The sequence below is a fragment of the Chelonoidis abingdonii genome, chromosome 4, assembly GCF_003597395.2.
Source record: "Chelonoidis abingdonii isolate Lonesome George chromosome 4, CheloAbing_2.0, whole genome shotgun sequence".
Taxonomy (NCBI): domain Eukaryota; kingdom Metazoa; phylum Chordata; order Testudines; family Testudinidae; genus Chelonoidis; species Chelonoidis abingdonii.
The window spans coordinates 148,673,419-148,745,507 of record NC_133772.1 but is presented as its reverse complement, the minus strand read 5'-3'; the positions used below and the strand labels follow the sequence as shown (position 1 = coordinate 148,745,507).

Below are 72,089 nucleotides of genomic sequence, written 5' to 3'. Positions count from 1 at the left end.
GTCTCTGTTTACCAAACCCAGAACCTTGTTTAAAACGGACAGTTTCAGGGTCATGTTCACACCTTCAACTCCTTGGGTCCCTTTTATTCCACCTAAATTAATACAATGGCACATTAATCAAATTGTATATACAGTGTAACTTTCAATCATGTAAGAACATCCAGTTATAAGGATTAGTGGTAATTACTGCTATAGTGTAATTAGAGTGTAATTACCAGGGAACTACTATATAATTAGTCACATTATAATAAAGTGGAACAAATAAATGAAATAAAAGATCAGATATTTGTTCCATATTTAGTAGCTAAACATCTTAGCAGACCAGTCCCTATGCCATGCCCAAGGTCAAAACCCTGATATAAATAGATCCAAATGGTAATTACTCAAATAGTAATTTGGTTGGGATACTGGGTAAACATCATTGCTCTTGGGGAAAATGCCACCAGACCTTTAACAATCAGAAGTGATCAACCCGGACCTCAGTTTTTCACTTCATCTGAAAGACCGCATCTATAGCAACACAGTACTCATACTGTACCATTTTGCCTTTAGTGTAGTGCTAACTCTGAAGGGGAAAGTGCCATCTACTGAATCACTGAAACAAGCCCTCAAAGCTACCTGAGCTTCTTTTCATGGAAGTTTGTTTAGCTTGTGAGAGTTGGTAGGTCTGGAAACAAATGATACGACACCATCTACCACCTGTCAGGTGGAATAAGATTACCATAGTTAAATACAGCACTGATGATCTGTTTGTAAACGTGGGTAAGTCATTGAAGCTACCACTTTCAAACTTGGGTGTCTAAAATTAGTCCCGTATCCAATCTAAATAAATTACCTTGTTTTTCAAAAATCACTGGGAGTCGTGGATACTGCACACCAGTGAAAATCAGGTTTCTTCGTTAGGCACCTAAATATGGATTTAAATGCCTAACTTTAGGCACCCATTTTAAAAGTTTGGTCCTCATCTTTCTGCCTCAGTTTCCTCTTCTGTGAAAGGGAAATAATTCCCTACCTCACAAAGGTTTGAGGATTAATAGTTATTTGTAAAACACTTAGAGGATGAAGAGTATGTGCTAAGTACTATCATCTTTCCTACTCCACTAATGCAATAAAAATCTTGCTTTACGATTGCTTTGCATGCACATGAGATACCAAGATAATTAGCAATACTGCATTATAAACAGATGACAATTGAGTCAATTAAATTAACCTTATAAGTAAGGAGAAATTTATACACTGATCTTAACTTCACTTTATAATTTACAAAGACAATGTAAAAGCACTGCCCATCAACTGTCACTCCTGATATGATAATAACAAGAGATAACGTAACTATTTTTGAAGCCTTGGAAGAAATCACAAAGCCCGCAGCACTTCCTTGTCAAAACCATCCCTGTACCTGACAATGTAAGCAACAAAAGACAGAAAACAGAAATCCAAATCATTATTTTACTTTATGCCAATACTTGCAAATGATCCAAGCACTCTGCCCAGCCTTTGACAATCTACTTCATTCCAATAGTGTCATCTTAAGTAAGGCTCAACAAAAGGAATGGAAATACAATACCCTTTAGAATTTCTCTCTGTCTTTTTGTAAGATGTGAAGTATTCTATGCTGACATTATGATATGTGAGCTAGTTGTCATAGAGCTTCCAGGCTTATGTTTTTTGGAAACTGTGAATTACACACTGAAAAAGACTTGGTCCTTGGTCCCTCATTTGCATCATGCAGCAACATAAGGCTGTCCTAAATCCAATTTGACCATAGAAGGATGTCCCTGGTATAGACCCTCTATGCCATCCTCTTTCTGCAACCAGCATCAGGGTGTGGCCAAGAGAAAGGGGGCATGGCCACGGCTTCCCTCCACCCCAGCAATCTTTGGCTGGGGCCATGGGCATTCAGCATAATTTAGAGCAGCCCTTAGGCTGTTCTACATGGGGAACTGGTCTAGCACCCAGTCACCCTACCTACTGCTCATAGTGCTATGTTTTCACTACTGGCCAGATCGTCAGGCAGCGATCGATCCAGCGGGGATTGATTTTATCACGTCTAGTCTAGATGCAATAAATCGATCCCTGAGCACCCTCCCGTCAACTCCTGTACTCCAACTCAGCGAGAGGCGCAGGCAGAATCGACAGGGAAGCGGCAGCAGTCGACTCATCACAGTGAAGACACCACGGTAAGTAGATCTAACTACGTTGACTTCAGTTTCATTAGTCACGTAGCTGAAGTTGCATAACTTAGATCGATTCATCCCCAGTGTAGACCAGGCCCTAGCTGCAGGTAGGAGTTGCAGCTAACCTTTTAGTTTGACCTGCTGACAACCCCCCACTGTATTATGATGGTGTATGGTGAGAGTTCACAGCCCCACTTGTTCAACACCTGGAATAAAACATAAACCATTTTATTGAAAAACAGCATGTACACATTTATATCTATTCTCACAACTTTGGAGAAATCCTATAGAATTTAGTAGGAATGGAGCCAAGAGCAATTCTGTGGAATTTGAGAGGGAATGAGATCTATTGTACAGTATTAGTAAACAAGCCATTATAATTTAACTGAGAATTGTATGAATTCTACAGCCTAGTTTAACCATTCTACAGAGAGGCTCTTAGTCTACAGTACTGTTCCATAAGGAAAAACACAATTAACATTCAGCAAAAAGGCATGAAGATCAACAAAGCTCACTCAGGCCTTCTGCCAATTCACAACGTGTCACTCCTGAGCCACAAGTCCCAGCTTTAAGGTATTTTTGAATGACTATAATGCAAATAAATGGCTATGAAAGAGATTAAGTAAAGTATGTTAAGATCGTGGGACCAATCTTGGATTCCAGGTGAGTGTGTGTGACACAGCACCCGATGTGGGAGTAGAGACACAGAATGCTGAATGTTTACCTTTGTGCTCCCCCAATCCCTGGGATTGTTAAGGGACAGTTCAGCTCCCCAGCACAAGCTAGAGCTGCTTCAGGGACCATTACACAAGCCGGAGATTGCCAGAATGCAGCAGTGCTGCACCCTGGAACAGCCCTAACCTGTCCCTTAAACCAGGGGGCTGAGAGAAGTGGTGCTCTACTCCAGTTGAGGACTCCCCCATGCTACCGTATTCATGGCTGCACAGTTAAGAGCGCTTCAATGGCCCCCTTTTGCCAGGCCAATGGTTAATTTTTAAAGATTTTTTATCTGTATTTAGTGCTTGTGAAATTTACCAAATTAAAAGTCAGGAAGAGTGATGTTCTCCACCTGTCCATGGAGCAGAAGGAGTGTCAAGTGGTTCAAGTCCCTGCACTGCTGCAGACTTCCTGGGGCAAGTCACTCAGGGTGGGATTTGCAAAAGTATGTAGGTGCCTAACTCCCACTGACATCAATGGGAGTTAGGCGCCTAGATATCTTTGTGAATTCTGCCCTTAGGCTATCTGTGCCTTAGTTCTAGGATACATTTATGATATAAGATGCATAGATACTATGGTAACAGGGCAATAAAAGTACCTTAGATAGATCCACAGATCAGATACAGGAGAGGAAGCAGTACCACACGTGCCCCATTGATGTCCCTGAACCTTGTCCCAGGAGGACCATTTCTATGGAAACTGAGCAAGTAAGTCCATCATGGTCGTTAAATTGTTGGCCTTTATTCTCTAACTACCAATTTCAGTGGTAGCTTTTGGGATATGGACGCCCACTGGAAGTAAATGACCACTAAGCTCGTATCATATCAGTGACCCAACAACCATGTTTCAGACACTACCGCCCAGTACTAAATTTGAACTCGCAACCTAGAAGTCAAAGAGTTTGTAGCAAAAATACCAATTGCTGGAGCCAAATTAACATTACCTGTTTAAATCATATAGAGTTGGCTAAAAATTCAATGTGTATCCAATATATCTTTAGGCATCAGACTGCATCGCCTGTGCTAATACCAAGCCTGCTTATCTTGTGAGACCTCTTAAGGGCACAGTCCAAGGTGAAGTGGAGACTTACAGGAAACAACTACCCACTCCTCAGAATTAACTCCTCTTGAGCACTCTGAAACTGATGACAAGTTGAGTTTAAAGGACCCTTGCATTGAAGTTCAGTGATAAAGTTCTCCACGTGATCTGTGATTTAAAATCTAGTTTATTGGCTAAACTAGTGCTGCTTGGCCTCTCCTTATGTTTCATGAACATTAGTTCATGTCTTGAGGAGATTTGAGCTTAGACAATGCACACAGAATAAAGACTATATTTAATTGAAAATAGAGGGAGAATGTAGATAGATGGAGTGTAATTACTAGGGTTCAAAACTGGCTAGGAAGCCAGGGTTATCGTCTCTATTCTTAACAGAAATAAAATAAAAATTGCCAGGGGATCTTTAATTACCATAGCTGATCAGGGCCTCAGGTTTACATCTCATCTGTAAAATGTCATCTCTGGGGCATAACTTCAGTGGAGACAGCTGAGATCCTCTTTCTACCATGTGTGGGGAGGGATAGCTCAGTGGTTTGAGTATTAGCTTGCTAAACCGAGGGTTGGGAGCGCAAACCTGGAGGGGGCCACTTAGAGATCTGGGGCAAAAATCAGTACCTGGTCTTGCTAGTGAAGGCAGGGGGCTGGACTCAATGACCTTTGGTCCCTTCCAGTTCTATGAGATGGGTATAGCTCCCATATATTATTATTAAAACTGCATGTGGCAAGCCCCTTCTGGAAGAGGCACGAGTGGGCCAAATGTCTGGGGCAAGATTATCACATTTCAAGGCAAAAATGCCCTAAAATAGGTATCAGAGTGGTATCTCTGAACCATGAGGCACAATTTGGAAGCAGGTCATATACCTGTCCTGATTGGGTCACGTCTAGAAAAGTGTTTGAAACGTCCGTGAAAACATTTTCATGGAAAATTTCACTTAAAAGTTTGTCAGAGAAAATTTTGAAGGAAAACATATTTTGACCAGCTTGAGTTGAGTCCATAACGTCTGGGGGAGCAGAGCTCTGTGGCAACGATAGTAAGGCAGCAGCATTAATTGCAGCATGCTGCATTTTGTGGGGAGAGCAAAATTTGCCATTCCCATGTCTCAAGAGGGAAAGAAAAGGAAGCAGAGACAGTGCTTAGCTCCAGGCTGTTCTCCTATAGCACTAAGCAGACATGGGAGAAACGAGAAGCCTTCCAAGCCCCAAACTCAACCTGGACTGGCAATCTCCCAACCCTCTCCAGCCGGCACCCTCAGCAATCTCAAACCCAGGCCTCTTGCCCCTGATTATCCCTAGCCCCCAGCATACAAAGACCGCCTGTTATTTCTTCCCATGACCCAAATCTAAAAGGATTGTGGGATATAGTGTGTCACATAATAGGTTGGGGGGGTTGGACCATTTTGTGGGTTGCGGACATTCCTTTGGGGAAATGATTATGGTTACCAAATTTATGCTACTAAAATATTGTATGTTGCTCTACTTCTGTGAGACTTGTAGCTTAAATTAGTTGTATACTGTGTATTTTTAAACATCTTTTACTGAAAAGTATCCATCTTTTCATTTGATTGAACAATCCTTTAGGAGCATCTGTGGATTTGAAAAGAACACAAGTACAGGGCAAAAATGTTTTTCTAAGGAATAATAACAGACTATTGAAAAGAAGGTAATGCTGACAAATAAGAAGTTACCTTTTCAAAGGTAAAGTGTTAGTCTGACGAAGTGGGTATTCACCCACGAAAGCTCACGCTCCAAAACGTCTGTTAGTCTATAAGGTGCCACAGGATTCTCTGCTGCAAGTGCTAAAAAGAGCATCATCTTCACATCAAATCAAGCAAGGTACAGGATTCAAGAAGCACTGTGCCAAGAGGCAATTTCTCAGCAAGATGTTAACATCAGAACAGAAAGTGATGTGTCTGGGAGCAGAACTGCTGAGCTGCAAACAACCTGGGTGTGAGTCAGAGAATATTAGGACAGACCCTGTCCACCAGGAATATAGACTTGATTGCATGTGACTTGTGTCAACTCTAGAGACATCAAGAGAAAAACAGAAAACCAAGGCAACAGCGATATTTCTAAATGAGCCATTCAGACTCTAAGACAAGTAATCTGGCAACAACTCCAATTCCAAGGGGAGAAGTCAACGTGCCAAGTTTGTGTTCTGCGGTTAAAGCCTTCATTCATTTTTTTTCCCCCAGGGGAAAAAAAAATGACTAACACATCATGTTTTAAATTATGATTATGTCTTAGACTAGCCCATACTTTTGAAAGCAGAATCCAATCACCTGCTCAGGCTCATTAGTGTCTTTGGGATCCTAATGACCCACTCAGTTGCAATAAATGAAAAACTAATCCTCATTTTATGCCATTGACCGAAAAGGATTAACCAACTCTTGCTACCCATGCAATCAGCCTTGTAGTAGGGAGATTACTGCCTTCTAATTCAGTAAATCTACACATTCCAAGCTGTTACAGTAAGTAGCATTTAAAGCTTAGTTCCTTGAAATGCTTAAGCGTATTAATGCTGTAGTATGTAAGACTGTTTTCTTACGATGCAATGATTCTTTTGTCACTGTGACTAAACTTTGTATTTACACTATTTCCCAGAAGATGTTTTTTAACGATGCCAAATTAGCAAGGGGTCGGCTAAATGTCATTTTCATCTTGACAAAGGGATGCGAAAGTTGGGAAATCCAACAGAGTTAAGCCAAACATCTAAGGGCTAGATTCACAAAGCGAACAGACATTGCAACACTGAGCAGCACGACGTCTGACTCCTAGGCACCCTGCCACCTCGTGGAACGCCCAGTGCTGCATGCCCAGCTTCCCTCTGCCATGTATGAGGAGAGCTAAGCACCTACAATGAGATTCACAAAAGCTAGCACACTGCATGGAAAGCAGCCTACACTGGCCAATGCTGAGGGGAGGGCTGGGGCCTTAAAGGGAGTTAGGCACCCATGTCCAGGCTGGAGGGAGGTACCTATCACCACTTGGGTTCACAGCTGTGCGCCCTCTCCTGAAGTTAGGCACCTATAGCAGGTCAGCCCTTTAAGAGGGTGGTGATGGTGCCCCCTTTAGCCTACTGATTAACACTAGCCCAGGAACAGGGAGACCTGGGTTGAGGTCTCCGCTACCTGATGTAGGACAGGGATTTTAACTTGAGTGTTCAACCTCCCAAGTGAGTACTGTTCCCTAGGCATTCATACAGGTGGGGCCCAATGAATATTTCATTATTTATACACAGGGGAATCACTTCCACAGGAAAGATTGAGAGGCTTGTGCCAGAATGCCCCATAGCCCAAGGGATAGGACACCCACTGAAGACGTGGGAGACCCACATTCAAATTGGTGCTCTACATCGGCATCAAAAGGTATTGAAGCTAGACATGTGCTCTAAAGCCAGAAGGGGGCACTGCATCCTCCTCTGGTGTACTTGGAATGGCTGTAAGTGTGCCCACAGCCCCAGATGGGGCCCCAAAAGCAGGATAGGTGGGACAATGCTTAGTTTGAGAATTGGGGAAGTGGTGGATTAGCCCCTGGGTGGATGCGGCCCATGCCCGGGGCACCGGTCAACTGGTGGGGGGGTTCTGAAAAAATCCACCACCACCAGCGGAAGCCTGAAGTCTTGGCTACCAGGTGGGTGGGGCAGGGGAAGCCCCTGCACTCCAATCCCATATAGCAGCACTGAGTGGAAAAAGCTCCCCTCCCCCATCCGTGGCCCCAGACTCCATCCCCAGCAGAAGCCACGGGACAGCAGGACAAGCTGCCGGACCTGCTCTCTGGCAGAAGCACCCAGTGGGTGAGGCAGGAAAAAATATATGGAGATATACCTATCTCATAGAACTGGAAGGGACCCTGAAAGGTCATTGAGTCCAGCCCGCTGCCTTCACTAGGCAGGACCAAGTACTGATTTTGCCCCAGACCCCTAAGTGGCCCCCTCAAGGACTGAACTCACAACCCTGGGTTTAGCAGGCCAATGCTCAAACCACTGCCAGCACCCCAACCCTGGTTCCCTGGGAGGGTGGCAGGGGAGCCCCAAACCCCTGGGACTGGAGGAACTCTCCCTCCCCACTGAGACCCCGGGTGGTGGCCTTGGGACAGAGCTTCTCCAGTCTTGGGGCTGCAGGGTGGGGGTGGCAGAATGGGGGGATGCTGGATGGAGTGGGGGTGGCCTCAGGGAAGGGGTAGAAAGAGGTGGGGAGGGGCTCCCCATTTGCTCTGTCCCAGGGCCCCAGGAAACCTTAATCAATCTCTGCCATGGGGGGGTTATTCACTGGATGGTGGCAGAACTGAGGCAACTGTCCACAAACCTAGCTGCCAAAATGTAGGGACTTCAGGCTGCAGCTTAGCGAGGTTTTGTGAATGCCAGTGCCACCTAAATGTTGGACTTAGGTGCCTAAGGTTGCAGTTATTCACAAGGGGGCTTAGGTGCCTTTAGCCTGAAATGCCCTTGAAAGTAAATTTCAGTGCTGATGTAGCTGAGTTGGTCCCAAGATACTAGCGACAAGGCAGTGAAGCAATATCTTTTATTGGACCAACATATGTGGGGGAAAGTTCAAAAGCTTGTCTCTTCCACGCACAGAAGTTGGTCTAATAAAAGATAGTACCTCACCTGCCTTGTCTCTTTGAAAGTAAATGTCTCAGGAAAAGTACCAGGTATTTGTGATGCTCCCTGAAGCTACCCACAGTTGTAGGGTACCTCACCACTACCTGCCCTTAGTGTTAGGTAATATTGTCTGTGCCTGAATTATCAGGCCCACTGTCCCCAAAGGAACAACACAAAGCAGCTTGTAAGATTCAGTGCAAAACCACCATTTTGCTTAACACGACAGCACTTAGCTAGATTCATAATGAAAACAAGAATAAACTGATCACCAAAGAGCAGAGATTCCAATAAGAGTGGGTCAGAATATTGGAAACAAATGGTTACATGTAAAACAAAAGCATAAAACTTTCTAGAGACCAAACAACTAACAGCTAAACCTTCTGTCTACAGAAGCTTTATCTTTGCCAAAGTTCTTTTCAGCATTTTCAATCAAGCGTGGTTGACCTCTTTCTCATAAGCAAAACTCTATCCTTTTTACTTCCTCATTGAAAGGTGCCTGGGAGTCTTCCATGTCTTCTAAGCAAACCTCTGACCTGCACCTCCAGGTAAGGATCTTGCACCTGCTGTTTTGCTCTTCCTGTTAGATTCTTTCTTAACTTCTGACAAGCCTTTAATTGCCTTCAGGGCAGAATGGTAATAGGAAGTGCACTGTGAATGAGCCAATGTACATGTAAACAGATAGATGCACAAAATGCCTCATCTGATAGAAAACCTGTTCTTCACCTTTGCATTTCACCAGTTCCTACAGACTTTAGGACCATATTTTCAGTATATATTCATAACTCCTTATATAATATTTGTACACATTGCACAAGAATATTGATTCCCATAAGAGACAGGCTTGTATTCAAGACCTCAAAAGACACAATTTGGTGAACTAGAACGTACACACCAGACCCATGAGATTCCTGTACTCACTCAGCGCCTCCTCTTGCCAGCTGGAATTGAAACGTTCTTGGGTCACAGTGTTAAATGGAATGAATTTATAGCAAATGCCAAGATTTGTCAGAGGGTCAATAGTCCGTTATCTCTAAAGTTATCCAGAAAAGACAATGGAAAAATTTGGGATGTGTTAAGAATGAAGTCAGAGAATCTGCCATGGCAGGCATGCCATTCTGCTGCTGGAGGGACATGCAAAAGGTGCCAACCAAAAGAATTCCTCCACTGAACACTACTCAGCAAAAGAAAATGTATGGGCCTTAACAACTGTAGGACATGCAAACAACAGCCCAAGGTAGACAGGGATAGTGGAACCTGGGTCATGCCTGGGAAGGATTCCGAATCAGATGCTACTTTACTTCTCACATGTAGCTAAGTCTTACTTGTGTTCAGACTCTTGAGAGAAGTTCCGGAACAAAAGCTCTCCTTACTAGGGGACTGATTTTGCCAGCAATGCACATGCAGAATTTCCATTGATTGTAATGGATCAGGACTTAAACAGCTAAACCTGAAAGCAGCCTTTTAATTAGCTGATTAATATGGTAAAGTATCAGGTCGTATCTTTGCATTTTAAAATATTCTCAACAGATAATGGCAATGAAAACCACTACTAACAATTAACATTCTCTCCAATCACCATTTTGGATTAAAGCTCAGTGCTGTATCCCTTGTTCCAAACGGAGCTCTCCTGTTAATGGGCATTTCACACATGAAATGAGTGAATAATTATGTGACAGAGAACCACAGCATGAATCCAGGGGGGATAATTTTTCTCAAAATATTGACTGGTCATTGTCATTAAAAAATAAATGTGGCAATGAACCAGTTGTGAATTCTAACACTATTATTGGAGAGTAAGCAAACTATGTTCTCATGTGTCAGTGCTAAAGTTTTCTCTGACGTAAAATCCAGGTGCTCCTGTATTTATTTTTAAGCAGTTTTTTAATTATCACAAAAGCTTTGTAGTGAAGAATATTAATGTAACGCATTTTGTATTGTTTGAATGTCAATCATGAAATGACTTTAGGCGAACTGCGGCTGCTATCTGGGAAACCTACATTTTGAGCGAAAACAATTTTGTGAGCATCCAATTTTGTATCCACTGTGCAGTGCACCATAATATAACAGCATTACAGCAAAGTAAATCCATTATACAAGGAGAAGACTGCTTGACTGCAGCACAAAGACTTCCCAGTTCTCTTCACTTGACTTTGAAATTCATCCTTTATGATCCAACTTGTCCTCCTGGCATTTATTTGCTTTATGCACATGTTGTGCCTTGTTTATACAGTTTCTAAGATCCATGGGGCAGAGACTTTATTGCCTGGGGCCCTTGCCCCTTATCAGACTCTCTTGCGGGGCAGCTCCAGGCACCAGCACGGCAAGCGCGTGCTTGGGGCGACAAGCCAAGGGTGGGCACTCTGCTGGTCGCCGCGAGGACAGCAGGCAGGTTGCCTTTGGCGGCATGCCTGCAGAGGGTCCGCTGGTCCCACGGCTTTGGCGGACCTTCCGCAGGCTGATGCCGAATCCGCGGAACCGGGGACTTCCCGCAGGTAAGCCGCCGCAGGTAGCCTGCCTGCCGTGCTTTGGGTGGCAAAATACCTAGAGCCGCCCCTGCCCTCTTGACACTGCCACCATATAAATAATGACAATGAATTCCCAACTTTAAGGTGATGTCCTTTGACAAACTTCAGACCTTTCAAGGCAGTGGTCCCCAAACTGTGGGGCACGCCTGGGGGGAAGGAAGCACCACCAGCTCCATTCTGCCTTCAGTTCTGTGCCAGCCCCACCCCTGTTCCCACTCTCCAGATGCAGATGCAGTCCCAACTCTGCTCCTGACCCCCCAGCCTCCACTCTTGGCCACTGCGCAGCTGCCAGCCCCCCCTCTTGACCACTGGCCCACAGCCCCCGCCCCCTGGCTGTGGCTTCACTCCTGGCTCCCAGCCCACAGCCTGGCTGAGACTCCGCCCTCAGCTCAGGGAGGTGGGGACACATTCCATTACTGGTAATGGGGGGGGGGTGCAAGAGAAAAGGTTTGGGCTCCCCTATTTGAAGGGGCTTATTGTAGACAAATAACTCAACTTGCTCATTGCTGGAGGATGGGGAAAGTTATTTTTTGCATGGTTTTTCCCATTAGCTCCTTTCTCATCTTAAATTTTTTTTAATGATGGATACAGACATCCTTGTACTAAGTGGAAGCCTCTTCTGGATAGTAAAAACTCCTTTTGAAGTAAAGATCATGGAAAATTATTCTTGTGGTATTTCTGGTTGAAATACCATAAGACTGACATATTTCTGTGGGTATTTTTCTGTGAGAAAGATGACTGAGAGGCATGCAGGGTTTTCCTCCTGGCAGCAGCGGGTGGGTAACAGGATAATGTTACTCTATAGTATATACATATTGTATTCAATAGATTCAAATACAAGAAATGTAGCTAAATACCTTGCTATTTACTAACAAGTTGGACTTATGTGTGCTGGTTAGTTTTATTAAATGTTTCCTTTAGAACAGAGAAAGTATTTAACAGTTCGTAGATTCTGTGCTGATGGGCACAAAGTAAAACCTCAGACAGCGGATGACAGTTAAAAAACAACTGAAATATAGTTAGGTCCCCAGTGGGTGTAAATTGGCACAGCTTCATGGAAGTCAATGGAGTTATACCAATTTACACTTGCAAAGAATTTGGCCTATAGTATTCATTACAGGCATTTATATGGTGCTTTTCATCCTAGGGTATGTCACAGCTGGCTCGTGCCAGCTGGCTCGGACTAAGGGGATGTTCAACTGCAGTGTAGATGTCCAGGCTTGGGCTGGGGGCTGGGCTCTAAGATCCTGCAAGGTGGGAGGGTCCCAGATCTGTCTGCAGCACGAGCTGGAACATCTGCACCGCAATTAAACAGCCCTGCAGCCTGAACCCTGGAAGCCCAATCAGCTGTCACAGGCCAGCCATGGATGTCTAATTGCACCTTACATTGCTTTTCCATCCCCATATTCATGGGAAGACTCTGACGGAAAGGAAAATGTAAACACATCATCATTTTCCAATTTCCCAAATAAGCTTCCTACATTCCCATGTAAGTAGCTAATTCTCTATAACATCAATCCTGTCTCCTCCACTTCCAGGGTCTCAACGTTAAAAGGAAAGAGACAAGGATGACATTGACAAACTAGATAGAGGAAACCAAGAGTCAATTAGACAAATAGATGCATTTTGCAAGGCTTTCTAAATGTGGCCAATATTGGACTTAGGAGACTTTCTGGCTGTAGCATATTCCAAAGCTTTCTATCCACAATGACCTGGTTCCAGCTCCCTCAAGCCTCACCCTTACCTTAAGTGTTCTCCATAAGTACAGGCTGGATGGCGAGTCAGAAAGAGTTCTGAGACAGATCAGGCCTCCACCATTTAGGCCCCAATCCATAAAGGTATTTAGGCACTAAGTTCCAGTTTTAGGCTCCACTGCAATCCACAAAACTCCCACCGAACTCTGCAGGCACCTAAATTCACTTTGTGCCTATATTTTCAGGGTAAAAATTCCCTCAATACCTAACTGACTCTGGACATGCACACAGCTGCCTAACTCCAGGTGTTCAGATGTCTATCTCCCACCTAAGCTCCAGAGCGATCCACAAACTGGGGGAAGGCAGGCAGATGAATGCCTATTTTGTGTGCTGGGCCCACTCCCATAGCTGTGCTGAGAGGCTGCCTACCAGGTCTCATTCAAAATATGATCACTGGATGAGGTGGTGCTGCTACTCAACTTATAGCCCAATGGTTCAAGCACTCAACTGGGATGTAGGAAATACAGGTTCAGTTCCCCCCTCTCTGGAAGAGGGGCATATCATAAGCTTTCCCAAATCTGGACCTTAGTGTCCAGAAATCTGGGTGCCTGCATGAACCCCTCTAAGCTTAATTACCAGCTCAGATTTGATCTCACTGCCACCAGCCAGGAATTTCCAGGGCCTGACTCCCTCTCTGGTCTCCCAAAACCTTCTCTGGGGNCAGCCAAGCACTGGCAGGCTCCAGAAGACTGGAACTTCTGGAAAGAGCAGTGGAGGCAGCAGTACATAGAGACTCAAAATAGAGCGCTGAGGACCTTTGTAAATTCTCCATTTAAATAAGTGCAATGTAGCACAACATATAAAAATAGGAGATTACTGTACTTAAACTTTTTGAATGACAAAACAGAGAGAACAATTTACCTTTTTTTTTTTTCCACCAATTTTTTGGTGAGCTGCAGGCTTAATTTTTTTGAGTTTTTACTAGGAAAAAATTTAACAGGTTTTAAAAAGAAAGCTTTATATAAAAAAAAGAAAAAGACAAAAATATTTTTTGTATTAAGGTGACAATAATACAGGGTTAATTGCTTAAAAAAAATGAACAAACAGCCTTATTTAAAAAGAAATACAATTTAAAACATTTTAGCAAACTACACACATGTAAATACAAAAAAAAACACAATATAAGCCTATTGTTTTTCTACCTTTGTACTTACAACTTTGACACTGAAGATTAGAAGCTTGAAGATAGAAAGAAAGAAAAATCCCCTCTCATAGCTGAGAGCCAGACAAAGACAAAAACCCAAACATTCCCTCCCTGAGCTTTGAAAAATCTGGTTTCCTCATTGGTCCTCTGGTCAGGTGTTTGGTTCCCTTTGTTAACCCTTTACAGGTAAAAGAAACATTAACCCTTAGCTATCTGTTTATGACAGGGCAGCAAGGATTTGAACAGGGATCTATCCACTTCTTCAGAGAGTGCGCAAACAACTGAGCTATGGAATATTGTAATGCGGGACTGCATCAGTTTCTCCTGTTGAAACTGTTCCACTGTGGAAAAATAATGAAAGAGTGTTTGGAGCAGGATAACTGTACCCTGGGTGTCCACCTCACAGGTGGGTACCCTAACAACTGGGCTACACAGTCATTCTCTCTCTTTCTGGCCCAACGACTGTTCCACCGTGGATAAATACTTAAATCATCATCAAGCTTCACACACAACTTAGGTGGCCAAATGCCTGTCTTCCCTGGGTTTGTGAATTGCTCTGGGGTTTAAGTGGGTGTTTAGTGCATCACAGTGGTTCCAAAACTGGGATTTAGGCACCTAACTCCTTTTGTGCGTTCAGGCCAAAATACCAAATACTCTAATTACAGAATTACTTCAGTTTGCAAAGTTGACTAAAACACTCACTCACAAAACCAGATATGATAGTTGACAAACAAGTTTATTTTAAAAATGCGTACATTTTTACTTTAAATGAGACAATCAGCCAATTTCTGAATGCTGTATTTAGCTCAATAAACAAATTCAAACAGTGTTTAATGATGCAGTAAAATGGTTAATTTTTTTTACAATAAAGGAGTTAATTATAAACATACAAAACAGTATTTATACTACTGATAGCAAGTGTTCTGTTACTATAACTGACACCAAAACCAGCCTCCATTTTTTGATATCATACATTTAATTTATTCAACATGGAGGTTTAATACTCAGTAAAAGGTACTGAATTAACTGAATATTCTATTACCCATTGACATTTTTGCTGTTTATGTTAACGTGTGCAAGTTAAAGGAGAGCTTATCAAAAAGTTTCATGAAAACAAAACATTAAATCATTAAAAGTGATAAAAATAAAAACATCTCAGAGCATGTATGATTAGTGGAGAATATTTAAATGCTCTTGATGCAAGTACAGTAATGTCAGCTTACATTAAATGACAGAGAAATGAAATGTTATGGATTTTTCTTAAGTTGCTGAAAACAAGGGTCAAGGCTAAGCAGCAAAAATATACAAAAGGAAGTCAAGAAATATTCAAAAGAGTGTAAATGGCTTTGTATTTTGTGATGAAGACTGAAAACCTTTCAGAGAGGAAGAATGTGATGATCGCTGATCCTGTCCAAATGCAAATGGAAAGCTGAAGTCATCTTTTCCATCCCCATATTCATGAGACGACGACTCTGACGGAAAGGAAAATGTGAACGCATCTTCATTTTCCGATTTTCCAAATAAGCTTCCTACAGGGAATACATATTTTAATTAATCTGTTAAATTAGATGATATCTTATTTTAAGACAATTGCAACAATAGACTGTATTTCTGAAATAATGTACAGTTCTTCAACATCCTGTTGAATATCAGCATACAATGGCATGTTTATTCATGCATTAGAAATGGAGCTCCCATTACCGAGACACTGCTTTCAGTGAAGGCTAGCAAGACAGTTGCATCTAACGGATTAGAGCCTTTCATGGTGTTCTATAGAGCCCTTCCTGATGGTCCACAGAATGAAATATTTTGAGACAAGCTGTAGAAGGATTGGGTGTTGAGAAGGGAGGTGGTCCATAAAAAAGTTCTTTTCTTACAAAGTGGTCACAAAATGAAAAGCCCCACTGATGGAAGATTGAGTCTACTATGTCCGGGTGAAGGAACCACTCATGGTCATGGAATAACCTGCTGAGATGGTCCTCCAACTCATTCTGTACTCCAGGGAGGTACGATGCTTGCAGGTGTAAGTCCCACAGAATGAAGGCTTCCTGGCACAGGGGAAAGGAGCATGCATCCCACAGTTTGTTTATCTAAAACATTGCTGTGACGTTGTCTGTCATGACTGAGAGACATCTCCCTGCTAGGTGGGCTCTGATAGTCTGGCATGCCAGGCGCACTGCTCTCAGCCACTGCACTGGATAAGGCAGGCTGTCACACTGGGACCTGGACCTTCTGTTCCTGGTCCTATCAAAGTGGTAGGATTCTGACTCTGAGGTCTCCAAGAAGGACAACCACGGAGGAGCAGTACTCCATGGTGCCGGCGAGTCGTGCCGAGAACTGGGAGACCAGTGCAGCTCCCCCACGTGGGCAGACTGTGCTGGAGAGAGATGCGTTGGAGATGAGGATCGGCGCACCATCATTGCTGGCTTGCCCCTTGATGGAATCAGGGGCTGGGTGGTCATCGGTGACTTGGATCTCCTCTGCAGGGAGGACAGCACTGAGAGGCGCATAAGGTCCTGAGCTGCCTCAAATGCCTCCGGCATTGAGGGGAGCTGAAGCTGCCCACCATGTCAGTCCAGAGAGTGGTGAGGGTTTGAACTCAACAGGACCCCGGAGGGAGCAGGAGTTGACAAGACCCTAAGAGGCAGAGGAGTCAAGGTGACATGGCTAGAGTCAGGTCTCCCTGACGAAGGCTCCCTGGGCTTGGAGAGGGGAGAGCAACCTCTCTCTGGACTTTTCTTTTTTTGAGGCACCAGGGACTGAGACTGGTGCCTGACAGAAGACTGTCTATGGGCAGAGCTGTGGCAGTGCTGTGACTCCTTGGGGTCCTTCATTGGCACCAGCTCACACACCATCGGTGCTAAAGCACTGAGCACCAACGGGGAGGTGCTGGGCATGAATTCTGCCGATCCCAGATTGTATTGTGGCCAGAGTGCCACCTCCATTAGAAGGATCTTGAGCCTTTGCTCCTGGTTTTTTAAGGTCCTCAGGTAGAACCCTTTGCAAATTCTGCACCTCTCCTTCTGGTGGCTCTCCCCAAGACATTGCAGACTGGAAGGGTGCAGGTTGCTCTTAGGCATAAATTTTCCACAGTCCTCACAGAGCTTGAACCCTGGGGACTGGGGCATACCCCTGTACCAAGGGAGCGTTGATTGGGGGAACCCCCGAAAGGAAACTTATGAACTACTACTAATACTAACTAAACTAGTAACTACTAAGAACTATAAACATGAAAAGTGGACACTGCCCAAATGCGCTGGCAAAGCAAGAGCAACAGTTTATTCCAGCTAGCCATCACCAGTGGTAAGAAGGAACTGGGGAGGATGGGGAGGCAGGGCTCTATATTGGGCGCCACAAAGGCATGACTCCAAGGGGCACCCAGGCCGACCCTGTGGACGCTGCTAAGGAAAAAATCTTCCAGCTGTCGTGCACATGGCATGCACACACCTGATTGGAATTGACATGAACAAACACTTGAAGAAGAACCACTGCTACAGATAAAAGAACTATTTAACTATCAGAGTTTTGAATTTCATAACGTGGAATTACACACTTTCCCATACAAAAACAAAATCTTAAAAAGGAGTTTAATCCCACAGACATGTGATAAAGATGAGTCTTGTATCACACATATGTATATAATTATATATACATGCTTTGCTATAGTCTAACAGATGATGACTGGCCTGTGAAGTTCTAGTGCTCCAAATGAGATAAGATGATAATTCCCACTATGATGTCAGAGAGAGACAGAGGGTGAAATCCTGGCACAAAGCTCCCATTGACTTCAGTGAGGGCAGACTGTCAACAAGAGGATACAAGCAGAATAGCTCCCTTGATTTCACTGGAGCCATGTTGATTTTTACCAGTTGAGGACCTGGCCCAGAGGGTCTGATTTTCCTCTCATTCACATCAATTTTACATTGATTTAGACAGAAGGAAGTAAGAGCAGAGTCAGCTCCAAGGATTTCACTAACAACTTGGAAACATTACTTGCACTTTAGAAAGAGATGTCCAAAGACACACAACTTCTCCTTCTTACATTGATAGCCCAAAATGGTATTAATAGACCCACTGTGCAATTACAATGAACTGGAAGCCTTGGGGTAACTCATAGGCATTTAGCTGTGCTATGGCTGTTTTACATTTAATAGGACAGAAATTAGATTTTTTAATGAGTGACAAGGCTCTCAGAATTGCTCCTTTCATCTTGGCGTTCGATCTCTTGATTTTTTCCAAGTACATCTAATGCCAGACTTCCCACTGCCCCTCCACTGCCTCTCTCCTCCCACATCTTCTTGCCTCCTCTTTTCATGTAAATGTTGTCCAGTTTTTGTGGCTCTCTGATGTAATATTCAGGGACATATTTTGTGCTGTTTCAAATACACATATATACAATGCACCACAAATTACACGGTTGCAATTTTACCATTGCACCATCATTGAACAACATTTCTGTAAATCAGGGACCTCTTTTTGAATAGAGCTACAAGTTTAAATCATCAATTACATTAATATGAATAGAATAAACTGGTATATAAAAGCACTTTTCACTTTCAAAACTTACCAATATCTTTGTGTGGGGAAATAGGGTTTATGTTTCCTGCAGAATAACTTTCATCGGTCTGAAACATAGTAGCCATTATATTTAACAGATAAGAAAACTATAATATAAACTATAATACTGATGTAAAATTAATCAATGCTTATATAATTTCATAATGATTAAATTTTTTAATTATCTAAACAGTTACATTTAAAGACATTAAAATAGTCTATTTTACCTCTTCAGTCAATATTTAAAGATACAAATGATTCACTACAGTGGTAACTAGTAAAACTACAGTACAAAAAAATCAACTTTTGACTAGCTTCTAATTCCGACAGCATATTCTGGTAAAGGTCTAATGTTGTTGTTATCATTCCATCTTTAATTCCAAAAAGTAATCAACAACTCACAGAAAGATGGCATCCAAAGTCACCCTATTGGATAGCCTTTATATGACAACTCTTTGGCGTATGAAGCTATATCATACGCTGCAAAGAGCTACTGCAGTCAGGAACGCCACCAGCTTTTTTGCCGCCCTAGGCGGCGAAAGGTCCCGCCCCCGAAATGCCGCCCCTCACAGAGGCAGCAGAAGCTCCCGCCCCCGAAATACCAACGACAACGGGGGCGGCCAAAGATCCGGCTGCTGCAGTCGCCATCCCTAATGTTAGTGCCCTAGGCGACTGCCTAGGTCGCCCAATGGGTTGCACCGGCCCTGACTGCAGTAAAATGTTGTTGTAATATGATCTCCGTGCCATGGGTACAGAGGACTAGATTAGATGATCTCAAGGACCCTTCCAGTCCTACAATTCTATGATTCTTTTGTTGAATGAAGTTCGAGCACAAGCACTCACTACTCTAGTAAGCCATTTTATACAGATGTTCCGATTAATTACTAATCTTTCCATATGGCTTCTGAAAAGTTCTATAGAGCAGATAACATGAGGGGATCAATCCTCAGCTGCTCTGTGCAGCTGAGGTGTGAAGATGGGGAACAGGGAGGCAAAAATGGCTCCATGCTACATTTGTGAATCCCCATCCCTGGGAGCAGCAGGGGGCTAGTTCAGCTCCCAGTGCAATTTAAACAGCCTAAGCTCTCCGTGGAGTTCTAGCTATGTCCTTTTGCCCCAGCCAGATCTGCCAGGCTTACAGTGGCAGTAGGACTACACAACAGGGCCATCCCACAACAGAAACTCAACCAAAAGATAACTTGGGGTGACGTCAGATTCATATTCAGGGCTTGAAAAATCCATGTGCTCTGCATGAGTAGGAAACTTTCCCATGTAAATGATATCACCTTTTGCAGAAGCTAAGCTTTCTTTAAAAAAATTAAGAAAGAAAGAAAGAAAGAAAGAAAGAAAAGCCCTAATGTATGGTTGCAAAGTAAGCCTTCTAAACTGGAATTGAGTGTTACTAATATATTGTTTGCTTGTATCTGCAAAGTCCTGTCAGTTTTCACTGCTGTTTTTCAAGTTGATAAGAATCAAGGCAATTTCCTTCTGCTGCCTCTTTGGAAACCTAAGCAGAGGCTGGACTTGAGCTATGCCCTGGGGAGGGGGACACAACAGAGAAGTCTGAAGGAAGGGAAGAGTAGCAGAACCACTCCCTCTTTCCTCTGTTCAGGAGCCAGAAGTGGCAGAAGGGTCCTTGGCCCAGATCCTCAAAGGTATTTAAATGCCTCATACCCATTAGAATTAGGCAATTAAATACCTTTGAGAATCTGAGCCCTGTTGCCTTCCATTATACCAAAAGCACAAGGGCCAGCCTCAGAGAGAAAAAAAATCATACCTGATCATAAATTCTCTTACTGGGATTAGCAGTAGAAAAGCACTGCCAAAGGATTTATTTTATAAAAGTAAACAAGCTAGTAAACAAGTGACAATGCAAGTGAACACAAAGGATGCTGGAAACCTTCTACACAATCAATGATGTTTTCTGAGAATACTTCACTTTGTGAAAATCAACTGATCATATCTTTAAGATTCAATATTACCTGGTCTGATGAATTTTCTGCTCCAAATATAGATGAGTCAAATAAATTAAAGCCAGGTGACTTCTGGGTACAGGGCATAAGAAAAGAAAAAGCAGGTGATTTTGGTGCTGGTCCTGCACAACCTAAATTATGACTCCTGTAATGAAAGAAAGGAAGAAACATATGAAAGCATTTTATATTGAGAGTTATAAAACAGACCCTATGATTGAATAAAATACCCTTAGGTACACTGGGTTTGAGTCTGATCTCACAATGATTTTACGATGGTGTAACTTCATTGAGTTTAAAGAATTACTCCTGATTTACACCTATGTGAAATCAGAACCAGGCTTCTTGTTCTACTTTCCTCTGTCATTAATTCCTGGCCCTTACACAAACACTTGCTTCCTGTAGTACAATGTAGGTAAGAATATTACTCATAAGAACAGCCATACTGGGTCAGACCAAAGGTCCACCTAGCTCAGTATCCTGTCTTCCGACAGTGACCAATGCCAGATGCCCCAGAGGGAATGAATAGAACAGGTAATCATCAAGTGATCCATTCACTGTCACCCATTCCAAGCTCCTGACAAACAGAGGCTAGGGACATCATTCCTGACCTGGACCCATTGATAGACCTATCCTCCATGAATTTATCTAGTTCTTTTCTGAACCCTGTTATAGTCTTGGCCTTCATAACATCCTCTGGCAAAGAGTTCCACAGATTGACTGTGCATTGTGTGAAGAAATACTTCCTTTTGTTTGTTTTAAGCCTGCTACCTATTAATTTCATTTGGTGACCCCTAGTTCTTATGTTATGAGAAGGAGTAAATAACACTTCCTTATTTACCTTCTCCACACCAGTGATGATTTTATAAATCTCTATCATATCCTCCCTTAGTCATCTCTTTTCCAAGCTGAAAAGTCCCAGTCTTATTAACCTCTCCTCATATGGAAGCCGTTCCATGCCCTTAATCATTTTTGTTGCCCTTTTCTGAACCTTTTCAAATCCCAATATATCTTTTTTGAGATGGAGCGACTTTAAGCATATCACATGTTTCTCCCCTGAACAGATGCCCGAAGCAAAGAGTTTAAGAAAGAAAAACTACACAGTCTAGCAACTTTTTCATTAGATTAAAAAAAAATGTTCATCCTTTGAATGTTTCCCACAGTCATAAATAACCCCTGTCTATGGAGTTCTTTCCCACCAGGAGAAGCAGAGTGAGTTCACTGTAGCCAGTCAGAGCAAAAGATCAATCATCAAAAAATACCTTATTTACAGATAAATGCTGTAATACCAAAATCAATAATATACTGTAAAAATATCCCTTAACAGAAGGACTTTCATACCAGGGGAAACATTCAAACTTGTTACAAATGTGTGGCAAGAAATTGGAAGTAAAAAATAAATAATCAAACAAATACAATCTCACATACGCAAATTCTCAATAAGAGAGAGTTATTTGGAAAGTAGTAATGCTGAAAAAGATTTTGTGTGCTGGAGAGCCAGTTAAACATGAATTTCAAATCTAATATGGCAGCAAAAGAAGCCAGTGCAATTTTGGCCTATATAAACAGGCAGATCTTTTTCTCCTGCAGATTCTGTAGTTAAGAAATAATATCAGATTTATGTCTTCTCAATCATTTCCATGATTGAGTGTGAGATCATAAATGCAGGATTATGCTTTCATTTCAGTATCACAGAGTATAAGTAGCTAGATTCTGGGGGAGAAGGCCCTTATTTAGGCATCAATGCCTCAAATAAAACAAAAGAAAAACAAAGAATAAGTGCCCAGTACACTGTTGAACGTATAAATGTTCTCTTTCAAGTCTGCTTCAGTATGAATGTCCCTCTGAAACAAAATTCTATTTGCTATCATAATAATTTTAATAAAACCTGAACATTGTTCAGCACTGTCTTGCAGGAAAAAAGTGTGTTTTTGCATAGCAAAATTAATCAAAATGTTTATAAAATGCACATCAAAATGACATGGCTCTTAAAAGATCAATAAAATTAAAATCCTACAATTCAAATGGAGGAGTTTTAGGAAACTGGGCTTTCTTCCCATTAGATTCTGATGGTCTTATAAATAAAGGCATCTCAGGGGTTTTCAAAAAATGTTCAGTACTTCCTTCTGCTGCTTCAGGATTATCCTCACTTGACTTAATAAAACACTCTGTGCGTACATTCTGTTAAAAAAGAAATGTCACATAAAAAAAAGCACGCTTATGGCATTTACATCTTTTACAAAATGTCAATAGTCCTTTTATCAATAAATATATAGACTGTATTTTTGTCTCCATTGTTTAGGTAAAAAGTTTAATATTCATAAAATTTATTTAATCAACTATTTAATAAGCTATTTAATAAACTGCTAAAGTTGTAATATCTTTTATTTTTTATTGGACCACCTTCTGTTGATGAAAGAGACAAGCTTTCAAGTTTACGCAGGACTTGAAAGCTTGTCACTGTCACCAACAGAAGTTGGTCAAATAAAAGATATTACCTCACCCACCTGGTATTTTTGATATCCTGAGACCAACACCACTATATATGCACACTATAGTAACCTTTGCATATTAAACTATGTGGTTTACAAAAAAAATCACATCTGGATTGAGACCAGATATTAAAAGTTGCAGCACAAAAAGAAATTTGGGAAACTTACAAAAAGACTGAAAATAGGCATTTAGAATGGAAGAGCCACCTCAGCCTTACCTATCTGTAACAGAGCACTACATTTCTAATAATGGTACTATTTTGATGTAATGCTTTTAATAGCAGTGGAAAGGGATAACCTTTCAGTACTCTCCAGTGGAATTAGGGGACATCACCATGAGAACATACTTTATTTCACTGAGACTCTCTCTTCCCAAAGAAAAAGGTTAGATGAGAATGGACACTTGAACTCTGAGCAGGAAATCTCCACCAGGACACAGGTGATATTTTTGTAAAGGAGATCCTTCTCCACAAGCAGCAGTCAAAATGAGAGCTTTTAATAGAACTTAAAACATAGATCTGATGGTTGAAAGTTGATGCTAGGCAAATTCAGACTGAAAATAAGGTGTCAACTTTTAACAGTGAGGGTAACTAAGTATTGGAGCAATTTACCAATGATCATGGTGGAGTCTACATCTCTGGCAAATTTTAAATCGAGACTAGATTTTTTTAAAAAAAATACTGTGTCTAGTCAAAAGGAATTATTTTGGGGAAGTTCTATGACCTGAGTTATACTGGAGGTCATACTTGGTCCCTTCTGTCCTTGGAATCTATGCACCTCAATAAATAGAATCCTATATTTGGAAGACAGCCAAGTAGAACAACTACAAAAATTCTACTGGGATAACTGTATAGGACATTGGCTATGAAATAAAAAGGTATAAACACACTCCAAGTTTCAGTAGCCTGATTAAGGATTCCAGGATTTCACTTATTTAGTCAAAACTGACCTCTACCATGTAACACTTTTCCCATGAATAAAGAGGTCTTTGCTACCTGTTCTTAATGAACCAAATTCTACAGTCCTTATTCAGGCAAAAATTGCATTCATCTGAAAACGCAATGAGTTTTACCATGACAACTTGCAAAGTGCAATCTCGGTAGTTTAACAGAGTTAAAGTTCAGTTTTCCCCACCTTTGTCTAGATTGTGCAATTTAAGGATTCAGAAACCTGTGGATGACCGTTTCATAGGTTCTAATGCCAGAAGGGACCAAGTCTGACCTGCTCAAGCAAATAGGTGCTGGGGCTCAAGCAATTTTTTTTACTCTCATAATTGATGTGGCAAGCCCAGAGGTACCAGGCTATGATCTGCCACACTTAGAGGTGCCGGGGCTCAGCCCTGGCAAGCTCTGGCACAAATTAAGCATTGCCCTCTAGGTGCCACTGTGATATGTCTGTACATAATTAAGTAGAAATGACAAAAATGTTTAATATTTTATAGGATAACTTCAACCTGAGCTTCTGCCAGTGTAGATACAGGGGCCCCAAGATGGAAAATCTCTGGGAAGAGTTTGTGGTGGCTGAAAGCTGCTACAAGCACCACTCAGCTGGGGGATGACAGAAGTCAGTATAGCCCAAAACTTGGCCAGTGCTGGCTGAAGAAGGGGCATGTAGGCAGGATGATTGAAGTATGTGATGAATCAGCGCATCCTCTCAACATCTACCCTCTGTAGAAATTAAATGGCCTTCATGCACCAAAAGGAACAAGGAAGCATAAGCGTAAGTATCACCTTCTGTCCTTACACAAGGTAAATTCCCTGTATTGCGCAGAGAAATCAACTGTTGTATGGAAATGTAATTTGTACCTCATTCTACCACCTTATCTGAACCAGGCTCTGTATAAAATTAATTCCCAAACTATTAGTCCAATGGCAATCTGAATGTAGCACATCTCTACCGTAACACAAATACTAATAATAAATCAAAATTGATTCACATTAGGTAACACTCCAATTATTTAGTGACTTTAATTAATACCAAAATTAATTAACACACTTTTCTTAAAAAAAAAAAAAAAAAGATGTCCCTGGTTTCCTAATAAAAGTTCTTTATTAAGCCACTTGGAATTCATTGTGCAACAAAAAGCCCATAGAGATCACATGCTTCCTGAAGAAAGATTTGATAACAGAAAGGTTCAGAGCTCTTATAGATCTAAAATGCACAATTCTCACTACTAGCTGATATGGCTTTCAGTAAAAATTGCTTCCAGGAGGACTAATCTTTAATAATCCAAAACAAAAGAAGACATTAAAGCTTGCTTGCTACAGCAACAACTCCTCTGTCCAATCAGCCACAGAACAAAATCTCAAGGATACTCATATATTACAGTAATCACATTTTCTCCTCCCTGATAAAACTACAGAAGTAAGTCATTCTTACAGGAGGAGGGATAGCTCAGTGGTTTGAGCATTGGTCTGCTTAAACCCATAGTTGTGAGTTCAGCCCTTGAGGGGGCCACTTAGGGACCTGGGGCAAAAACTGCTCCTGCCGGTGAAGGCAGGGGACTGGACTTGATGATCTTTCCAGGTCCCTTCTAGTTCTAGGAGATTGGCATCCCTCCAACTATTACCTATTCTATTGAGGTCCTAGATTCACAAACAAGCTAATTGTGCCAAAAGAATGCATGGTATTTCATAGCAATCTAATCACTATCCAAAAATTTTCTTGCCCTGACAGAAAGCTCTACTTTTTACAAGTATCATTAGTATAATAACTAAAAAAATTTCACATGTTGGAAGATGTGTCGTGAAAAGACGGTTACTCACCTTTGTAACTGTTGTTCTTCGAGATGTGTTGCTCATATCCATTCCAGTTAGGTGTGCGCGCGCCGCGTGCACGTTCGTCGGAGAAACTTTTACCCTAGCAACACTCGGTGGGCCGGCAGGTCGTCCCCTGGAGTGGCGCCGGTATATGGCGCCTAAATATATACCCCTGCGGGCCCGCCCGCTCCTCAGTTCCTTCTTGCCGGCTACTCCGACAGTGGGGAAGGAGGGCGGGTGTGGAATGGATATTGAGCAACACATCTCGACAGAACAACAGTTACAAGGTGAGTAACTGAGTCTTTCTTCTTCGATTGCTTGCTCATATCCATTCCAGTTAGGATGATTCCCAAGCCTTACCTAGGCGGTGGGGTCGGAGAGAGACATAGCAGAATGCAAGACCCGCTGAGCCGAAGGCGTCATCGTCTCTAGATTGTTGGACCAATGCGTAATGGTTCGCGAAGGTGTGGACAGAAGACCAGGTGGCTGCACGGCAGATTTCCTGCACCAGGAACATGCACCAAGAAAGCAGCAGACGAGGCTTGAGCTCGACGTCTAGAGTGGGCGTTGAAGATGGCCCGGCTGGACCTGAGCCAAGTCATAGCAAGCTCGGATACATGACGTGACCCAAGATGCGATGCGCTGAGAGGAGATTGCCCTGCCTCTCATACGTTCCGCCACCCCGCTACAATGAAGAGCTGCGGTGAATGACGGAAGGGCTTGGTCCGCTCGATGTAGAACGCGAGAGCCCTCCAGACGTCTAAGGTATGGAGCTGTTGTTCTCGTCTCGACGCGTGCGTTTTGGAAAGAACACTGGCAGAAAATGATTCCTGGTTCACGTGAAAGGCGGAGAGACGACTTTGGGGAGGAATGCCGGGTGAGGTCGCAGCTGTACCTTGTCCTTATGGAAGACGGTATATGGGGGATCCACAGTCAAGTGCGCGGAGTTCCGAGACACGCCTAGCCGAGGTAATGGCGACTAGGAAAGCCGTCTTCCAGGACAGGTACAGCAGCGAACATGTGGCCAAAGGCTCGAAGGGGGCCCCATGAGCCTATTTAGAACAAGGTTAAGGTCCCAGGTAGGGTAGGGGCTTGACCTGAGGGTATAACCGTTCCAAGTCCCCTTGAGAACCTGGAAGACATCGGGTGAGAGAAAAATGGTATTGCCAGCTTCCCCAGATGGAAGGTAGATTATGGCGGCGAGGTGGACTCGCAGCGTAGAGATAGCCAACCCCTGCTCCTTGAGGACCACAAATAATCCAGGATGGTGGATTGATACAGAGCATGGGAGTGACCATGCTGAGCACACCAGTAAGCAGAAGCGCTTCCATTTCGCAGCGAGGTATGTTCGACCGCGTGGAGGCTTCCTGCTACCAAGCAACACCTGTTGCACTGCAGCGGAACAGCTCAGCTCCAACTGGTTTAAACCAGCTAGGAACCATGCTGTCAGGTGGAGGAGGACTGCAGGTCCGGGTGGTGAAGCCTGCCGAAGTCTTGCGTGATCAAGTTCCGGCCACAGCGGCAGGGGATCGGGTCCGACAGGGACAGGTCGAGCAGCGCTGGGTACCAGTGCTGTCTCGGCCAAGCCGGCGCGATCAGGATGACGCGCGGCTTTGTCCTGCGGATCCTTGAGCAATACTCCTTGTGGACGAGGGGAAACGGTGGAAAGGCATAACAAGGCGACCTGACCACGGGATCAATGAGGCGTCCCGACAGGGAGCCCGGAGAGCGACCTTGCAGGAACAGACACACCTGGCATTTCTGTTTTATTTTGGACGCAAACAGGTCGATCTGGGGAAAGCTCCACCTCCGGAAGATTGAGTGAGCGGACGTCCGGACGGAGGGACCCATTCGTGTGTTGAGGAAGGACTTGCCTCAGGTGATCTGCGAAGCGTGTTCCGGACCCCCGGGAGGAAAGGAGGCCACCAGGTCTATGGAGTGGGCTACCACAGAATTCCCAACAAGTGGATCGCTTCCCTGACACAGGGGAGATGACCTTGTGCCTTCCCTGCTTTGTTGACATAATACATGGCCGTCGTTCGTCCGTGAATACTGCAACACAACGGCCCTGTAGGTGGCTGAGGAACGCTTGGCACGCCAGGCGTACTGCCCTGAGCTCTCGACACTTGATATGTAGAGTCAGCTCTTGGGGTGACCAAAAAGGCCCTTGGGTGCGCCGGGCCCCAGGTGTGCGGCCCCAGCCCCAGCGCAGATGCGTCCGTTGTTAGGGACACAGAGGGCTGAGGAGTGTGGAAGGGCAGGCCCGCACACACCAGCGGTGACTCTTTCCACCAGTCGAGGGAGCTGAGGACTCCCGTGGATCGTTATAATCATGTCTAAGGCATCCCTGTTCGGGCGGCGGTAGACCGAAGCCAGCCAGGCTTGTAGCGGGCGCATTCGTAGTCTGGCGTACTTTGTAACGAAGGACACATGCGGCCATGTGTCCTAGAAGGGCCAGGCAAGTACGGGCGCGAGGTAGTGGGAAACCTCTGGCAGGCTCTGGACCAGGGAGACTATGGCCTTGAAAATCGGTGCGGGGCAAGCTGGCTGTCGCGAAAGGATGGAGTCAGCACTGCCCCCGATGAATTCTATCTCCGTTGCGTGGGCACCAGTGTGACTTGTCCAGTCATTGACGATCAGATCCCGCCTTGCGAATAGTTTTCTTATGGTGTCGACATGGCTGGTGACTTGAGCCTTTGAGGTTCCCCCTGATAAGCCAGTCGTCGAGGTAAGGGAACACGTGAATGCGACGACGGCGGAGGAAAAAGCGGCGACAACCGCCATACATTTCGTGAAGACCCGAGGGGCCGACGAAAGTCCAAAGGGGAGGACAGTGAACTGGTAATGAACTCGATTCACCATGGAAACGCAGGTACCTCCTGTGGGGAGGGTAAATTGCAATATGAAAATATGCGTCCCATCATGTCGAGAGCGGCGTACCAATCGCCGGATCCAGGGAGGGAAAATGGTCCCCAGGCACACCATGCGGAACTTGAACTTCTTGATGTATTTGTTCAGCTCGCGTAGGTCTAGGATGGGCGAAGACCTCCTTTCGCCCTTGGGATCAGGAAATAACGGAAATAAACCCCTTGCCCTTGAGCTCCTCCGGTACCTCTCTCTATGGCTCCGATTGAGAGAAGCTTGTGGACCTCCTGCAGGAGGAGTTGCTCGTGAGAGGGGGTCCCTGAAGAGGGACGGGGAGGAGGGAGGGGGCGGGGGAGGCGGAGAAGAGAATTGGAGACGGTATCCAAGTTCCACCGTACGCAGGACCCAACGATACCGTAGTTAGCTGGGACTCGACGCCGGGAGGAACGAGGAAAGGCGGTTGGAAAACTGGAGCGGATCCGGAGAGGGAATTGGTACGCTGCTCTCGGCGCACCTTCAAAAAATTGGACTTGGGTCCCGATGATTTGGCGGGACGCCGGCATTATTGCTCCCGGTGGAAGGCTCGATTGTCGCCTGCGGTTGACACGGCCATGCCTGGCGGCTACAAAGTCCTGTCGCGGGCAAGGAGGCGGGGGGTAGGGGGGCGCGCTGGGGTTGAGGGCGGAATGAGCGCCTCGATCTTTGAGTTTGAGGGGTATGCATGCCAAGTGACCGCATGATAACCCATGTTGTCCTTTAGACTTTGTAAGTCTAGGATCCGTCTTTTGCGAGAAGAAGACCCTGTGGTATCAAATGGCAAAGTCTTAAACTGGTGTGCTGCAACTCGGGCGGTAGCGATCGGCCGGACACCTGCAACCAGGATATGCGTCGCATGGCTATGCCACAAGGCGACCGTTCTAGCTGCTGAGATCCGCCGAGTCTTAGCGAGGCTTGCCAGGGAAGGTTCTCGCAACCTCTCCTCCCCCGTCGAGGAGGGCTGGTAAACTCCTGACGGGAGCCTTGTGGGATCAACTCCGTGAATTTGCCGACTGCCTCCCAGGTGTTGAAGGAGTATGCGGCTTAAGAGGGCCTGCTGCGTTCGCCACAACGGAGCCTGAAAGCCCTCCCAGCAGAGTACAATTTCGGCCGCAGCAAGTCCCATAACGCTTTGGCCTCCGCTGACTTTGAACGGCGGGGGCTTGTTGGACGTGCCGCTCTCCGCTCGGTTTGACTGAACTGCACCATCCACATGAGCAGGGGGCCTGGGTGCACATACAGGTATTCGTAACGCCGTGGAAAGGCAACCATAGTACGCTTCTTTACCACTCACCCCTGGCCGTCGGTGGAAATGGCACGCCGGAGTTTGCCGCAGATGGTGTCGGCCTCCTGGCCTGGATGGAATCTTGATGATGGGAGGGCCAACCCTGGAGGTGTTTCGCCGCTGAGAGGATTGCTGACCACAGGGTCCTCCCACCTCCAGGGAACTTTCTCCACCTGAGGCTTATATTTAGGGCTATGCGCCTCAAAAGATCCTGGTGCGCACTGCAGATCGATAGGGGGAGGCCCCGACGAGGATGTGCCCCGCCACAGCCTCATCTGGGGAAGACGACGAAGACAACCCTGGAATGACGCGGGTCCTGGTAGCCGAAGACTGCATCCTGGTGGGCCTCCCGCCTCCGGGACATCAGGGCTGCCTCTGGAGCTTGTATGTTACCCATCTCTGTATCAGTAGGCGAGTTGGTCTACCTGATTGCGGCCTCCGGTGCTCCGGCGTCTCAGAAACCGTGTCCCGGAGCGTCGATTTGGGCCAAATGGTTCACCCTGGGCTTGGTGGTCAGGCCCCAGGGTGGTCCAAAAGGACCACTGAGGTGGCCGCTTGGTCCTGATGTGCCTGAGTGTTCGATCCTCCATAAGATGCCGGCTGTCTGTGTATGGGGAGTGCGACGGATGATGAGATGGCCACGGGGTACGCTGAGGCAGATTGGGACCATGCCAGTGCGTCCATAATTAGGCGTCCTTCGCTGGTGCTGGCGAACGGTACTGGGAGCCGTGGCGATATGAAGAGCGGGGACGGGACCTACGACCAGTGGGTGCGGAGGTTCGAACCGGTGCCAACGTCGACGTGCCTGGAAGCGGCGCGGAGAAGGCTTCGGCGGTGCTGGATCTGGAAGTGGTGCCGAATGGTAAGACGGAGACCGGGATCTGGTCCGGTGCGCGAGATAGCGACCGGCACCGGAATGGGAGAATGGTGCCGGGACTTGCGAGGCTGGCGTCGGGATCGTGATCGGTGCCCGGGATGCGATTGGTGCCCGAAGTCCGGAACGTTTCACTGGGATCCCAACGAGATCAGCGGGCTCCTTGGTGCCCAGAGAAGGTGGGTCCGCACCGAGGCAGGCCTTGCCCAGCGACTGAATAAACCACACGGCGGTGCAGGGGGTTGGGGCAGCTCAGGCTCTGTTCACGAGCTATCAAAGTCCCACGCCTTGGAGTAGGTCTCAGGCGTAGTCGGGACGATGAGCTCTAACTCACGGCATGGGCCGGGGGAGCCTGGGAGGCACCGGACTCGAGCGGCTTCCTGGGAGGCCGGAATCAACGGTGGCGCGAGGCAGGCGGTGCGCGGCTGCTGGGCGGTGCCAGGGGCGATCCGACCTGGAGCTGTGCTCTAACTGCGGTGCATGACCCAAGGTTACCACAGGAGCCTTGAGTCCTCTCTGCTCCTGCTCGGGAGTGGGGAGCGGTGCCCGCTGGAGGACTTATGGCCGGTGACGGGAGGCTGCCGAGGTGTCCTTTCGGCCGGTGCCGGAACGGACGAAGCAGCTTTGTGTCTGGTGCCGGAGACAGTGGCCGAGGATGGAGGAAGTCTAGAGCTGCCTCCATCAAAAAGTTGTTTTAAGGCGAGAGAGTTCCGCTCTTTTCTGGTCCGGGCTTGAATGCCTTACAGATATGGCACTTGTTCCGACTAGATGGCTCTCGCCGAAAGGCACTTTAAACATGCAGTCGTTGCGGATCTCCTGTGGGCAGCTGGGCGAATGGCAGGTCGCACAGGGTCTTGAAGCCCGGTGAACCGGGCAATCGGCCCCGGTGCCCCGCGGGATCGAGAAAGGGGCGAACTCCCGATCCTCTACAAAACTAATATACAACTAACTACAACTATACTAACAGTAATTAACAATGGAACTAGAGAAAAAACTATGTACACTAAAAGCTAAAGAACGAGCAATCGCTAGGGTAGGTGGAGGTCAGCTATGCCACGCTCCACTGTTCCAACGACCGACACGGGCGGTAAGAAGGAACTGAGGAGCGGGCGGGCCAGCAGGGGTATATATTAGGCGCCATACCGGTGCCACTCCAGGGGGCAACCTGCCGGCCCACCGAGTGTTGCTAGGGTAAAAGTTTCTCCGACGAACGTGCACGCGGCGCGCGCACACCTAACTGGAATGGATATAAGCAAGCACTCGAAGAAGAACTTTAGCTATCTTTAAGGATGACTTGGATACTGGAAGAAAATATCACGTAAACATTGAAAAAAAGTCTTTAATATGCAGATAAAGGATTGTACTGAAGGCTGTAAAAAACTAGGACCAAATCCTGCTCTCCATGTTCTTGCCAGTAGTCTCATTTCAGGCAGAGTGATCTCATTATTCTAAATAAAATAACTAGTTAAACAAGAAAAATGTTTAACTTACTTGAGATATATATGCAGAATCCTTTGACTTACTTGCTGCTCCCTTATCTGCACATTCAGCATCTTTGTTTCCTATACAAATAAGTTGGCATTGTTTGTATCACAAATAACAAATAGCATTTATTTTAAAAAGACAATTCTTGTAGCTAAATGAGAAACATGATATGGGAAAAGAGTCCTTGAAAATATTTACTAACTTTACATTGCTATTCATAGACTCGCAGACTTTAAGGCCAGAAGGGACCACCATGATCTACATATTGCAGGTCACAGAACCTCACTCACGCACTTCTAGAATAGAACCCTAACCTCTGGTTGAGTTACTGAAGTCCTCAAATCGTGATTTAAAGGCTATGTCTACTCTAGCACTTTTGTCAGGTGAGGTGTGTGAAAAAAAAAACACATCCCTGACCGACATAAGCTTCACCAACAAAAGTACCAGTGTGGACAGCGCTATGTTGGCGGGAGATGCTCTTCCATTGACACAGCTACTGCCACTCATTGGCAGTGGTTTAATCTTACCAACAGGAGAGCTCTCTCCGATCGGCATAGAGCAGCCACACAGGAGATCTTACAGCAGCGCAGCTGCAGCAGTACACCTGTGCTGCTGTAAAGTCTGTAGTGTAGATATAGCCAAAGACTTCAAGTTAGAGACTCCACCATTTACACTAGTTTGTATTGAATCTGCTGACTTTGTATATTCATCCTACTGATTCTGCAAAGCTTTTGAAAAGGACGATCAAGTGTCCTGTAATCTTAATGGAATCCCACTCTGTGGCCATTTTCCAAGTAGTTTCCCATCATTCTACCACTTATTCCAATATTATGGAAGCACTGCTTAGGCTGCTGTCATAATGCCTGGCTTGCTCTGTTCCTCCTGACTGATGCTACTGCTCTCTGAGAATGTTAGTAGCAGACACAAGAACAGAAGTAGACCTGCTGATGTGGAAGCAGTATGAACAGCACACCCATACAAGGAGTGATGGAGGAATCTCTAGGGAGAGGGAAAAAACAAGATGGGAAAGATAAAAGCAAGAGAGAAATGAGAAATGTTATCAGATTTTTTGTCCTAAATTTCAGAACCTACAACGTGAGACTTGCAGTGTCCCACATATTTTGGACCCTGATCCCACATTGCAGTATTGGGAGGTCTAGGTAGAATCTTCACATACACAAACTGCACTACAACTTCTGATAAGGGTTTAACCTGACAATACCTTGGAAATCCACTTGAAACCAAAACTCAAAGACTTGTGATTTTAAAATTATTGGTTCTCTTCTCGTATTTCTGTTCTAATTTTGTACCTGTTCTGCATGTATCCCACAAATAAATTCTTATTCACTTATAATTTACCAAGAAAACTCCAGTTACTGAGCCCATTCTCCCAATTCTTCTTTGCCCTTCTATGTCTTTTATTCTCATATTTTGTGTTTGTTTCTCTTCTTTTTATAAGTTATTTATCAGATCTTACTTAGACAATTCTTGACTCCTAAATCACTTAATTTCTTACAGCTCTTTACTTTCCATTTTCTTACACCATTCTGGACACAGTTTCAGACACCGGCTTCCATTTTTATACAACCAATTTGTGTCTACAATTTATAGGTCACTTGGATGTCTCAGTACCTCACTGCATCTACAAACTTAAATTGCCTAAGTAACCAAAATTGCAGATGCAAAAATGGAAGCCCAGTTTATTATAGGATGAAAATTTGACCTCTCATCTTTTTTTTTTTGTCATATGTTTTATCTGGGTATAGACGAGCTTGCATTTTGATAGCACTTTCCATCCAAAAACCTCAAATAGCCCGTTACCTATTACTGTAGCTTCATTTTCAAACCATTGCTTGCAAGTTGTTTGCTCCTGAGGAACTAGCAATCTAAGAAAACAGAAATAATGCTGCTGTTTGTCTGACTCTGGATTATTTCCATCTTCATCTACAATTTCAACAATGAAAACTGGTTTACTAAAAAAAGTTACCTGAATTGCATTTGGTTTTGCAAGCTTGCTATGGATGGAACTTTGGCAATTTTGGGATTGTTAGTCCCTGCAGTCTCATTAAATTTCTAAAATACAGGAAATATTTCAAACAAAGATATTTATAAAATTGGTACTTGAGCAATGATATTTTGACTTTTCCTTAGGCTGTACAAATTCTGTCCTCTTAACCCCTATTTATAGGTCATAACATCCAAACCTTGTTGTTTTTGCTGCTTTCCTTTGGATTACCTCCAGATGAGCATTTTTCTATAGGATGGATTCTCAAATGATGTCTTTTGCCAATATGACCTCATCAATGATGTACAGAGGGGAATATTTCATGGTCCCTAAAGTAATGCTATAATTTCCCTCTTAAAACCCCATTGGCATCTTTGTGGCAGCATCATGTTCCATGCCCACATTTGATTTGTCTGTTAGCAAACCCAAATCATTCTTCATAGTTATTCCTTCACAACCATGGAGAGAGTGGGGCCATAACCTGCCTCCATCTCTGAAGGCCAATATAGGCACTCTCCTAAAGTGAGGTACAGGGAGCCTGCAGTTCCTGTGTGTTGGGGAGTTCCAGAAAGCAGAATACTAATACCTCCCACCAGAGTTCCCTCTGGGGTGGTCCTACATGCTGTGTGAAGCACGTCTGTGCCTTAATGGCACAGTGTAGCACTAAGAGGCTAATGAAATGCCTAGTAGCAGAAACACTGTACTTTATAAGGCGTTTACAGGATTTTTTTTATTTGCAAAGCACATAACAAAATGAACTGAGCACCAAATAGAGGACACTCATTAACTTATCTCACTTGTTTGGGATTTTAGAGAATACAATTAATGGGCCAAATTCTAAGATCAGGTACTCTTGGGCAACACTTTTTAAACCAGTGAGGTTGTACAGGTGTAACAGATGGCAGAATATGGCTAAGTTTGTGCGTTTCCTGTTTCTCTACATCTTTTGCCCTGTGAAGCATTATCCTGCAACTGATGTATGACTTTTACATATTCCGATCATTAAAATGTTTCAGAAGTATTTCATAGTTCTGGAACCAGGTGCTTTAGTGGATGCTAAGTGGTGTGGGCCCAAAATACATCTAATTTACTCATGCGTTAGATAGTCTTGTGGTGCAGCATATCTCAAGATTCACTATCTGAAATATTTTAGTTATGAGACATTTTCAAAACTGATGTACTAGATTCAAAGTGAACAGTTAGTCCAAAGTTCACCCTGTATTAAGTACCAGTATACTGTGTTTCTACTAAATAACTGGACTTTTTCTCTGCTTAGCCCACTTTGTTCTATTATGGTGTGTTAAATTAAGCCAAGACCTCTTAGACTTCAATCATGCAACATTTACATTTGCTCAACTTTGTCAATAGACCTACTCACATGCTTAGTGTTAAGCCTCTGCATAAACAGGGTCTTAATTAGTATTGTATGTATTTGGAACTAATCTGTACCCAGGAAAGAACTAGTATAACTATATAGTTCCAGTTATTCTGTCAATTATCTTAATGTTTGGAGAAATAGGAACGGAACTTAACTCAATAAATACAAAAAATTGATGAAGAGAAAACTTATAGAACATAAAAAAAATCTGTACTAATTTTGTAACGTTACAATAGTGTATATAGTCTGATTTCAGTGTAAACCTTTGCTGCCAGTGACAGAAAACAAAAACAATCATTATTCAGCATTTGCTGTTTTCACTCTTCTGTAAAGGCATATATGAAATCCAGAAATCAACACTATTATTGGAATAATACTTTGCATGGTCCTTGAAGGGATTACACGATGGGAAGTCTGTGGATCTGAGGGCTGAATTATAGACTGGCTTGAAAAAAACCTCAAAACACTACGATCATTGTGTATGTATGCATGCACGAGTGAATGTCTTTCTTAAATCGGGTTAGCTATCTGGAATTTAGCTAATTCAGATTAAAACAGCAGTGAAAACACAGCAACTTGGCTATTAAACTCAGGTTAACAGTTTAATACCAGGCTCCTCTACAGGCTTTGACTCAAGCTGCTAACCCAAGTTAAAAGCCGAGTTTCCATGTCTTCATTGCTGCTTTAACCCAAATTAAGTACAAACCCTGTTTTTGCAGTGCAAACATACCATGAGACAGTGCACTCCAGTGGTATGAGAACTTTCTGGGAGTGTATTGAAAGAAGAAGCCAATAGAAAATCCCACTGCCCTATAGGGACAGAGAATGCTGGGGTTGATAAGAGGAAGAGGGAAAGGAGCCATGTATACCCTTCTCTCTATAGAGAGACAAGGAAAACTCCTTTCTCCTAGAAGGAAGAATTACAGGTAAGAAAACTGCCAAAAGCAGGAAGGAAAAGAAAGCCCCCATCACCCTTCTAGTGCTGAAAGCTACTCCTCTTTCACTCTTCTCAAAATGCAAAAATCCAGCCTCACCACACACCTAACTGCCATAAGTCTACCTTTTCCGTCGACAATTGCTTCAATGTATTATCTGTTGCAGTTATGTATTATTAATATTAAATTCTGCAGCAGCACTTTGACATTCGAGGGCAGCATAAAATAAGCAGCTTTCCAAATGGAAAGCCTGTATTCACAATTAAATATAAATATGAATGCTAGGTACATTTTATTGATTGCTATTTATTTTAATATTTAGTTCCATAAAAATCAGTAATACATTTCAATATACCACAAAAGCTGTTTTTCTGGGCATGGGAGGGAGAGACAAAATATAAGTACAGGTTGTTCCAGTGTATGGAGAGGCTCTGTCTGTGCCTTTAAGATATAGGGCCTTGGTTTATTTTCCCTGTCTGATCTTCAAAACTGAGCTGTCAGCCACAGAGAGTCTAATGCGTCTAGGCATCAGTTCTTTATTAAATTCTTTATTGAGGGAGCCAACTGATGATTGTTCAGTGATTCAAGAACATGCCCCTGTTTTAGGATGCCAAGAACTTGCTAAACATGCGCAAGTGACTCTCTTGATGTCATTTAAAAGACTTGGATACCATGTACGAGTGGGTAAGGCATAGTTATAGACCTGGATTTTGAAAAGAAGGCAACGGTAGAATGCCTAGTAGGATCACCAATCTCATTTCATAATGGCCATCACAGAGTAAAAGCATTCAGTTGCTAGTGACTTGAGTTTGATTTGAAACAGCAAACTAAGGGGGAAAGATTCCCTATCCTATTACTAAATCCTGAGCCATCTACCTCTCTATGTTATCTAATTTTAAGATACAGTAGCACTGGAAATATTTTAAGTGCTTTTAATTTAAACAAATAAACCACATTCTGTGGCATCATGGCTTTCTCAAGTGGAGAACTGCATACCTGTGTTTCACTGTCCACTTGGCTCAAGGAAATACTAGCAATACCTGAATGGTCCATGGAATTGTCTCTTTCTTCTTTACCTGCATTATTCAATAAACATTACTTAACATTGTTAGCAGTATTATATTTAAACAGTGTGCCATAATTAAATTGAATTTGTGAATAAAACTAATCAACTTGGCATTTAATATGGATCTGAGAGAAATGTATCACACAGTATGAAAGTACCAGGCCATTTACTGTAAATTAATGTATCCAGTTATTGTATTTTATTTGTATTTGAAAAATTTCACCAGTACAAAATTTCAAATATTTCAATACCGTGTACTGAATTTACCCAAAATGAGTAAAATACTATCATGTCCTTTGTGGCAGAGAAGAGACAGGAATCAGAGGTAGGGAGAGATTTTCAAAGCACAAAGGGCAGTAAGGCGTCCAGCTCCCATTGAAAGTCCGAACTAAGTGCCATAGTAAAGACTGTTGATTAGATAAGTTATTATGGTTTCCATATTTTATTTTTTGAACAAATTCCACACACTCTTGCCCTCCCACCAAAAAAAATAAAAGAAAGAATACCATTAGAAACACACACTATACCTGTTTCTGTTCTTTGCGAAGACAGGCTAAAAGTCTGTACAGATTGGACTAATTTCTGAGGAATGCAAGGCAGATGTAATGGTTTATACTGTTGAGGTTTCCCATTTAATAAATGTAGATTTCCAATCTCTTCAAACATCCTACATTAAAAATGGAGTTAACAATTTAAAATGAAATTTAGTAAAACATGACTGTTCTAAGTGGAGTTTTCAAAGGTGTTTTCTTCCCAAGAGCCACACTTCAAGAAAGATCCAAACCCTTTTAGCCCAGAAATCCATCAAATTTTAAACTTTCCTTAAAGCTTGCAAACCAAGCATAAAGAGGTCTTGAAGATAGCAGAAGGTGAAAGTGGTAATGGGTTGATCATAACTAAAGGGACACAATCAATTTGAAAGTCTGTCATTATAAAAGAAAAAAAATAAAAATAGTTGCAGGTATCTGCTCTCAAGTCCCCTTTGCATTATTTTGTAATTTTGAAATCAAAATTTCCTAATTTAAATAAAAAGTTTCTCTTTCCCTGTTTCTGTCTGAAAGATCCACATAACACAGCAACACACATACAGAAGAGGAAGTGCCTTAATCTATCAGTGCATTTAAGCACATGAAAGCAAGTGTTTACTTTAAGCAAGTGAATAATTCCAGTGAAGTCAATGGGACAACTCACAGGCTTAAAGTTACGCATATGCTTATTGCTTTGCTGGATTGAGGCATAATGAACTAAACAGGTGACCATACACCAAGTGCTGTCTAATGCACAAAATAACCAAACTGGGGAAAAAGAAAATCTTTCGGTTATAGTAATCATAGGTATTACTTCTAGCAAGATACTAAATCTTCCAAAAGAAGTGTGATATTAAAGCTGATGGTGTCATTTTAAGATGTCATGGAAATCAGTGCATGGCAAGTGCTGAAAAGCAACCAGGGATAAAGCTGGAGATAAACTGAGAGCTTTTGCTAGAACTACTTAGTTGCATTTTGTTCAGGACTAGGCTGTTTAGTGACACCTTGTTGAGGCCTTCATTCTGCACTGAATTGGACAAGGCTGTGATATAATGGTGGTTCTGAGCAAAAACTACCTGATACTACAGGCCAGATTTTTAAAGTATTTATATACCTAAAGATGCAATTGGGTGCCTAGTGGGATGTTCAAAAGCCAGTGGGAGGTAGGCATCCAGGTGCTTTTGAAATCTTTAGGTGCCTAAATACCTTTAACAATCCGACCCTATGGTAATAAAGTATTATTACATTATTTATTATTCCAGGAAAATACTTCCTTCCATCAGAGCTACTGAAACAAGACTTCAGTCACATGTCATAATTTCTTAAGATGTCAAAAATAAATATTTAAATGAAGTCTTAGGAATAAAGACCCTCAAATCAGCTTGGACTTAAACTTAACACAAATACAAGGTGGTTATATATTTCCCCCCTAAAAATGCTATTGAAAAAATCCATAGGAGTCACATGGTCTTTCCTTCTCTCTGACTTAACTGATAATCATTAAGAGAAAAATCAAACTACAGACTGAAGCTCAAAATGTTCAAAATTGCAGCATGAACAAAAAAGATTATTTGTCTTCAGTATCTACTTCAGATATAGTGTTATTAGTCATCTGAGTAGATAAGAAATCTTTATCTTGATCATAATTGCAAAACGGATAGTTCTTTTGGTTTTTTGCCAAGGTGAACTTCAAATGGCAAAAGTAGAAGCTCTAAAGCCAAAATAAAATCTCCTGTCCACAGCAGTAATTTCTTTATCCAAGCTTGATAAAGCTGTGAGACATCAGTGAACATGGCCTTGTCTTCACTACAATATTTATTGTGTTAGAACACAACCTTGAAGAGCCTCATTAACACAGTGCTCACGGTGACTTTGCAGTCAGCATAGACAAAGACAAGTAGTGCTGAGTATTTTTAACCACGACTAACTGACATGATGCTGAACATGACTTGTCCTTACCTACAGCGCCTGTGCTTTCATGGCTGGCACTGACTCTTCAAGGTCATGTTCTAAATTTCATAGTACAGACAAGCCCCTTATGAATATTTGTATTCTCAAACAGATTATGAACTTTTTCCGTTAGTAAATAAAATCTAATCAGTCATGATCTAGAGAGGATGAAAGAATTACAATCACAGTCCATGGAACATGCTTTCCAAACAGTTTTGGCAAAAATCTCAAATTTGGAAAAAAATATATTTTAGATACTCAAAGGGAGAGTTAAAATCTCTAGTCAAACTGAGAAACAATTGTGCACTTTGTCTCTCAAACACTTTTGGAAAACCTAGAGTATAACACTACATATGTCAGTGTCATTTTTAAAAAAGAACAGGAGTACTTGTGGCACCTTAGAGACTAACAAATTTATTTAAGCGTAAACTTTCGTGGGCTACAACCCACTTCTTTGGATGCATAGAATGGAACATATATTGAGGAGATATATATACACATACAGAGAGCATGAAAAGGTGGGAGTTGTCTTACCAACTCTGAGAGGCCAATTAAGTAAGAGAAAAAACTTCTGAAGTGATAATCAAGATAGCCCAGTACAGACAGTTTCATAAGAAGTGGAGAATACTTACATCTCCCCAAGACAACTCCCACTTTTCATGCTCTCTGTATGTGTATATATCTCCTCAATATATGTTCCATACTATGCATCCAAAGAAAGGCTGTAGCCCACGAAAGCTTATGCTGAAATAAATTTGTTAGTCTCTAAGGTGCCACAAGTACTCCTGTTCTTTTTGCGGATACAGACTAACATGGCTGCTACTCTGAAACCTGTTATTTTTTAAGACTTCAACCTTCCTGAGCAATAGCACATTATCTATAACTGATAAATGGAGGGTGGGATTTTTCAAAAGAGACTGAGTCACTTGGGAGCACAGGTCCCTTTGAAAAAATCAAAGGAATCTGTGCTCCGAACTTACTTAGGTCCAAGTCCTCAAAGGTATTTAGGTACCTAATTCACACTTAAATGAATGAGAGCAATACTTTGGAGGATCTGGATCTTAAGTTTTTTCGGAAATCCCACCTGTAGAGTTTCAGTTTGTTCTTATTTAGTTTTGACTACTGTTAGCCTTTTTTGCTTCTCTTTATTTCTGAAGTCTTACCAATAAAAGGGGGAAAAAAGGAGACAGGGATGTATGCTAACATGTTTATGCAGATGTAACTGATATACATGTCCAAATTATCAGAAATCAAACATTTGAACACATCCTAAGTCTGTGAGAGGACACAAACAGAGACATCAATGAGTGGGGATTTCTGGAAGAGATTTCAAGGATAGTAAAATGATAAATGCTTCCATTTTTAGCCTAATAAACACTAATTTAAAAGCGTTAAAAATATATCATGTTCATTTTACAAGGAGATCATAAGGCAAGACAATTTAGTGCACAACAATCAGGCCAAGTCCTTAAGACATAGTTGGAGCTTAAAATAGAGTTTTGCAATTTTGTATAGGGCGTTAAGTCCCTGTTTTAGTACTCACCAAAGGTGCAATATAACCTCAGGCTGGCCCTGACAATGATTTTCAGTCAGTTGTAAATCAGCTGAAATTAAACTAAGGCTCAGTTGTAAATGACTACTGACTAATTTACTAAGCCATTAATCCTGTCTATACAGCTTTCAATCATGCATGTTTTTAAGAATTAAATTAGGATTTAGATTTCTTAAGTGGCTCAAAAAATGAACTGATCACAGATGACACTTGGAAGCCTATAAAACCCAGATTATTAGTATTTACAACTCTTTTTGTGTAGTAAAGATGATGTGGCTGTAATTTCTGATTTCACAATAACAGAAGCAATATTCAACAGCTGCAAGATGTATACATAAATCCAAGCAGTGGTGGTGTGAATCAAAGACCAACACTTAACAGATTTGAATAAGATGTCTTCAGATAGATTCAGCTTTTTAAAATCAAGTTTTCCCCAGCTTTTACTACAATAATTAAATCCATTTGTGTTGGGATGAGAAGTGCAGCAGTCATAGCCACAACCACGAGTGTAGTTTGGGGGGCAGGAGGCGTGTTGTCCCCCCAAACTGCAAGGCTCAGGCAGGCGCAAAATTTGTCCCTCTGCCCCACACATGCCTCTGTTTGCCTGACAAGAACTGCCCCCTCCCCCTCGCAAATATAGAAGTCAAACTACACCAATGGGCTGGTGAAGCCACTGTGGAGAAGTTGAGCTGGTTCTCTGTACCAGACTGAGGGAAAATTCTAGTGCCGTAGAGATGCCAGACTTTATGCATGGTTCCAGGCTTTGCCCCATCACACTTATCTGCAGACTGTAGAACTGAGTTTAAAAGTTTACCTTTCTTTAAATGCCTTCCTTTTCTCTAATTTTTTTTTACTTTTTCCTTCAATAATTTTAGAATGATTTTGATCTTCTGTACTCCTTTCAAACTGCTTAAAAAGTAATGAATAAAAGAAATGTCAAAAGTTGAAAAATATGAACAGCCTGCCACAGATGTCTGCTGATGTTGCTAAATCGATTCATAGATAGGAGCTCTTTAGATGGTCTCCTTAATTATTATAACATTACTGTCCCTAAGCCATTGTATTAAGTGTTTATCCAGAGCCTTGCACAGTGGGACCTTCTCTGATTGGGATCCTTAGGCACTACAATAATACAAATAAATAAATAAATAATACTCAGGTAGGGACTGACTCTGTTCCCCCTGCCGTTTTGACTTAACTTTTGCCATTGACTTTAATGGAATCAGAACTGTCCCTTAGTTTATAGAACTGCAATGCAGCTTCTTGATCATTTTTATGCCTCTGATACAATTAAGTATGTTTCAATGATGGATCAATTTAGGCTATTGTTCCCCTTCTAAATCTTTTATCTATTTGCAGCAAGCCAGCAAGTAGCAAATTAATAGTAATATATCAAAAGAAGAGCAAATAATAAAGAATTGGACTAATATATACAGGAAGCATGAAACCAATATCAGATGAAACAAAAATATCTGTCCTAATGCTAAATCTTCGCATGAAAGAATAATCTTTCTTCCCATATCTTCCACATTTACAAAGTGATGTGTATGTTTTAGATAATCCGATCCTTTTATGTGATTTCGAATTTTCACACCTTCTCTCTCTCTCTCTAGGTCTTCTCTAAGGCAAAATGTAAGTTCACTGTAGCTCAGCAATATTTCAAGACTTCCAGATCTCCACTTCTTCTAAAAGCTCACCATGCTAGAAGCCCAACCTAGAGCGGATGTAGTCAACGTCCAAATACCTCTCCAACAATTTTTTGTAGACATCTGCCAGTTTACATTCTAGAACGTGACCTAAAGTATCACAGAAATTCAGCCTAGGGATTTTATGTAAGTCTTTAAAAATCATTTTAACAATGTCCTAGAGCAAACTCTTTCATAGTGGGACTATAAGAGTATGAATTAAAAATTCATTTACATTTAATTCTTATTTGATTAACGTGCATAAATGTATTACAATAATTCCAACACGGCATCAACTACATAATGCTATACTCAGGTTGGAGACTAATTACCCAGCTTCTAAAGTTTTGGGAGTCTACAGGAAGAACTCAGGATAAATTGTTCAGGAAGACATCACCAAGAGGACCTAGACTGGAGAAAATTTCCCAGGCATTTAAGGAACTCCAAATTCCCATACAGTATATCTTATTATGCCAGAAGTATTCTGGATGAAACGCTACTGACAGTGAGCTAACCTGGATATTATGGGCCATACTATGCCTTATTGCCACTGCCCACACTCCTGAGGTACAGAGGGGCCAAAGGGCAACAGAAGGAATTTTGGTTAAGTTAGCCAAAATGCCTCCTGGCCATTGCATGCTGGAGTAACAGTTTCAGTATCCACTGACGGGTATACAGTGTGCCTTCCTCCACACCAAGCCAGCTCAGTTGGGCAGTGTGTTAGGAGTGTGGTGCCATGGCTCTGTCCTTACACACACATTGTTAGGAAGGTGGTCCTAGTTGGGAGCAGTGTTTCTGCTACCCAACAGGACTATGTTTCGCTCTGGTGCAAAGGCACAAGCTGTAGAGATGAGGATCATCGGAGACAGAGAATTATCTAGCATTACATCTATTCAAAAGAGAACAGGAATGTATGCCATTCTGACAATGAACTCCATATTTAGGTACAATACATTAATATTCACAAGGTTAACTTGCAACATCTTAAATGCCAGCAGGAACTGGGAGCACTGTGGCTCATTTAGGAATGACACTGATAGGTTTAACCTTCTTGAGCTGGAAGGGAGGTCACCATGACTCTGTGCCTTGAGGGAAATGATGGTGTAAGCTGAGATCAATATAAGGCAATCCTCAAGAGTCCATAAATTCATGGAGTCACATTTCCCCCTTTCCTAAAGAGAATACTTACAATGCAACAGAAACAATACAGTAATTACTAATTCTGGGGTCATCCTGTATGCCAGGAAACGCAATGTACTGTTATCACTACAGAAAGACACAGTGACATATTAGTGTATATCCATGCATACACAAATGTAAAATACAATTGTATATAATTAAATTGTATATTAATACACTGTTACCTGTTTGAAATAATTAATTTTCATTTCTACTTCATCTGCTTCTTTCTCTAGTTTAGAAGATTTCTGGGTAAAAACTGCAGCATGCTTGAGGACGTCTTGTGTTTTTTGCCTCAGATAAGCACTTTTATGTTAAAGAATCAGTGAGTATAGTATGTATGACATACAGTCATGTCAAAGAATACAGATATTAAACTGTTAAATCTGTATGTATATTATACTGAAAAAGTTTATATCTACACAGTCTATGAATTACACCTATATGATCCCTATAAGAGGCAAAACTCCCATTAGGTCATATGCTGAAGTCCTATACTCAGGGCCTGAATGTCCCCTGCACCGTTAAAACCTGCTGTAGGGAGATTTGGGGGAGGAAATCTTAGTGAGGATTTGTTTTTGGAGACTTCCCTACATTGTCTGTCAGGGGACTGGAGTGTGCCGCCACACAAAAAAGGGTGCAAGGGCCACGCACAAGCCTGCAGAATCAAGGAGATCAGGGTCATCTATGTGCAGGCTATCTGCCTCCACATTAGTGTTGAACCCAGTGGAGCTGCACTAACAGGGACTCCCTGCTGCTCACAGTAAGGGATTGTGCACTAGAAGTACTCTAGGACTGTATTCCCTTTTCCAGATAAGGTCCATGGACTCCAAGCCCACCCAATCACATCCTTATCCCCTCAGTGCAGATATTGGATATACAGAAAGAGTTCTACCACGCCCAGGTGGTGGTGGGGGGTGCTGAAGAGTTGGCTGATCTCCCATAATGTGCAGAAAAGGGGAGATTCATGAAAGGGCAACCCCTCTGAGGTACGGATCTGGCCCAGTGTTTTTACTCAGCCCTTAAGCAAACTCTCTTTATGGGAGTTTTGTATGAGTAAGTTCTGAGGGCCAGATGTTACCTTAATTGCATGCATGTAACTTCCATTGTAACTAAAAGGGGGTGCAAACGGGTAAGAAATGGCAGTATTTGACCAATAAGTTGGAAGAGGGGTCCAGCCAGCTACACAGCACTCTTTCCTACATGAGTGCACACACACACCTATGTCTCAAAGCCCTTTCGGGTTCCAGATCCACACTGGTGAGACAGTGAGGTTCAGCGGAACCCTTGTAGATTGGAGAAAAGCATTTCCTCCCCCAAGCTGCTCTGGAGGTTACCTTGTAGTGCAGCTACAATGTCATTATGCAGCTGAGAGGTGGCAGGGTTGCTTCAGGAGGCCTTGGAGCCAGTGCAGAGGCACATGCTATATGTGCAGATAGTCTCAGCAGACTCTTGAGTCAAGGTTTGGAGACTAAATCTTCTTATTCTTCCAAGGTGTAGCAAAGCCCCACCCTTCTCTAATGGAACATTTTGATAGAAACTTCATGAAAAGATCCTCAGTTATCTTCCTCCCGGGCCCCACTCATGGAGGGTATTATTTGGCCCTCAATTTTCCCTCGGGCAAAACTCCTGCAGAAATAATGTCTAAGCATAAAGTTGTAATTTAATGACAGTAATTTCTTGTGGCTGTTATCACATTTGCTCACCAACAATCTGAAGAGGACAAGAGGCGTAGAAGGAAGGAGAGACTGGCTTCCAGTCATGGTCAACAGCCTCCTGCTGAGCCTGAAAACATCTGCCCTCATTGCAATAGAACTTGTGGTTCAAGGATTGGCTTTGTTAGCCACCTGAGGACCAATAACTCCCATGAAAGATGATCAAATTCGATAACGAATGATCGCACATCATCATCACCACATTCAAGGCTACAAAGATAGTGAAAAAGCCAAACATAAACTTTCCTACCCACCAGCCAGTAAATATAGAGAATGTGTCATGGATACATCTGTAACGCCCAATCAGAAAGTGACCTAAAAGGAGCAGGCTCTGAAAAAATAAAGTTGCATTTTAGGTTGTTCATTCACTAATGTCATATTTTTTGCAAAGACAATTAATATATGATATTAATTGGTTGGGGAAGCACTCTGCATTTGTGTTAAAGTGCTGTACAGAAAGAGCAATATAATACAGACACGTAGAATAACAACAATACTAGGAACAGCATAAAATAAATGTTTGAAAATTAACTTCAAAATAGTAAAAGAAGCCTCTGGTGCAATGGAATACTCTAAGGACCTGTTACCACAAGCCAAAGGACATATGACTCTGAGTGACAAGCACTCAGAAAGTCCTGTGTTAAAATCCAGGTTTTGCCACTGACTCCATTTGTATAATGGAGAAAATAATTCTTACCTATGAAGGAGATTAATTAGTTACTGTTTGCACAATGCTTTGAATTTGCAATGGACTATAAATTGTTATTATTTAAATTGGACCCTATTGGTATTAATATGGTAATACTGGTACCTAAAATATCCAAAAGGGTTGCCTCCTTCCATTTAAATTGTTCAGAATGTTTCAGAACTCTATTTCGGAGTTCTTCAATCTCTTTTTTTTTCATATAATACTCCTGAGCTAGAGAATTTTCTGAATATTTTGCTTTGTGTTGTTTCAAAATCTCTTTATACTGGTTCATGTGATCCTGATACATTTTCCTGTTAAAACAACAAACTGGAATAATGTTTTGATTCAGAATATTTCTTGCATTAATGGATTATAAGTCATTTAACTTGAGAAAGAAGTTAAATTATATAAAAAAAATCAACTCAATTAGATCTGTTACTCTGCTGAAAAAGGTCAAGTTATGATTAATACCATCTTATTTGGCTGTAATTATTCTCTTTCACTGTATACTATGCAGTACAAAACAGAGTACACAGTTGTGAAATGAAAACGATCGGTTCTCATTGTTCTGAAAGTGACACAGAATATGCATGTCCAAAGACAGCTTTGCAGCATTCAGAAGGTTTCATTTGTATATGGCTTAACATAAAACATACAGCTGGCCAAATTCTCTGCTGGCATAAATTGGCACAGTTCTACTGATTTCAATGGAGCTGAACCAATTTATGGCCCAGCTTCCTTAAGCGCTTCTCAGCTTTCTATGTTAACAAACAGGGGCCGAATTCATAACTGGTTTAAGGGCTCTCTCTTAGGAGGTACTGAGCACTCTGTAAACACACAAATTAGTCCCATTAAATGAAACTATTCACATTGCTTAAACATTTTGCTGGATAAGGCCAGAACACTCACCAGCTGGCAGGACTAACCCCAAAATCAATGTTATGATGGTATAAGTCCAATGAAATCATCTGAGGACACATCCCCAAAATTAAAAAAATAAGTAGCATCAGTAAAAAAAGGCCACATTAAAAAAATATTTCATTCTCTAATTTAAACCAACAACGTTTGGGAATGCTTTTGTAGGCATTACAACAAACAGAAAATAAAGACAATGTGGAAGCAATTCAGCACAAAAAGTGCTGAAGTGATCAATATCATCTTTGGAAACCACAGAAAAGAAAAGGAGCATTACATAGAAAGATAATCATCCTGTGTTAAATCAATAAAGGTAAACCATGTTGCAAATACAACATGGAATCCTTGTGGCACTTTAGAAAGTAACACATTTATTTGGGCATAAGCCTTCATGAGCTAAAACCCACTTCATCAGATGCATGGAGTGGAAAATACAGAGGCAGACATAAATATACAGCACATGAAAAGATGGGAGTTGCATTACCAAGTGAAGGGTCAATGCTAATGAGCCAATTCAATTAAGGTGGAAGTGAGCTATTCTCAACAGTTGACAAGAAGGGATAAATACCAAGGGAGGAAAAATCACTTTTGTAGTGCTAATGAGGCCAATGTAATCAAGGTGGCCCATTTCAAACAGCTGACAAGAAGGTATAAGTATCAGCAGGGGGAAATTAGTTTTTGTAGTGACCCATCCACCCCCAGTCTTTATTTAGGCCAAATTTGATGGTGACCAGTTTGCTAATTAATTCCAGTTCTGCAGTTTCTCACTGGAATCTGTTTTTGAAGTTTTTTTGTTGAAGAATTGCCCCTTTTAAGTCTGTTGTTGAGTGTTCTCCTACTGGTTTTTGAATGTTATAATTCTTGATGTCACATTTGTGTCCATTTATTCTTTTGCGTAGAGACTGTCCAGTTTGGCCAATGTACATGGCAGAGGGGCATTGCTGGCACATGATGGCATATATCATATTGGTAGATGTGCAGCTGAATAAGACTCTGATGGTGTGGCTGATGTGGTCAGGTCCTATGATGAGTGTCCCTTGAACAGATATGCGGACAGAGTTGGCAATGGGGTCTGTTGCAGGGATTGGTTCCTGGGTTAGTGTTTTTATTGTGTGGTGTGTAGTAGGGTGACCAGACAGCAAATGTGAAAAATCAGGACAGGGGGTGGAGGGTAATAGGAGTCTATATAAGAAAAAGACCCAAAAATCCGGACTGTCCCTATAAAATCGGGACATCACATCACCCTAGTGTGTAGTCACCAGCAAATTCTACCTTAATTGAATTGGCTCGTTAGCACTGAACCCCCATTTCGTAAGGCAACTCCCACCTTTTCATATGCTGTGTATTTATACCTGCCTCTGTATTTTCTGAATGCTTTTTAAAACAACTACTTGAACTACTTCACTACAGTAGAACTTCAGGGTTATGAACAACAGGGTTATGAACTGCCCACTCAACAACACACCTCATTTGGAACCAGAAGTATGCAATCAGGCAGCAGAGACCAAAAAAAAAAAAAAAAGATAGCAAATGCTGTCCATTACAATACTGTTAAACATAAACTACTAAAAATAAAGGGAAATTAAAATAAAAATATTTGACAAGGTAAAAAACTATTTCTGTGCTTGTTTCATTTAAATTAAGATGATTAAAAGCAGCATTTTTCTTCTGCATAGTAAAGTTTCAAATCTGTATTAAGTCAATGTTCAGTTGCAAACTCTTGAAAGAACAGTCATAATTTTTTGTTCAAAGAATTACAAACATTTCAGTGTTATGAACAAGCTCCATTCCTGACGTGTTTGTAACTCTGAGATTCTACTGTATTATCCTAAAACTACTGACATTGCAGTGTACTTAGAAATAAGTAGTGATGACAGATAAGTCATGGCAGGCATCAGGCTAACACTATTTAAATGGTTTCTCATTAGTACTTGCCGTTTTTACATCATATGCCTGCCAAATCTGAAATGTTACTGGTCTCTGTTTCAAGGAGGAATTTTTTCCTTAAATTGCATACAATAGAGCAAGGGTTTGAAAAATTCCAATATGTACGTGGGAAGTAATGAGGATTTGGAGTCATTTCTAATGAAGTGTCACATTTGACCCTTAATTTTTATGTATTTACATCAACTGGAGTGCTGTACAAGCGTAAGGATAAAATGTGTCCCAAAATTAGTATAAGCCTGAATGTTCTGAATATGCATGAATTCATATATGTCTAAAGAATATTCTTTCCATTATGATGACATTTGTTATTGTCCTGAAAATTAAAGTATCGATTAAAAAATGGTAGCTCCCTCAATGTAGTTTGCAGATTTCTACAGTTAGCAGCTAGAGTGCTTATTATCATTGCTTGAAAGTATTCTTAACATACAATAACCTCAAATTCTCATACTTACTTGTCATTTTCTGTGGTTTCTTGGCAGTTTTTGAGTTGGTTATTCAAATATTCTTCATGCTTGCTAAGAACTACATATGTTGGTTTCCAGCTACGGCACAAGTTAAAAAGTGTATTAATGATTTTTTTTATTAAATTAAAAGTCATTTCAGAATTAAACACATCAAGAAGATTAATAAAATCAATCTGTTTAACTGGGGCTAATTCATACAAATTATTCATCTTATTATTTGAATCAAGCGAGGATTTTTTCTGTACAGAAAAGTTTTCATCGACAGAAATTTGTTTTCCCAAAGCTTTTACAGCTATCAGTCCAAAAGCATATATGCCTTAGAAAACCTGCCAATGATTACTGTTTGATGAGTCTCACTTCTTAAAGAAAATATAGGGCTACATTCACAAAGAGGATGTAGGCATTGCAATGCTAACTCCTAGAAGCCTGCTACCCAGTGGAATTCACAGCTCTGAGTTAGGCCTCTAGGCTTCCCATACAATGCATAGGGAAAGTTAGGCACCTAAGAAAGGGATTCGCAGAAGCCACCAAGCTGAGTATGGAGTCACTCCTGCCTCGGAGTGAAATGTAGAGGAAAAAGCCAGGGCTTAGGGCCCAGATCTACAGAGTCCATTTATCTAGGCCTTACGTGACTAACAGGCCAGAGGGAGGCACCTTTCTCTGCCCAGGATTCTCAGCCACGAACCCTCTCCTGGAGTTAGGGCTGACCTGGCTTAGATGGAGGATGAAGAGATAGACTACCCCTATTTTAACTAAGTAGCCCAGTGGTTACTGCACTCCCCTGTGATGTGGATAAATCAGGTTCAAATTTCATACATAAAGTTGCATAGCTTCAACAGAAGAGATTTCCACACCAGAATAGCCAAGAGCATGTGGTTAAGGTAATCACCTAGGATGTAGATAACCTGGGCACAAGTCCCTAAACTAAATCAAGCAGAGTGGGGATTCAAACCTGTCTCTTCCACACATTCTAGGTAACAAGGGTATTAACTGCTGGGAATGCTGATACATGCACTCACACATTACGTACTCCCCACCTCCCCATCTGTCTTTTGTGCAGGTTGTACTGGATCAGGTGACATAGGCTGTAATTTGTAAGGTAACTCCCTTTTCTTCATATATCAGTATATTTACACCTGCGTCTGTAATTTTCACTCCATGCATCTGAAGAAGTGGGTTTTTTACCCACTAAAGCTTATGCCCAAATAAATTTAAGGGGATTTAAGTGGCAACTGAACAGTGATTTTGTGAATGCGAGTGGTGCCTAAATGTCGGACAAAGGTGCTTTTGTGAATCTAGCTCCTAGTTACTTTTTCCAAAGAAAAATCAAACCAGACTACTTGTCTGCAACATCCAAAATAGTTCACTGAGCTCCATGTCTTAACAAAAGAAACCTGACTGACAGGACTAGACAATGAAGTTCTCAAGAGCATGGGCTAAACGCATCTTTATAAACTAGCACAAATAAAGTCTATTCATAGAAGGTACAACATGGATGATGCCAGGGATAGGTAATGTCTCAAACCTTGCTAAATCTCAAACATTACCTGAAAGAACAACTTTTATGAGTAAGTAGAGAACTTGATCCATATGCTTACTGAACCTCTGGCTTCTCTTAAGGCTAGAAACAAGGGCATCAACTGTAATGCTGATTTTTGAGATGTGGGCCCTGTCATTTGTTAATGGGACTAAGACCACCAAATTAACATATGGGCACCTTTAATTAGGACTATTTGCATACTTTATTATCCTATCATTAAATTATTTATTGTTATTTATTTCAATATTCTTTTTTTTTACACTGCCCCTAAATCTTCAGTTTTAAATGTGATGCAGAATTTTGTATTGAAAATGTACAACTGCATCGTGAAAGTTCTCAGGGAGGAATCTTGATGTTTTGGAAATCTAGTAGGAAGTTTTTGTGGCTTTTGGCACTTAGAAAGACATAGGGGTTGGTTTGGAATTGTGAGATAAGCGTAACAGTTTGATGTTGCAACTAAAACACTGTGGGCAATTATGTCATCGTAATTAGATTTCAGAGGTAACACCTCAGTGACATAAATAGGGCAGTTCACATCACAAATAGGTACTGATTCACAGTCTGTTTGCAGACAAAAGAAAACAGCATCGCATCAGTTTACATTCCCATAATGAAAATTTTCTTCACAACCAGAAAGTTAGAAACATATTTTTAAATGAAAGTGGATATTCTGCTACACAATTCAGCAGCAGGAGTAGATTCTACAGCTCCAGAACAGCAGAGTGAACTGTTGATAGTCTGTAAAATCACAAATTAATTCTTTTAAAATATTTTGGATGGCTTCATTTTTTCTTGTATTAATCGTTTACTAGTTGTAAAAATATTAGATAAAGGAATATAATCAGTAAATTACAATATATATCAGTAAATCACAATCAGGGGAGGGATAGCTCAGTGGTTTGAGCATTGGCCTGCTAAATTCAGGATTGTGAGTTCAATCCTTGAGGGGGCCACTTAAGATTCTGGGGCAAAATCAGTACTTGGTCCTGCTAGTGAAGCCAGGGGGCTGGACTCAGCTCTGTGAGATAGGTATATCTCCATATATTATCATTAAATAAGATTATTTTATTCTGAATAATATACATATATCAAGATCCCTGCCTCTCTTTCAAAAAACAATAATATTCATCTGTTCAAAGAATCTTCCCAATTTGTATTGTACTGTATTGTTCCTGCTTCTGTTGTAAGATCTTTGGGGCAAGATCCTGTTACTTGGCAGAAACTCACTTATTGTACATTGTCATATATACATATAGCACTATAGAAATAATGTTAAAAATGGAGGATATAACCAAAACCTGAAAAATAGTTGGTTTCATGACTGTTACCAAAACAGTGACTTCAACAATGGCTGATTTAGTGTAATTGCTAGCAAGAAGACAAAAAATGAAAGAACAAAGACCTGACATTTAATTTGCTGAACAGGACTGCAAAAATATTGAATAAGAAATAATATATTCCAGGTCCTGAGAAGATACAACAAGATATAATCAATATTTACCACAGCATTAAAATTGCAAATAAAAAGTGAATGAAAAATGCACTATCCATCCAGACAACTTAATATTACTGTCATAAATGTTTGATACTATTTATGACTAAATATGTAATTACAAATCATTACATGTAGAGACAATTGGGCAAAATGCCACATTAAAAAAGGGCAAAGTTTTTAAACAGCAGAGACTGATAGTGCACACACACACAAAAACCACAGACACACAGGCATTGCTGTGACTTTCCTCAATTCAAAAAACAAAAACACTGCTTTTCTTCTGGAGAAAACAAACTAACATTGAAAAAAAAGAAGAAGTTTTTATTAAATGAAACACAAAATATTTATTATGAAATTCTCTATGCAAGCATATTTATTCCTCAGATATAAAAAAAAAAAAAAAAGACACTGTTCAAAGTGTAGAGTTTGGAATTCTGAAGTAAAACACAGGCATGCAATATTCGAGACACTAGTCTAACAAGTTAGGCTTATCACTTTCCTATCTCCCCTTAAATACTACTATGCTGTTACTATCACTTAGCCTATTACAAAGTTTCAACCAAACCAGTCCAAATGTGCTAAAAATACATTTGATTGTTAGTTAGCTAGCAGGATGTCTTGTCTTCTATGATTTTACTTCCACAAGTTCCTACTATATTGATGCAACACACTGTGACATAGTCATCTTCTCAAACAAAAAATTGGGATAAATATCTGGATTTTCACATTTAAATGCTAGGAGAGAAGGAGGAAGACCAGGATTAGATTCCATCAACCTTGTTTCATCCTCTTCTTTTGGTCATGGTAGGTAGAAAATGGAAAAGTTATCTAAGTTTTTCTAGATCATTTTTCAGTTTTGTCCTTGTATGATTCCAGTTCTTTCCTGTTAATTAGATCAAGATAGATTTCCACAGAGATTATGACAATAGGTATCATCAACCTGTAATCTGTCAAAGCTCTCAGAGACCTCCTTTTCTGTGGACTCCATTGTGTAAAATGAATCCAGTGTTGCGTTCAAAGTCTTCTCATATTCAATGCAAATTTCAATATGCTTATGGTCAGTGCTTCATTTGTTCCAGGACTTTAGGCTCTGCAGTTTATAGTCCCGGTTCCTCTGGGCTTGCCAAGTCAGTTATGAAAGTAAAAAAAAAATTGCTTAAGCCCTGGCACCTCTTTCATTACAAATTAAGCACTGCTTATGGTATTTGTATACAAATGTAGAGACTATCTTCTTGAAAGTTCTTCTGAATGTTATTTACAAGCTAGTATGTTAATCCTCCTTTTTACATCAACCAACCATGAGGATGATCCTGAGGAACTTCCACTCTGTATAGCAGGACTGTAGAGGCCAGAGTGTTTCTACTTTCTCAATTATCTTTAAATACTGTGCTGACCACATTTCAGAAGTTTAGAGGGATTCTAACTGAGCAGATCTCTTATTTCTTTCATTTTATTTTTATTGTCTGAATACATGTCAAAAGCTTCTTTATTATACTTTTCACTGCATTCTTGAATGCCATCTTCAACCATTTAAAACACAATATTCTGCAGTGTTTTTAATACATTATGGATACTATAGCCACTAACAAGTCACTTCTCATGCTCAACCAATCATCCTGAGTTAATGTCAAAGTTTATTCTTTTTTTTAAGGGCCTGAGTCAATGCCCATTGAAGATCAATGAATTTTAAATCAGGTCCTTAGTTCTTCCTTTACTTTTGTCTCTATTTCTGTGTTCAGCAGTGGACCTGAGAATTTACAACCTGTCTGGAGGAATACATTCAAAGTAAAATGTTTCAATAGTTTATTAAAATTGTTCATTGTGTACTATATTAGAGGTGATATTGTTAATATAAAAGACGGCTGCAACGTTCCTGACAAGATCAAGTCTTTTCCTTTCCCTTTTTTTCATGGCATAATCGTTGATCAGTATCCAATGACAGTTAATTCCACCAAGTAGCCACTTCCCTTTCTCCAGTCACCAATGACTCCACTCCTTCCCCTTCCTCTCAAGGCTTTTAGATAGTTCTAGCACTAACTTTTTCTTTCTTAATAGGCATAAGAAAAACTTTGATGTTCTCATCACTTCTCCTTTTACTTACGCTTCTCATTCAAAGTCTGAAATTAAAGTCAATTTTTTCTAGTATCAAAAGTCTTTCAAATATATGTTATACACATTTTTATTCAAATATTTGTATTTAATTATAAAATATTAACAAAAGAAACAAGGTGTTGTGTTTTTTTTTTTATAAAACATCAATTGGGTTACATAGGAGCTAAACCAGGACATTGTACCAGGGAGAAGAAGCACTAGGATGTAAAGGGATAGGATTACAGAATCTTACCCATACTTTATATATGTCAACCACAAATTTTTCTTACTAGATATCCTTATAAAAGATACCTATACTTTTCATTCAGAAAAATTAAGACATCCTAAGGAAGTAGGGAGAAAACTTGGCAGTCAGATATTTGCTTTCTCACCAATTTCTAGATACTCAAACCTGACAATGATCTGCATTCAAAATTCCTATTAACTTAATAGGAAATTCTGCATGCAGATGTCTATGGAATCCAGCCCAATGGACTCATCAAAATTAATCAAATATTTAGCCTGCAGAATTTTGGAAGCTTTCAATCTGAGAGCAACCGAAGCTTGTTTCTGTGGCCATGAAAATAAACTGTTGGTAACCATGAAATACTGACTTTGACCTTCCTACTTACAGCTTATCCAGTAACTTGCACCTTATCCTCCTGCTATGTAGGTTAATTGGTCAATACTAAATACTTGGTGGACTTCAATGAGTTTACTCAATGAGATCCCTCTCATGTCTCTAAGCAGACTCTGTTCCTTCAGAAAAAAGTCTGATTACAATTACACAAGTTTAAATTCAGAATAACAACTTTAAAATCTGTGGAGTAAATGACACCAGAATCTGGCTGTATATATATATGTATGTGTGTATATTTGTATTCAGCTATGTGACAGATTAAAAGACAATAAATATGAGACCAAATAGTTAAATGAGAAGGAATGGTGAGCAAAAGACCCTTTCCCAGAAAGAGAAAGATTCTCCAACTGCAGGCAACTAAATTCGGTATTTAAAAAAAAAAAATATGTAACACCAATAGAACCTGGTTATCAGCAGGCAGGATTGAACCTAGATCTCTGGAGCTTAGTGCAGGAGCTTCTACTGCATGAGCTAAATGCTTACCATTTAAAACACTGCTTTGGAAACCGAGCCGTCTAGCTCTGTAAAGATCTGATGGCTATGGAGGGAGTTAATCAAGTTTTAGGCTAGAATAACGTTCCTTCCCATATAAAAATGTCTTCTACAGTAAGAGACTATTTAAAATAACTAAGGAAACTGGCATAAAGATCCCCAAAAATATGTCTGAACTCTCTTATCCCAGTAAACTATCCATGGCTCAGACACATGTAAAATTAAGACAATGATGTTCACAGGTTACCTAACTGACTGAATAAATGGGAAAGCTGCAAAGATGGCATCTGTGAACTCTGCAGATGATTACTGATTCCAATAAAGCCCTAATAAATATATCCGACAGAAAACTTCCCACGTCATTTATGTTTCTCTGTTTTATTTTACCACTGCTACATGATGGACCAATTATATTTTACATCTTAAAAATAAGTTCAGGAAAAAACTACAGACAAAAAACTATCTATTTTTCTATTATGCACTCTGTACCAAAGAGACTGATCAAGCACATGTATTTGATTCTTTTAATACCTATTCTCCATGCTTTCTCACACACACACTTTTAAACTAGTGTTTGGTAAAGCTTCTTGCTGCATTAGACCCAATGACTCATCTAACCCTATGGTCCTATGATACAACCAGCTGAAATTAAAATCTTTAGCTTATATCATACTTACACATTGCAATTGTCCTTACTATTCTTGTTATGCTTGTGCAAATAAACAATTGCATCATTACTGCTGTTTATATTCTCATGTAATCTACAGATTTCATTCTTCCTTTCCACAATACTTGCAGTATGTACTGAAATAAAGAATATGTTTATTTTATTTACTATATATCACCCACAACAGATACAAAATAATAGACTGGATTTACATAGTACTAAGATCTGGCCTTGTGCGGTATCTGGAGTACTCTGAGATTTGTCTCTCTCCACTTCAAATGTGCATGTGCCCCTGCACCCTCATCAAAGATTTTCGGTAGCACAGACAGCTCTTTTGGCTCGCACATGCAGCCTACACATCCTTCTGCCTCCTGCCAAGAATATATAGGATTGAACAGGTGAACTGCCTTCAGTTGCTTCTCTACCACAAAGTCCTCAAAGAAAACTCTAAAGCAGAGATGAAGGAGGACGGTTAGTAGAGCACCCTTAGGGGGACACACCTCTAAGAACTCCAGTTATTACAAGGTGAGTAACCTCTCCTTCTTCAAGTAGTGTCCCTATGAGTGCTAAACTGCAAGTGACTCCCAAGCAATATCCCCACAGGGAGGAAGGAACTTTGGCACAGAATCTAATACTGAAGTCAGAGCTGTAGCATTTGATTTAGATGCATGATCCAAAGCATAGTGTCTAGGGAAAGTATGTATTGAGATCCATGTTGCAGCTCTGCAAATTTCAGAGACTGGAATACGCTTGAGTAGTGCCAAAGAAGTAGACTGAGGCCTTGCAGAATGGGCTAATACTTTAGAAGGAGGTTGAATATTGACAGACTCCTAACATGAGATAATAGATCCCGAAATCCACCTTGAGAGTTTTGCGGTAAAGACTGTCAGCATTTTGGATCTGTCTGCAATTGAAACAGTTTGGAAAACTTTCTGAATGGTTTGACTCTGTCTAGACAGAAGGCTAAAACTCTTCTGACATCCAAGGTATGGAAGGCAATCTCCTGCCCAGTCTGATGTGGTTTCAGGGGGGAAAAAAGAGATATGAATCGTCTGGATAATACGAAACTTGGAGAACACTTAGAAGCTTAGGATGAGGTTATAATGAAACCTTTTCCTTGATGAACACAGTAAATGGGGGATCTGCCATTAAAGCCCCCAGTGCTCTGACACTAAAAGCCAAAAAGTGATGGCCACCAAGAAATCTGTTTCTATGAATAGGTGCAGCAACAAACACATAATTAATGGCTCAAAAGGATGTTTCACATGGCAATTAAGAACAAAGTTTAAGTCACATATTGGACTAAAAAGATGTATTAGCCCTCTAAGGAATCTTGACATCGTAGGGTGAGCAAAAAAACAAAAAGTCTTCAATAGATGAATGAATGACTGTTATAGCCACAAAGTGAACCCTGAAGGAATTCATAGTAAGACCTGAATTTTTTATTTCAATAGATAGTGTAGGATGGTGGGAAGAGCAGTACAAACGAGAAATTTGTCAATGGGTACATGTCCTCACTTCTGAAGGTAACCATGTCACGTAGATGCTCTTCTGCTGTTTAACAACATCTGTTACACATTTGCTGAAGGGAAGTCTCTATCCCCGAGAACCATCTAGGAGCCATGCCTTGAATTGCACAACTTCCAGACGGGAGTGAAGTGTCTGACCAGCATACTGAGACAAAAGATGGCAACTGACTGGAAGTTTCATCAGTGGATGACTAGCAAGTCGAATGAGAAAAGGATACCAAACTTGTCTCGGCCAAGTTGGTGCAATTAAAATGACCTTCACCTTGACCTACTTCATCTTGTACAGTACTTTCAAGAGTAACAATGCTGGTGAGTATGTGTAAAGAAGACCCCTTTCCCATGAAATGATGAAGGCAACCTCTAGTGACTGAAGGTCTAGTTCCCCTCTAGAGAAAAACTGCTTGAACTTTGTGTTGATGGTGGAGGCAAAGAGGCTCGCTTCTGGAAAACCCTATGCTAGAAACATGTTGCTGAGGATCCATGAATCTAACTCCCATTCACTAGGATCTACATCTGTTAAGGTTGACAGCTGTGGGGCTTTGTGCACTGAGGAAGTAGGAAGCTGAGATAACAATCTGGTTGGCTACACACCAATTTCAGAGTTTTACTGATTCACCACAAAGCAAGGGGGAGCAAGTACCATCCTGGTGATTGATGTAGAACATACAGCCAATGTTGTCTGTCATGACCTTGACAGACTTGGCTCTGATCAGTGGAAAGAAATGAATGCAAGCACTGCAGACTGCTCTCAATTCTAAAAGATTGATGTAAGATGACACTCTTGGGAAGTCCATTGACGCGGATGATGTGAGACACTAGATGTTCTGTTCATCCCACCAGTTAAGTCCAGAACCCAAAAGGGAACAGATCTGTGCTTGTCCTTGTGCTTGTTCAGTTTATAATTGTCCTCAGCCATCCCTGGAAGCACTAAAGATGGAATCTGGCATATTGGGCTATGAAGGTACAAGCTGCCATATGACCAATAGTTGGAAACAATTTCTTGCTGAGGTTTGAGGATTTAGCTGAATCCTTGAAATTAGATTTTATTTTTAGGGATGCAAACCTGTTCTTAGGTCCCTGGCTGTCATGCCATCCAAAGAAGCTCCTGTGAAATCTATCCACTCTGCTGGTGTCAAAGTGGACTTTTTGAGATTGAGTTGTAAGCCTAAACTGTGGAACAGAGACCTTGTAATTTTACTGCCAATAGAACCTCTAGTTAAGATCAATCCATGAGTAGACAGTCATCAAGATAAGGGAAGACAATTATCCTAAATCGACATAAGTGGACAGCTATGACTGCCATGATCTTTGAGAATACCCTTGAGGCAGAGGAGAGGTCAGAAGGAAGCACCTGGTACTGAAAGTAATCATGATTTACTGTAAAATGAAGAAACCTCTGTGAGAGAGGTGAATTGTGATATGACAAAACACATCTTGGAGGCGGAGAGTTGCAAAGCAAACTCTGGAATCCAATGAAGGAATTATAGCTTTAAGAGTCACTATTCTGAATTTCTGCTGTTTTACATAAATGCTTAAATGTCTGAGATCTAATATTAGTCTCCATCACCCATTCTTTTTGGGGACCAAGAATACTTGGAAAAGAAACCCTTTCCCCTGTGCTAGACTGGCACTGGTTCTACAGTCCCTGAGTATGAAGAGACGTGACTTCCTGTTTCAGCAATTGATCATGAGATGGCTCCCTGAAAAGGGATGGGTAAGGAGAGTGGGAGGGAGGGAAAATGGATTGAATAATCAGTTATGACCTCCATAACCCATTTTTTGGTTATTATTCTCTCCCAGGCAGGTTGGAAATGGAAAATACAGTATCCACAGGGGGGAAGGAAGATGGACAGTGCAGCAGTAGATTCTTGTGGAGCGGATGGTCTGGACTCTAGACTGGCATTTGGAGTGGATGGCTGGGATGAAGTATCTGTGGCCAGTGGTGAGCTGGAGCCAGTTCCCACAGGTTCCCAAGAACCAGTTGCTAAAATTAGACCTCCGTGGAGAACCGGTTGTTAAAGGGCCAGGGAGTGGGCAAAGAACTCCAGTCCGTGGGCCGGACCATCCTGTTGCTCCCAGGATTCCTAGCTGAGGAGGCTAAGGCTCCCCCGGCCCTTCCCCCGCTTCCCCCTAGCTGCAGCATGGCCAGCAGCTGGCATCAGCTGGGCAGATCAGCTGAGCTCCGGAGTCGTTCTGCTGCTTTGAGCTGCCGGCAAGGTAAAGGGGGAGGGGGCTGCAAGCTCTACGGCTGCTGGGGGGGGCAAGTGGGGCAATTTGCCCCAGGCCCTGCAGGGGCCCCCGGCCCCACAAGTATGTCTCCCTCTGCCCCAGCCCCTCCCCGCTCCCCCCCTTAAATCAGAACTTTTTATAGGGAACAGGTTGTTAAGATTTTGGCAGCTCATCACCATCTGTGGCAAATGTTGATTTCCTTTTTGAGTACCTAGGCCTCTTTGGCAGCGGGTTCAGAGGGCCTATGGAAACTATAGAAGAGAACTGGGTGAGATCGCTGTGCTGTTTGACACCTGCTAAATTTTATTTTATTTTCAGGTGTATAAAACCTGAGGGATCCAAGTGTGGCCCTCAAATCCTTCAAAGTGCAAAGCAAGTGAACCACAGACAATGAAAACAACACGTGGCCATCAAAGGGAAGGTCTACAGTAGTACTCTGTACCTCCATAAGGACGCTGGATAAATGGAGCCAAGATACTCATTGCATCACAATTGCAGTGGAAATGGAACAGGTTGCAGTATCGGCTGCATCAAAGGAGGCCTGTAATGATGTCCTCACTAAGGGCTGACCTTCATTTATGATGGCCTTAAATTGTTCATGGTGTTCCTCTAATCAATAAAGATGTTGAATTTACTGTAATTCAGACAGCAATATTTTTACATGAGTGCTTGGTGGTTTGCTATTCTGAAATACAATGTTGCAGAGCAGTAACTCTTGTGTTCAAAAAGACTGAGTCATTTTGGTCCTGTGCTCATTTACTGTTTCCACCATCAGGGAATTGGGTTCTGACTGTGAAAATAAAATCGCCAAGTCCTTGGCCAGAACATAATATTTTTTGTCAGCAGATTTTTTTGCAGCCTCTGGTAAAGTCTCATTTACAGGGAGAATCACACAGCAGTAGCTAAAGTATGTAAAATGTTCAGGAGTTTATGATGAGAGTCCTGCCTCTTCCAGAGGGATCTGAAACTTATCAGTGATGTGCTTCATCACCTCTTGGATTTGTCTAAGGTCACCTTCATTCGAAACACAGACATTTACGGTCTCAGTGTGGAGTTGGTATCCCAGAAGACCTCAATTCAGAGAGCTGTCTTGTACCAGTAAGTAATGGAGACTCCAGCTCCTTCAACACCACAGGATCTTTTGAATACCTAAACTCCTGTGGTGCCAATGGTACACAAGCAGGAGCTGAATATGATCCCGTGGAGGCTGACTTCAGTACTGAGGTAGGTACCTGTCTGCAGTGTGTCAGTATTATGGACAACAAATGCTTCCATCCAGACTCAAATTCAAGCAATGCCTATGCAGAAGTTGGCAGCACAACATAGATACTGAGGTGTCTGATAGTGCAGACTACTTTGAAGTAGAGTTCATACTAATATGGGGATGAGCAACCAAAGCAGAAGAGGTCTTCGGTACTGAATCTTGTTTGGTAGGGGCATGGCTCTTAGAAGTAGCCTTAGATGTCTTCCCAGTAGAGGAATAGTTCAGAGCTTCAGTATTACTCCATTTGGGACCTGAGGTGTCTGGAGCCTTGTTCAGAGTTGGTGACCAAGATTTCTTAGAAGGAGATCTAACATTCCAGCTCCTCTTGTCAGTATCCACGTATGTATGTGGGGCTCTTTGTACTGTGGCACAGACGACACTGCATCCTTCAAGGCTTTTGGTGACCAAGACCCAGAAGAGCATGGGGTACCAGCCATGGTGTCCATTGAGGCTCTCAGTGACCAGGATCCAGAGGTGGACATGACACTAAATGTGCTTGAAGGCTGGTGTATAAGGGGGTTCTCAGAAGCTGATCATAGGGCTTGCTCCATCATCAAGAGCTTCAACTTTATCTTCCTGCTTTTACAAGATCTCCTCTTGAATACATCTAACAAGTATACGTGTGTCCAAACACCGGAGACAGCAGGAACATCCATCACTCACAAGGAGAGCCTCCCAGCAGGAAAGACAATGTTTAAAGACCAGGTAACCCAGGACACCCCAGATAATAAAAAGTTCAGAACAACCCCTCAAATGAGGAAAGAGCAAACAAAGAGAAAAAACAGCAACAACCTACCATCTATAGTAACTAAAACTAAGCTAAACTAAACAAAACCATCTATCCAAACTGTGCTATGGTAAAACTGAAGTGGGTACACAAGATGTTCCATCTCAGGCTGAAGGTGGTTCCAAAGGAACAGAGGGCGATTTGCCCATGCAGACCTATACATCCTAGGTACAGCGCACAAGTATGTGTAGGACTTATGCACAGGTTGAATGGGCACTGCTACCAAAAATTTCCTATGAAAGGCACAAGAGCACATGCATGCCTGAAATGGAGCACCCATAGGAACACTACTCAGAGAAGAAACAGTATGTTATACTAACTGACATTACCAACAATTACAAGGAAGTATTTGAGGTTAGGCTGATCTAGCAAAAAATTATATTTCATTCACACTGGTCCCCACATAGATTACAGTGCCACAGAATGCTTCTGGAGATGTGAGTCTCCCAGAGTTACACTGGCTTACATGTTTTGGGAATGTCCCAGGATACAATCCTTTTGACTAGAAGTAGACAGGAGAATTAATATGATAATGGATATATCCTTAAAAATTACGTCCCAAAACTGTATTTTGGAATATATTCCATCATCTTGGAAACTCTCCAAGTTGATTCTCTAGAGGAGTGCATCGAGCCAAATGACTCATGTTGCTTAGATGGAAGAGCAACTGCCTTCAGAGACAGAAGCTTGGCACCCAGACATGGCTGACCTGGCAGCTAAAGATCGGGTAAAGTCTTGAAGAAGAGAGATATCAGACAAATCTGAAAAGATTTGGTCTAACCTTTTAGAAACTTTTGATTAATTCCTAGTGGGTGGAACCTAAAATGTTGCTCTTCTTCTCCTCTTCCTTCCTTACCTTTCCCCCCTTTCCCATTTTTTTACTTTTTCTGTTCTTCCCCTATTTGGGGAAGGACCAATAAAATATAAACTGAGGTTTTGCAGGCTGCAGTATTTCTGCATGTTATATTCACAAGATTTAATTATAAAATCAGCTCTTTGGGTAGGAATCATCTTAGCACAATCAGGCCCCAACCCTGATAGTGGTATCCTGGTGCTACTGTAATATGAATAAGAAATTCCCATTATTCTGTGGTTACATAAATTGGCAGAGAATTTAAATGAATTACATCAACTTAAAATCTAGTCAGTTTTTAAAAGTAACTAAAAAGTAGTTTCACATATTACAGCTCCCTCTGAATCCTCATGTCAGTATTTATGGGTTTCCATTCACATTTCTCTCTCTTTTAAAATGCTTTTCTTTCCCCTGTTTCTGTGTGAATGACCCACACAAACAGGGGAACGTGATTCTCTCTTTGTACAGGGGAAACGGTGACATTGTCTATAAAGAATAACAAATGAACAAAGCAAAACAAACAAAAAACAGAGAAAAATATTAGTAAAATATTTTACTCTAATCTGTTAGTTATAGTAGCCTTAAGTGTTTCTTGTAACAGTAAGTAAATTTATGCTCAGCAAAAGTGTGACATTTAAGTTGAGGTGCAGATTTAAGTTGCTGTCACATAATTCATAGTATAGCAAAACCTATCCCAAGGGACTGACAAAAACAAGTTGCTTAATGGGGGTGGCCTCCGAATAAAGGTGCAGGAAAATTGTACTCTTCAGCTGACGTCAACTGATGTAGCTCCACTGAGAGCAAAGGAGCTATATCAATTTACTTCAGTGGAGGATCTGCCCTTATATGCATTAGGGGTTCTTTAAAAAAGTCTTCTAAGACATGAGGAAGGTCTTTAAGAGAGGTTTCACGTAGTTATAATATTTCCATTGTTTTACTTTTGTCTATTCTAACTATCATTTTAATCTGTATTGCTCTGACCTTTGGCAAAATACAGTTTTTTGCACAATTTACTAATAAAGATAGCTATGGAGAAATAACTTGATGTATTTGTAGATAGACTGGATAAATGATTACATATTGCAGTGAATAGGCTATTTTCTGCAGCTGAGGCTGGGGCTTGCAAGGAGTCTAAAAATTCTGATCGCCGAAAGGGTCGAAAATAAATGGAGAGAGCCATTATGAATTAAAGTGTCACAGGATATCATATCAAGAATCTTAGGCTTTTCTTTGAAAAAATAACATTCTCTTAATAGTCTCTTCTCTGAGAAACACTGGACAAAAATCCTGGAACAGGATCTTTCCATTCTTCGCAATAGGCCATGCACTCAGAGCTCCTTAAGCCTTGGAGCCCGTGAGCTGTGTGCATAAGCATTATCAACATGTCCATATAAAGTGGAAAGGCCTAAGTTCGGGAAGATTCAAAATTTCTTACAGCACACTTGAGCTCAGCAACACCAGCTGACCAGGGAGCCTGCCACTAAGCAAAGCAGCAACAGAGTCCCAACAGTTAAGAGGCTTGAGCTGAGTGGTGAATACTTTAATTTTTATGTAACGTTGTCAGAGCAATGAGTTGGAACAGAATATGAAAATACTAATTTGTGCTGTTCCTAAATCCATCTGAACCTCAGCCTATTAAACTAGAGTGACTGTTTGGGTGGGGTGGGGGGCAAAGTAATTTTACTTGTTGTCAGAGCTGACCTATGATTTTGCAGAATTACTTGCAAGCAAGTGGCTTCATACTACTAGAAATGAGGCAGAGGGAAATCAATTATAAATTGCTATCCAATCAGATGATATTTGCAAATAGGCCAGCTGTACAATTGTGTTGATTGGGGAAGCTGGGTACAGGAAGGAGGAGATGCATAATTTGCTAAGAGTACTTAAGGAAGTCTGAGTGAGAAGCCAGCAACAGAGTAAATCCACACAAAAAGGGAATTTACTTGAAGAACAAGTTAGGTACTGAGTGGGAAGCTCGGATACTGATTAAAAGACAGGAATTAATAAATACAGAATATTCAAACATTCTGTAATAATGAGTATGCAAATAGGAGAGCATTTGGAGGCACAAGAAGCCTTGATGCTGCCATGTTTCCATAATAAGCATCCTAATGTAAACCAAATAATTCCTATAAAAATGGCTAGTTGAGGATCCAAATCAGATCAACATGGGACATGTGCAATATTCCTTTTTATAAATAAGGGCTTTGAAATTTATCATGTAAGCCCTCATTTTAATGTGATAAGCATAGATGCTTGTACATTTTGTATTGTGTTGTTCATTTCCTATACTTTCATGCAGGATTTTACATTTATTAGTACCAAATCACATTTTGTTACCTGCAGTCCTTGCTGCTCTAGAGTACTGGGTCATAAACAGGTGTCAGGCAGTCACAACCCTCTGCTCTTCACAAATTACTAAAGGGAGGGGGTCTTGGCTAGATCGGAAAGCAGTCTTGGGGAGGACCTAGTATGGATGTTTGAGAACAACTGCTCTAGTACTTCAGATCACTTGCAGTTTGGTTCTGTTTTTTACAGTGTTTATTACATCTCCAAATTTGATCCTAGTTGAACTCACACCAAAGAAACATCTGACACAGAAAGTGAGGGTAGAAGGAACAGGAAGGCAGAGACACAAACACGGCAAGAACTAGAGCTGGGGGAGAAACAATTTTCCTGTTCCAAAAAATATTCTGAGATTTCAAAAATGTTCCCATTCCACATCAGGATGAACTTTTTTTAAAAGGAAGAAAGAGCTACCCTGATCCCAATGCAGATATGTTTAGGGGTGTGGGGAAGGGACACACACACACACCCTCTCATATCCCACGTGAGCACCCTAACCAGGTGATTGGCTGTTCCAGGGTAAGTATCTCTCTCTCTGGGTTTGACCAGAAATTCCATTTTGGAGAAACATTCTTGACAAAAGTTATGTCTGAACTGATAGATATCAAAAGTTTTGATTTTGACAAAACAGCATTTTCCAAACGACCAAAAAAAAAAAACAAAATCAAAAATTCTCTCTCCAGCTCTACAAAAAGGCTGAAGAAAACAAGGAATGCAGGTAGGGGAGATGTTAAAAGTTGAGTGGAAGGAGTGCCAGCCAGATGTGAGGAGCTACAGCTATGTGCCAGCCAACAGGGCAGGGGCAGGTGCTTGAGCAGCATGCCACTGGCTGTACAGAAGAAACTGAGCACCACCAGATAACAGTGAAAGGAGAAAGCAAAGGCTACTGGAGGAGTAAGAATAAGAATAGCTGCAGGCAACTTTCATTATTAATTCATCCACTCTTTGAACTCAAAACAGCTCTGATGTACTAGGACTAATGGGTTAAATGCAATGCGTTCAAATATCTGAAAAAAGTCTAATAGAATCATAGACTTTAAGGTCAGAAGGGACCATTATGATCATCTAGTCTGACCTCCTGCACAACACAGGCCACAGAATCTCACCCACCCACTCCTGTATCAAACCAATGTCTGAGCCACTGAAGTCTTCAAATCATGATTTAAAGACTTCAAGATGGAGAGAATCTTCCAGCAAGTGACCTGTGCCCCATGCTGCAGAGGAAAGCGAAACACTCCCAGGGCCTCTGTCAATCTGCCCTGGAGAAAAATTCCTTCCAGACCCCAAGACTCACCAGCCAGACACCCAGGAAAGAATTCTCTGTGGTAACTCAGATCTCACCTCATCTATCATTCCATCACAGGCCAAATGTAAGAATACTCACAATTTATCTGGTGCTTCACATGTTCCTTAGCATAAGAAGTTTGTTCAAGCTGGAAAACTGAAATAAAAATATTCATGTTTTATTTACTATCATTTTCTAAACAGAAATGGAGTGATTAAACAATTAACATTTCACAACGCAACTTGATCTTTTTTAACATTATATCTTAACAAGAGCTACCTATAATCATTATCTCCCTCTACTAACAGCCCAGTTATTAACTAACTCCTAGCACCAACCTCCAACAAAACCCCATACATAACAGAATAAAATAGAGACAAAAATAAAAACTGATTACTTAAATACAGAATGATGGTTTAAAGTTGAAATCTTCATTATAAATTAGTCCTTACATAAAATATTACTTAATTCCAGAACTCTCAATATAATATATAGTGACCTACCAAGCTCTAGCAGAAGTTTGTCTAAGTTGCTTAAGAGAGTGTCATTCATTGTGTAGACTATAGCAAAAGAAAAGAGTAATACAAGGTTTACAGAAAGAAATTCAAAAGCTCATATTAATAGAATAAACAAGAGAAAATTACAAGAAAAGAAGAGATATTTAAGATAAAAAGAAAATGAATATTTTAAACACTGTAAATAAATTGTCTGACCAGTTTTGATAGAACTCTCACATGTACTTCATTCCAGTGGTAATGGGCTCCATTATGACTCTGCGCCACATTGAGGAGAGAAGGAAATGCACCACCTGAGCAAAGCTGTCTGGAGGAATTATACCTCTGAAACACGTTTACTTTCAGAGGCCTAGGGCAGTGCAAGGAATAGTGCCCACTGTTAAACCTGCACAAAAGGCGCAGCCACTGTTCCCCCCAGTTTAGCCAGTTTGTCAAAGGCCATCCTAACAGGGAAGAGGCTATTCCCTGCTCTGTACACACCTCCCGGAGTAGCTGTAGCTTAGTTAAGGCCCCAGTTAGCAGGATAAGCAGTAATAAAAACACCATATACTTGCAATGTATGCTTAGGAAATGGCATAATGGATCAGACCAACAGTACGTTTATGTAGCACCTAGCACGACCGGGGTCTCTAGGCACCACCATAATACTAATAATAAATATGAATAGTGTAGCCCTATATACTAACTACTAGCACAGTACAATATTAGATGCTTTAGATAAAGGTGAAAAATACCTATATCAGATAGCATGGCTATGGGACAAGTTTTTTCTTCATCTCTAGCAGTTAGTGGTTGGTTTATGACCTGAAGCATGAGGAATAACATCCCTTACAAATATTTATCCTAGCTAGAGTAACTATGGATAGTCCTCATAGTATTCATATGATGCTCTATTCTTTAAAATCCTACTACAATATTTGCCTCAGTAATATCTTGCAGTAGTGAGTTCCACAGATTGTTATGTGTTGTGAAAAGTATTTATTTTTATCAGTGTTAGCTTTGCTGCCTTTAAATTTCATTGGAACTCCTCTTGTGTGCTATAGGAGATGGTAGCATCACCTACTCTATGCTGTTAATTATTGACTCTTTTACATCTTCTGTTGTACATCGCTCTAAATGTAGTAGATCTAATCTTTTTTCAATTTCTTTTCATATGTCTAATAACTTTTGTTGCCATTCTCCAACCCTTTTCTACTTATTTCATATACTTTCTGAGATAAGACTGAACACAGTATTCAAAGTAAGGGCCATGCATCTATTTATGTAACTGCATTATGCTTTCAGTATTATTCTCTGTCTCCTTCTTAATCCAACCTAGAATCCTGTGGGGATTTTTTCTATCACCACTATGCCTTAAACAAATGTTTTCACTGAGCTGTCAATAGTGACATATAGGTCCTTTTGTTGACAGATTACAATTAATTACAGTTAATGATAGTCATAATATTCATATGACTATTCATAATTACAGTTAATGTGGCAGAGCAACCATTACTATGGGATACCTTGACTGATGAACTTCCCAACTTTTAATGTTTATATTTCCAAATGGAGTATTTCATTAACAAAGGTTTTCTTTGCATTCATGTGCAATTTCTTCATTAATATCAGCCAGCACAACATATCCCTTAAATCCTCACATAATCAGAATGATCACTTGATCGACATGTTCTATTTCTGCTGAAATTTGCCAAATAGAAGGATTTTGATGAAGAAGTTTCCCAGGACTGAAAACCGAGTCTACTGTCTGAAAAGCATTAAAAAGAAAATCTTGCAGACCATCTTGTTGGTTGTGGATAAGCACTAAAATACTAACCATCATATGCTAAATTCTCAAAGCAGGGTAGAAAAGTGCACCTGCCTTTTCTAGAATGTGTGCCTGGATGCCAGTTGCAGGCACAAAATTTTACAGGTGCAACTGCTAAGGCTGTATATACTTTTAAGGAGTACTTATTAGGCCCTGTGTTGAAAAATCAGCAGGCCATGGACTACTAAAGAACTTTACAGGCTCTGAAAGATTTCAGGGACAAGACAGAAGAGATAATGGAACAAAAAGCTGCTCATAAGCAGTAGGCACCACCTGTGGTTTACCTTTAGGCAGAAGCAACATAGATGTTTGGCACCTAGGGGAGACTCCTCAACACACACATTACTCCAGTCTTCCCATCAGCAAGACCAGGGAGGGAGACAATGTATAGATACAATCTTCCACCTCTGGTAACTTAAAGCCTCACTTTTACCTGGTGACACCATAATACTGTTGCTTAGAGTCCCATGAATTGAGTCCAGCCCTGGGGAGACAATGGGGGCTCTGGGCCTTAATGAAGAGCGATAATAAAAGGGAGTAATGACCTTAAAAAATAAACCTATAGGGAGCCCCCTCATCCAAGGTGCATGAACAAGAGACCCAGGAGTGGTGATACTATTGTGGATGCTACAGAAAACCCCAACTTCCATGAGAATAAAAATAAAATACAATAAAAAAACCACCCTCCAGCATGCTAACAAGACAGAGAAGCAGGTTAAATACCCAGGCCTGCCCCAGATCCTCAGGGCACTATGAGGAGTGAGCTGGGATCACGGAGGTAAATACCCCAGCCCTTCCCCCCTCAGGGCACAGTGAGGAACAGATGGGGGGGTCACAAGAGTAAATACCCAGGTCTGCCCCAGCCCCTTCCCCCTCAGGGCACAGTGAGGAACAGATGGGGGGTCACAGGGGTAAATACCCCAGCCCCTCTCCTCTCAATGTACGGTGAAGAAAAGATGGAGGGTCACAGGGGAAAATACCCCAGCCCCTCCCCCCTCAGGGCACAGTGAGGAAGAGATGGGAGGGTCAAAGGGGTAAATACCCAGGCCTGCCCCAGCCCCTCCCCGCTCGGGACACGGTGAGGAAGAGATGGAGGGTCACAGGGGTAAATACCCCAGCCCCTCCCCCCTCAGGGCACGGTGAGGAAGAGATGGAGGGTCACAGGGGTAAATACCCAGGCCTGCCCCAGCCCCTCCGGGCAGGGTGAGGAAGAGATGGAGGGTCACAGGGGTGAATACCCCAGCCCCTTCCCCCTCAGGGTAGGGCGAGGAAGAGATGGGGGGATCATGGGGTAAATGCCCAGACCTGCCCCAGCCCAGGCACTACACTGAGGGCGGGATCAGGCAGGCGAACGCCCGCCCCAGGGCACCGCGAAGAGAGGGGGCTGAGAGCGGTAAGTCCCCAGCACCCCCGGCCGCTCCCTCCAGGCCGCTGCACCACCTCAGCGCCGCCTCCAGGCCCAGCCCGCCGCTGCAGAGCGCGGGAAGGCGGCTGCCCCTCGACCGGGGGAAGGTGGCACCGAGGGAGGCAGCCGGGCAGGGGGTCTGGACAGGGGGCAAGACAAACGCGGGGAGACAAGGATCCAGACCCGGGATTCCCGAGGTTTGGGCGGGATTCCCCTCCTTCCCCATTGCCATGAAAATTCCCGACCCTTCAGCTCTGCCTGGAGGCGAGCCCCGCCCGAGCCCGACGCTCTCTCGCCCCCGCCCTTTGCCGGCCGCAGGATCCGGCCTCCTGACACCGCTGGCGTTTGCGGGCTGCCGGCCGGGGGCCGGCCACATTGGGTGGCGGGTTCTTTACATCTGCACCCCTACAGGCGCGCCGGGACCTGAGACCCTCCGACTTTTGTGTTGTCACTCAAAGAAGTTTCTAAGCCTCCTGATTGCATAGGAAAGCCTTGAAAATGTGGCCTAAAGGTACCTCGGACGGTCTGTTTTAAAAGAGTACATAAAAAAGAACCCAAAAGGCATTGTTTTTATTGTAAAACTCATGATATTTATGCCAATCTTCTTACTGTGGAGGATCTGACTCCTGGTTTTGAATGCTTGGGGTTGGAATGACTGGGATCGTATCCATTGTCAGTGCAGCATGCTGCCACCTGAGGTATTCAGGTTCAGAAGCCAAGCTCAGGTCCTTTGATTACTGACTGGTTAGCCCCCAGGAAGTCAAAACACCCCACTGTAACCCTTCACTGCAGCCTTAACAGGCTCTGGAAGAAGCTGCCTCCAATCCTCCTTGCTAGAGGGA

The 72,089-nt window shown here is 41.8% G+C and overlaps 1 protein-coding gene across 1 annotated transcript; it reads right to left on the bottom strand.

Moving 5' to 3' along the window:
- Positions 1 to 15,085: 15,085 nt before the first annotated feature.
- Positions 15,086 to 69,143, bottom strand: C4H14orf39 (chromosome 4 C14orf39 homolog). The gene is made up of 18 exons (XM_075064661.1): positions 69,128 to 69,143; positions 68,024 to 68,080; positions 67,620 to 67,676; positions 57,238 to 57,364; positions 50,291 to 50,380; positions 47,100 to 47,287; positions 46,577 to 46,619; positions 44,759 to 44,879; positions 42,524 to 42,618; positions 38,208 to 38,347; positions 37,611 to 37,690; positions 34,284 to 34,369; positions 34,118 to 34,182; positions 32,303 to 32,373; positions 22,518 to 22,681; positions 20,513 to 20,648; positions 18,541 to 18,598; positions 15,086 to 15,502 (listed from the first exon to the last, which is right to left on the bottom strand). The coding sequence occupies exons 1-18, from the start codon at positions 69,141 to 69,143 to the stop codon at positions 15,300 to 15,302; spliced, it is 1,797 nt and encodes a 598-aa protein (XP_074920762.1). The 3' UTR covers positions 15,086 to 15,299.
- Positions 69,144 to 72,089: the final 2,946 nt, after the last annotated feature.

Bases quoted from the DNA above. Each gene is read 5' to 3' on its own strand.
- C4H14orf39 (XM_075064661.1), bottom strand. The intron at 46,620-47,099 runs GTACCAGTATTA...TTATTTTTTCAG, and splicing joins AACCCTTTTGGATATTTTAG to AGCCTGCTCCTTTTAGGTCA. The intron at 37,691-38,207 runs GTATAGTGTGTG...TGAATAATGCAG, and splicing joins TTCGCAAAGAACAGAAACAG to GTAAAGAAGAAAGAGACAAT.